This window comes from Amblyomma mixtum, chromosome 4 (assembly GCF_055824585.1).
Source record: "Amblyomma mixtum isolate Tamu chromosome 4, ASM5582458v1, whole genome shotgun sequence".
NCBI lineage: Eukaryota > Metazoa > Arthropoda > Arachnida > Ixodida > Ixodidae > Amblyomma > Amblyomma mixtum.
In genome coordinates this window covers 138,122,751-138,194,554 of record NC_143015.1, presented here as the reverse complement: position 1 = coordinate 138,194,554, position 71,804 = coordinate 138,122,751, and the positions used below count along the sequence as shown (strand labels likewise).

At 47.0% G+C, this 71,804-nt stretch overlaps 2 protein-coding genes and 1 long non-coding RNA gene across 3 annotated transcripts; all 3 read left to right on the top strand.

The window, feature by feature from the left end:
- Positions 1–10,410: 10,410 nt before the first annotated feature.
- On the top strand, positions 10,411–24,815 carry LOC149348423 (uncharacterized). The gene is made up of 9 exons (XM_089585824.1): positions 10,411–10,489; positions 12,820–12,945; positions 14,834–15,056; positions 15,631–15,781; positions 18,026–18,133; positions 19,891–20,037; positions 21,746–21,919; positions 24,141–24,266; positions 24,606–24,815. The coding sequence occupies exons 1-9, from the start codon at positions 10,417–10,419 to the stop codon at positions 24,813–24,815; spliced, it is 1,338 nt and encodes a 445-aa protein (XP_089441950.1). The 5' UTR covers positions 10,411–10,416.
- Positions 24,816–41,566: 16,751 nt separating this feature from the next.
- LOC149348422 (uncharacterized) lies at positions 41,567–44,033 on the top strand. Its single transcript, XR_016282581.1, has 2 exons — positions 41,567–41,679; positions 43,882–44,033. It is a non-coding gene; the product is annotated as an uncharacterized LOC149348422 (long non-coding RNA).
- A 1,885-nt stretch (positions 44,034–45,918) lies between these two features.
- LOC149348421 (uncharacterized) lies at positions 45,919–57,186 on the top strand. Its single transcript, XM_089541755.1, has 7 exons — positions 45,919–46,127; positions 46,700–46,850; positions 49,039–49,142; positions 52,251–52,401; positions 54,103–54,276; positions 56,510–56,635; positions 56,977–57,186. Exons 1-7 carry the CDS (start codon positions 45,964–45,966, stop codon positions 57,184–57,186), a joined length of 1,080 nt encoding a protein of 359 aa, XP_089397881.1. The 5' UTR covers positions 45,919–45,963.
- The last annotated feature ends 14,618 nt before the right edge of the window (positions 57,187–71,804 follow it).

Below are 71,804 nucleotides of genomic sequence, written 5' to 3'. Positions count from 1 at the left end.
AAGGAAGAAGAAAAAGTAAAGCTGCTCATGCGAGGAGTTAAAGAGCAGCTCTTTGCCGGCCTCGTCCGCAACCCACCGAAAACTGTCGCGGAATTTGTAGAAGAGGCATCCACGATGGAAAAAACTCTTGATGCCCAAGCCCGCCAGTATGACCGCCAGCAGCGCGTTTTCTCAGCAAGCTGCCTGGACACCGCTAACAGCAATGACCTGCGGGAGGTTATACGTCAAGTTGTGCGAGAGGAGCTCCGACGATTGCTGCCAACGGGAACGCAGCCGCAACCTTCACCGCTCACTGACGTCATCCGGGACGAGGTTCAACAGGCCTTGGGTGCGACGCCGACACCCATGCAGCCTATGCAGCCCCCAGCCATGACTTACGCCGCAGCTGTGCGCCGTCCTGCACCTCGACGACGGGACCCAAGCCCCTATCGCCCTCAGCCAGCTGCGTTGGACCGCCGCCCACTCGCCCCAACCCGCCCGTCCTGCGAGCGACGCGCGCAGCCGAGGAAATGCGACGAGTGAAGAACTTCCGACCAGCGCCGCCCACTATGCTTCCACTGTGGCGAAGCCGGTCACGTCCTCCGGCACTGCCCATACAGAAGACTGGGCATCCGAGGGTTCTCTTACGATGCTCCACGTCCCCGACCCGGCCATCGACCAGCCGAAATCGAGGAGTTTTTGCGTCGGGAAGAATACTCATCGCCGAGCCGCCTATCACGTTCCCCGTCGCCATCGTCCCCGCGCTTTGTTTCTCCTAGCCGAGGTTACGCCGTGCGTGGACGCTCCCCCAGCCCCCGAAGGTTAAACTAAATAAAGCAGCCTCTGGAGGTGAGGTTGCTTCTAAGCGCAATGATAAAGATCCTCCATCGACGAGTACTCAAGACCATGCCTCAACTACGACGACAACACCGACGACGACAACACGAACGACGACAACACCGACGACGACAACACCGACGACGACAACACCGACGACGACAACACCGACGACGACAGCTCCGACGACGACGACACCGACGACGACGACGCGGCCAGACTTGAAGCTTTTACCGTTGCCCAGTGAAGTAACGTCACAGTACGCCCACCGCAGCCTCACTACTCGACGAAGCCGAGATCGTACACCGAAGACAACGTGCAATGCGAAAACGCGAACAAGTGACCTTGAAGTTATGATCGACGATCACGCGGTTACTGCCTTGGTGGACACCGGAGCTGACTACTCCGTCATGAGTGGGCCACTCGCTGTCCGATTCAGGAAGGTGACAACAACCTGGGATGGCCCGCTGATCCGCACCGCAGGTGGCAACCTGATTACGCCGTCAGGACGCTGCACCGCGAGAGTTACTGTAAATGGGAGAACCTATGCGACAACCTTCCTGATCCTACAGCAATGCTCGAGAGACGTGATTTTGGGAATGGACTTCCTGAACGAACATCGGGCGATCATCGACCTTCGATCTAAGTCGATCAAGCTTTCCACGGAAAAAGCCATACCTGTTGCGACGAGCGCGACTCATCACGTTGCCTTAAACGTCCTCGATGAAGCATTGAGCGTGCCGCCCCGATCAAGTGTTCTCGTCGGCATAGGTACTAGAGACATCGAAAATGCCGAAGGTGTTATCGAGGGGAGCACCCAGTTACTCCTGGATCGAGGATTGGGCGTCGCGAGGGGAGTCGCCGAAATCCGAAATGGCCGAACCCAGGTGTTGCTAACCAACTTCACCGAAGAATACCGGCATCTAAACAAAGGTACGACGATCGCTTTCCTCGACGAGCTGGCAGACATCAGAGACGTATTTGCTCTACCCGACCAACCTGCAGAACTATCTGAACAAGGCCATCAACCCACGTTCGACATGAACCCGGCATTACCCCGGAGCAGACAAGACCAAATACGCAGACTTCTTCAAATGTACACCGATTGCTTCTCATCAGCATCGAATGTGCGACGAACCCGGCTTGCCAAGCACCGCATTGTCACAGACGAACACGCACGACCACTGCGACAGAGCCCCTACCGCGTATCGCCGTTAGAACGCCAAGCTATCCGCAAGCAAGTTGAGGAAATGCTTCGTGACGACGTCATCCAGCCATCGAGGAGCCCCTGGGCAGCACCGGTCGTCCTAGTGAAAAAGAAAGACGGCACCCTTCGCTTTTGCGTCGATTACCGTCGCCTGAACAACATTACGAAGAAGGATGTCTACCCCCTCCCCCGCATCGACGATACACTGGACCGGCTGTGCAACGCTAAGTACTTCTCATCGATGGACCTGAAGAGCGGCTACTGGCAAATTGAAGTCGACGAAAGAGATCGCGAGAAGACTGCGTTCATCACGCCAGACGGACTCTTCGAGTTCAAGGTGATGCCATTCGGCCTCTGCTCCGCCCCAGCGACGTTCCAGCGAGTAATGGATACGGTGCTCGCAGGCTTGAAATGGCAGATTTGCCTAGTCTACTTGGATGACGTTGTTGTCTTCTCCTCAAGCTTTGGAGACCACCTCAGAAGGCTTCGGATAGTGCTGGAAACGATCAAGTCTTCAGGCCTGACAATGAAACGAGAGAAGTGCCACTTCGCTTACGAGGAGCTGCTGTTCTTTGGTCACGTCGTAAGCAAGGATGGAGTTCGCCCAGACCCCAAGAAGACGGCTGCGATCGCAGAGTTTCCACAGCCTAATGACAAGAAGGCTATACGCAGATTCCTTGGATTATGCGCTTATTACCGGCGATTCGTCAAGAACTTTTCGCGCATCGCTGAACCTTTGACCCAACTTACCAAGGCTGACGTACCTTTTAAATGGGAAAGGCCGCAAGAGGAAGCTTTCAACGAACTGAAGCGCCGCTTACAGTCCCCTCCTGTGCTCGGGCACTTTGATGAAAACGCCGAAACCGAAGTTCATACCGATGCAAGCAGTGTGGGCTTAGGAGCGGTCCTCGTTCAGAAAAATGGCAGACAGGAGAAGGTTATCGCGTACGCTAGCCGTTCACTGTCGAAAGCCGAGGCCAACTACTCGACCGCCGAGAAAGAATGTCTCGCCATTATTTGGGCCACGTCCAAATTTCGCCCCTACCTGTACGGACGACCATTCAAGGTTGTGAGCGATCACCATGCTCTGTGCTGGCTAGCCAATTTGAAAGATCCCTCCGGCCGCCTTGCTCGTTGGAGCCTGCGCCTTCAAGAATTCGACATAACTGTAGTCTACAAATCTGGCCGCAAGCATTCCGATGCAGACTGCTTGTCGCGAGCCCCCGTCGACGCAGCACCGGAAGAGGAAGACGACGACGCTTTCTTAGGACCGGTAAGCGCGAGTAGTTTCGCGCAGCAGCAGCGCTCGGATCCTGAGTTGCAAAGCCTGGTTGATTATCTGCAAGGCAAGACCGCATCGCCTCCCCGAGGGTTCAAGCGCCAACTGTCATCCTTCACAATAATGTCCTTCTGAAGAAGAATAATAATGGCTGCGTTTGGGCGAGTTGGTTAGACATGTTAAACCTGGAAAGCGCATAAAAACAACGGACAACAGAAAGAGACAGACACACGAGCGCTTACTTCCAACTGATTTTTATTTTCATGCGGGAGCAGAATATATGTACACTTCAGATCACCTGCGCATGCGAAGAAAACTCAAACAAGATAAAATATTATCTGGCTGCACATGCAAAAGAAGAAAGATACGCAATCTCTTTCTCAGACAGCAAAATTGATGCACCACTTACACATTCATCGCCAGATCGTGCTATCTCACTTGCCTCAACAATTTCACGCGTTGTTTTACACTTGCTTTTATACAGAACTTTACATTGATGAAAGAGAGGACGACAATTCTTGCTTTTGCACTTGAGGCAATGAATGCTCAAATGCCCACCTTTTCTGTTTTCGACAACGTAATTGTGTTCACCTAATCTCTCATTCAGGCATCTACCAGTTTGGCCTATGTAATATTTACCGCAAGTCAAAGGCAACATGTACACAACCCCTTCTGTGCATTTTACAAATGGTTTTTGGTGCTTGATCATGCAACCTGACTTCAGCCTGTTTTTTGACGTGCTCTGTTTGCTTAGCGCACTCAGCTTACTTGGGGCAGAGAACAACACATTTACATTCACTCGGTTACCAATTTTTCTTAGGTTGTGTGACAACCTGTGCTTATAGGGTATGACTGCAAACTTTCTTTTATCTTTTGTCTTATCCGGCTCTTGCTTTGAGTTAGCATTCCTTTTGTTTGTTTTTACAAGTCCTTCTGCAACAGACACCAGCATGTGCAATGGGTAGCCAGCATCTTGCAACTTTCTTGACTGTAAAAAGATGCTTTCTTCAACAGAATGTGGGCATGACTTTTTCAAACAGTTTATGAAACCTAAACGAGCTATGTTACGTTTAATGAGTTTAGAATGCGCGGAGCTAAAAGGTAAAGGCAATTTTCCATCTCTGGGATGATAAGTCCAGCAAGTATGATCTGCAAAAAATGTTAATATGATGTCAAGGAAGCGTATACTATTGTTATCAGGGAGCTCATGTGTGACAACAAGTGGAGATAAACAATTCGAAAAACAATCTAAAACACTTCCAACGGCCTCATCGAGGGTGATTACAGTTGTGTCTAACAAAATTAAAAAGTCGTCAACGTAACGAAATACATTTACCACCCCTACGTCTTTCAGGCAGGCAAAGAGCCTTCTGTCACATTCCGATAAAAACAAGTCACTTAAAATGGGAGCCACACTGGACCCTATACAAATTCCTTGCTTCTGTAAAAACAGGTCATCGCCCCACCTAACAAATGTAGAATCAAGATATGTACCTAAAAGTTCTAGAAAAGCGCCAACACTCACACCCACTGAATTCTGAAAATCAATTACACCAGAGTTCTCGATACATCTTTCAACGCACTGCAGCAAACCATTTTGGGGCAAAGAATAGTAGAGGTCCTTTATATCTACCGAGAAAGCACTGAGACTTCTTCTTTCACTTTGCTTAAGAAAAGTAGTCACGCAATCGGAATTTTTTATTAAGAAGGGGTCGTCAACAACTAGCTGTTTTAGGCTCCTTTGCAGGAAGTCTGAGACTGATTTTTGCCACGTTCCCGCTTCTGAAACGATTATTCTTAAAGGACAATCCAATTTATGGGTTTTAGCAGAAAAAAACATGTCAAGACTTAGGCCTCTGGCATTTTCGATGGACTGAGCTAAACGGGTGAGATTGTGCGAAGTACACAACTTTTTTGCCTTCAGCCTAATTTTTGAAAGCTTAATGCCTTGCTGCTTGTGAAATACATTCTCAATCGCTTTGTCAACTTTTTCACCAAAAAAGCTTCAGTTGGGACCAAAGTTCGCCGTGGAACAAAAGAAATCTAAACCAGAACTTTTGGCCATGGTCCGTTCGGTTTCGAAGCATGCCCCAACAAGTGAGCAAGGGAGCTGTGTGTCGCAGGGCATCGACGTTTTAAAGAAGTTTTCGAAGACAAGGCCAATGGTGTCCCTTTCAAATGTTTTGAAAGTGCTCAAGGAAGACAACTTATGTGTTCTTCCATCTGATAAGGAAGGCGGTTTTGCTGTAATGCCAAGATGCCTTTTTGGTGAAAAAGTTGACAAAGCGATTGAGAATGTATTTCACAAGCAGCAAGGCATTAAGCTTTCAAAAATTAGGCTGAAGGCAAAAAAGTTGTGTACTTCGCACAATCTCACCCGTTTAGCTCAGTCCATCGAAAATGCCAGAGGCCTAAGTCTTGACATGTTTTTTCCTGCTAAAACCCATAAATTGGATTGTCCTTTAAGAATAATCGTTTCAGAAGCGGGAACGTGGCAAAAATCAGTCTCAGACTTCCTGCAAAGGAGCCTAAAACAGCTAGTTGTTGACGACCCCTTCTTAATAAAAAATTCCGATTGCGTGACTACTTTTCTTAAGCAAAGTGAAAGAAGAAGTCTCAGTGCTTTCTCGGTAGATATAAAGGACCTCTACTATTCTTTGCCCCAAAATGGTTTGCTGCAGTGCGTTGAAAGATGTATCGAGAACTCTGGTGTAATTGATTTTCAGAATTCAGTGGGTGTGAGTGTTGGCGCTTTTCTAGAACTTTTAGGTACATATCTTGATTCTACATTTGTTAGGTGGGGCGATGACCTGTTTTTACAGAAGCAAGGAATTTGTATAGGGTCCAGTGTGGCTCCCATTTTAAGTGACTTGTTTTTATCGGAATGTGACAGAAGGCTCTTTGCCTGCCTGAAAGACGTAGGGGTGGTAAATGTATTTCGTTACGTTGACGACTTTTTAATTTTGTTAGACACAACTGTAATCACCCTCGATGAGGCCGTTGGAAGTGTTTTAGATTGTTTTTCGAATTGTTTATCTCCACTTGTTGTCACACATGAGCTCCCTGATAACAATAGTATACGCTTCCTTGACATCATATTAACATTTTTTGCAGATCATACTTGCTGGACTTATCATCCCAGAGATGGAAAATTGCCTTTACCTTTTAGCTCCGCGCATTCTAAACTCATTAAACGTAACATAGCTCGTTTAGGTTTCATAAACTGTTTGAAAAAGTCATGCCCACATTCTGTTGAAGAAAGCATCTTTTTACAGTCAAGAAAGTTGCAAGATGCTGGCTACCCATTGCACATGCTGGTGTCTGTTGCAGAAGGACTTGTAAAAACAAACAAAAGGAATGCTAACTCAAAGCAAGAGCCGGATAAGACAAAAGATAAAAGAAAGTTTGCAGTCATACCCTATAAGCACAGGTTGTCACACAACCTAAGAAAAATTGGTAACCGAGTGAATGTAAATGTGTTGTTCTCTGCCCCAAGTAAGCTGAGTGCGCTAAGCAAACAGAGCACGTCAAAAAACAGGCTGAAGTCAGGTTGCATGATCAAGCACCAAAAACCATTTGTAAAATGCACAGAAGGGGTTGTGTACATGTTGCCTTTGACTTGCGGTAAATATTACATAGGCCAAACTGGTAGATGCCTGAATGAGAGATTAGGTGAACACAATTACGTTGTCGAAAACAGAAAAGGTGGGCATTTGAGCATTCATTGCCTCAAGTGCAAAAGCAAGAATTGTCGTCCTCTCTTTCATCAATGTAAAGTTCTGTATAAAAGCAAGTGTAAAACAACGCGTGAAATTGTTGAGGCAAGTGAGATAGCACGATCTGGCGATGAATGTGTAAGTGGTGCATCAATTTTGCTGTCTGAGAAAGAGATTGCATATCTTTCTTCTTTTGCATGTGCAGCCAGATAATATTTTATCTTGTTTGAGTTTTCTTCGCATGCGCAGGTGATCTGAAGTGTACATATATTCTGCTCCCGCATGAAAATAAAAATCAGTTGGAAGTAAGCGCTCGTGTGTCTGTCTCTTTCTGTTGTCCGTTGTTTTTATGCGCTTTCCAGGTTTAACTGAAGAAGAACTTCGCGCCCAACAGGACAGTGCATCTTCTTGTCGTGCCCAAAAATCTCAGGCAAGAAATTATGCAGGCATGTCATGATGAGCCGACTGCAGGGCATCTCGGGATTGCTCGCACGTTGCACCGCATCCAGGAGAAGTACTATTGGCCGCGGCTAGCTACCGACGTTTCCCATTACGTGAAAACGTGCCGTGAGTGTCAACGACGCAAAACGCCTCCGACTAGACCAGCCGGACTCCTGAACCCCATACCACCGCCAACTAAGCCCTTTCAGCAAATCGGGATGGACCTACTTGGCCCCTTTCCTACTTCATCATCAGGTAACAAGTGGATCATCGTGGCCACCGACTACATGACTCGCTACGCCGAAGCAAAAGCGTTGCCTAGTGGTACCGCAACAGAAGTTGCAAAATATTTTGTCGAACAAATTCTCCTCCGACGCGGCGCACCCGAAGTAGTCATCACAGACAGAGGAACAGCATTTGCAGCGGAACTGACGCAAGCCATTTTAAAGTACAGCCAGACAAGCCATCGGAGGACAACTGCCTATCATCCGCAAACCAACGGACTCACAGAGCGTCTGAACAAGACCATCGCAGACATGCTCTCCATGTACATCGACGCCGAACACAAGACGTGGGACTCTATTCTGCCCTACGTGATCTTCGCCTATAATACTGCCACCCAGGAGACAACCAGGTTTACTCCATTCCAGCTGGTATACGGCAGGAAGCCCACGACAACACTCGACGCAATGCTCCCGCACGTTTCCGACGAAGATAACCTCGACGTCGCCGCCTACCTTCATCGCGCCGAGGAAGTCCGAAGACTTGCACGGCTTCGCATTCAAGACCAGCAGCACACCGACGCCCGACGCTACAATCTGCGCCGACGAGACACGCATTACAAGCCAGGTGATCGGGTTTGGATATGGACGCCAGTTCGCCACCGCGGATTGAGCGAAAAGTTGCTGCGACGCTACTTTGGCCCGTACAGGGTTCTCCGTCGCATCGGTGACCTCGACTATGAAGTCATCCCCGACGGCACGACAGCATCTCAGCGACGCCGCCCACGCCCGGAAGTCGTACATGTCGTACGCCTGAAGCCATATTATGACCGCTAAAGGACTCGAAGTTTCATTCTCCGTGTTTATTTTCATTTTAAAGCATCGAGACAATGCTTCTTTAGAAGGGGGGTAATGCCACGTATCATTGTAGTGTTTGTTCGTTCACGCTCAAGGCTGCAGGAAAGGGTTGTTATCACTTTTGTTCGTGGCGCGAGAAGCGACCAGACTAATCTCGATTGATCGCAGCCCTGAAGGGCTGCATCTAGGTTTTTCTAGGTTACTGTAGATGATCTTGTCCTGTTATCTGGAAGTTTCCTTGCCGCCTTTAAATTGAGCGATGCCGCGAGCGGCGGACATTCGTAGATCGACGACCGACGAGCACGTTTGTTGCTTACGCCGCCACCGAGTGATTCAGTTATTTTGAGGGCGCAAGTCAGCCCAAATAAAGAACTTCGTTTACAAGACTTGTTGGTGCCTTCCTGACCGCTGGACGGCCGTCACTATAACGTGACAATATGGTCTATTATCGAATATCCTTTACGAAAACATGCCTGATCGTTCGGTTGATTGAAGACTAAAGCTCTCACTCCTCAAGCGATTACCTTACTAGATACTTTTGTAGGCAACGGTCAGTAGGTTGATCGGTCTGTATTCTTTCAGGTCCTTGATGTCTCCTTTCTTAAAGATTAAGATGACGTTAGCGTTCTTCCAAACTTCTGGTATGCTCGAGGTGATACCGCATGGCGTTTACTGGGTGGCTAGTTTTCCTAGCACAATCTTGCACCGTCCTTCAACAGATCATCGGTTTCCTGATCCTCATCAGCTGCTTTATAGATTTACATTGCTCCTAAGGCTTTCTTTACTTGTTCTTTCGCTACTGGCGGGATGTCCCATTGCTGTGCTTTACTGCCTCTCTCATTTACGTCCTGATTACGTTGGCTACTGCATAGATTTGTATAGAACTCTTCGGCTACTTTAACTATCTTGTCCATATTTCTAATGAGATTTCCCTCCTTGACTCTCACGGTTACACCCGATTTTTGCCTATGCCTAGATTATGCCTATTTTTGCCTGTGCCTCTTCACCGCTTCTAGACTACCCCCATTGTTTAGAGCATTAATAATCAACTTCCTTGTGTCGGTTACCTTCGCTTGTTGATAAACTAATTGATGGCGGTACTACGGAGCTACTCGGAACTGCTAGTTGCGTGCACACATTGCAATAGCGGCAGCTATAGACTGCATGCTATCATTCTTCTTATTTACCGCATCATATCAGGAGGAAAAACTCAAATAAGTGGGACCCCGGACAGCCGAAATCAGTCAGAAAGTTCCGCTGATGCTGTTAGATTTATTGCATACATGTCCAGCGCTGCAAACTTGGCTCAGCAACACTGTACCGCGCGGAGTCTAACGTACTATGTAGTACTGCGGTGGAGTTAAATGATGGACCGTGGTGGTTGTAACGCGATTAGGGGAGAGATTCGCAGGGCGTGTATCTGCTCCGCACGGCTCCTGCAATTATCTTGTGCCAAGCAGAGTGGATGAATATGAGTGTAGAATGTTTGATTAGATGAAGTCGGTATAAGTCGAGGAATACTAATATAGCCAATACACATATGCAGCAGATATCTTCAAACATGCGTAGCAAATGCACAACAAATGCTCAGGAACTTGTATGCATGTCAGAGATCTACAGTCGGAGGCAGAAGTCTTCGGGACTTTTGACGCGTAACCGAAGCTGAAAACTGCAATTAGCCTGTGGTTGAAGACTGCGCTTCTGAAATTGAAATTTTAATTTCTTTATTCTGTGGTAGTGAGTGGAGGTGACCACCGAAAAACGTCGCCCGTAGGCGCCGAGATCTCGTTTCGCGTGCACTGGAGGCCTGCATCAAGCGACGACAAACATTTGCCTCCACTTTCCATTTCATGCAGGGGAAAAGGCGCTGCGACGCTCATGGTGATGGTGTGCGCCTCGCTGTTTTTCCTGATCACTGGCTCGTTCATCACGGTGTCCTTGCTGAGAAGCAGTAAGCACTGGCAATGGTCATACGCCTCTTGTTCATTTGTCATTAATAGAGATCGGATTTAGGCAACTGCATATTTTTTTCAACGCTTCGTAGGCGCACCATTTTTACATATGAGCACGAATTAGCTGTTGACAATATGTTTAATACTCTTTTTTAGTGCCTATAAATGCCTATTTTGGGTGTCACGGCCTATAAATGCCTATTTCCGGCGTCGGTGCCTAAAAACACCCTATTTTACAGAAAAGGAGCCTGGAATACGCTGTGGTTTTGTTTTCAGATTCTGTTTGCTTTCGAATCCATTTCGGTTTTGAGTAGAACACACACGTGGCAACATTGCATGACCTCGTCAGTTGGTTGTGGTGAACACTGCACCTACGCCGGCTGTGTACACAATACCAACCAAGTCATCGAAAATATCGAAGCAACCCTTTTTCCTATTTTCTGCCATTTTATCGTGGCAGCTTGTTGATGACTTTGGCTGTTAAAGCAGTAGTTGACCAGATGGCACCACATTTCGGAAAGTATACGGAGTAAGTTATAGGTTCTCCCATATAATTCTCATTGGTTCCAATTGAAACCAACTGTAAAATGTTCCATAAACCTGCTGGAAACAGTTTAACTGATTAAAATTCCCACCTGGGTAACCTGCCTTATTTTCGTTCCTTGTGCCCCAGCCGCATGCCATCTTCATCAAATGGCATTTGGCGGTAATCTTGGTGGAGCAGGCCACACTAGACAGCTGGAAGTCGTGCGTGCATACGAAAACGCATTCGTGAACTCAGATCATAGAGCAAATGACTCAAACAAAAAAACGGCTTTTGATGTTCGCACCTTGCTTAAGGTCCCAAATAACTCCTGCTGTGTTTTTGTTTTATTTTACGGCAGATATTGCGCGCTAAAGTTCAGAACTGTGTGCACTTTTGATAAAGTTTATAGTGCCTATTTTTCTCCGTTAGATGCCTAAAACGCAATTTTAGCCGTCTATTTATATCGCCTAAAACGTGTTTTTTTTGTGCCTAAATATTCGGCCTCTAGGACTCATTGCAAAGGATGACAGGAACACTACCTTGACGTGCTGGTAACACCCACTTTTCAAATAAATTTGGCTTGTGGAAGGAAAGCGACGGAATGTATATACCTAGCTACATACGCGAAGCTGACGGAGAAAAAAAAGAGGGGCATTTGGGGAGGAGGAGGCGGTAGTAAGATTCCATTAAGGCTGGTTTTTACCCTTCTAATGTTTTTTTTCCTGTAGGCAATGAAAATGAAAGTTGAATTCGCAGAAGCTGACTGGTAACACTCTAGCAGATTTTTATTGTTATTGCTTCTCAAGAGCTATAAAGACAAGGGCCAGTCTGTGTTCTGGTCTTCTTAAGCAACAATTACTAGTTTATTCGCTGCTGCAACACAGCAGCTCTGGATCAGGAAATGTGCACAGAAATTCGTCACCCGCGTGTGCTCGTCAAAATGTATTGTTTCTGGGGATAGTTGAAATACTACCTAAACAGAACGGAATAGCCGGACAAAGACGCAAAAGTGTCACTCATAAAGCGAGACAAATTCCTTGTTCTCGCGGAAATTCCTTCGCTTTAAGTATTTTGTCTACCTTCTATTTTTCTCATCTTTACCATAACTGTGCTTTGACAATGCAACATCATGCTACTTCACAATTACGGTATTCTCTCAAGCGGAAAAACTGGAGCTCCGGATCGCGTGTTACCCTCATACCCTGAGAAATCTACTCCGCAACTTTAGATAGCATTGTTAAGATGGTTGTGCAGCGTACTTCCTTAATGTACGCATTCGCAACAGCTGGTATTCCAGCACTACATTCTGCTAATTGCCTTTCAGAGCGTAAGCATATCTCGTTTTCAAAATCATCTGCAACCAGGAGCCATCACGATCCTAATATCCGACCTCTTTTTGCCCATACTAAAGTTTTCAAATACAGATTTTTTCCGCACACTGTGGAGAATTGGAACTGTTTGCATGGCAACATTCGTGCATTATCAGTTTCTGATTTTGCGTCATCAATTGAGTCGTAGCATTGTATGGTGTTGTTTTCAGCGTTTATATTTGTAATCCTTGTCATGTACTCTTTTATGCGTGGGATTGTTCCACGTTTTATGTACCCATTACTGCTATAACACCTAGAATGGAGCTGCAGTATTTTCAAATAATAATATTACAGCGCACAGCGATGCAAGTTTTCCTCCGACAGCGTGCCCAGTTTCCCTTTCGGAGCGCATGTACTTTAATAACTTTGGGGGGTGGGGGGGGGGGCACAACCTTGTGTTTTACTAGAGCCACTTTTGCAAATGCGTGTGCAGCTCCCGACCACCCTGCCACCGATGTCGGCGACGAGACCGAACGTGGTCCTCCCGCGCCTGCTCCCCCCATGGTTGTGGAGCTGCCGGTCTTGGTCGACGACCCGACGAACCCCACACATCCAACGGGTACTGTGAGGTGCACTGTCTGCTAATCGTGCAGAGCACTGCAGAAACTTAACTTGCGCACTAAATAAATACTTCTAACAGCTTTGTGCCCCGCAGTCGGGATCAGATGAATGAATGAATGAATTAATAAATGAATGAATGAATGAATGAATGAATGAATGAATGAATGAATGAATGAATGAATGAATGAATGAATGAATGAATGAATGAATGAATGAATGAATGAATGAATATTTAATCCCGAATGAGTGACTAAGCAGTTGATAAGAGCTTTATCTTAACAAGTCATGAGGGAATAAATATTTAGTAAAAACTCTACCTAAATTGTGGCTCATTGATTTAAAATATTGTGCAGTGAAAGGAGCATAGCAACGCCTAACCTGTTCACGTCACTCCGTGGAGTACTTTTCACACTTGTTTCCTTTTCGTGCTCCTTCTGGAGAAGCGAACACCGCATTTGGCACTGGTGAACACTCACAAGTTTCGGTCACACTGCACGTAAATACCTCCGAAAGCAGAAAATTGCACAGTCGTCGTAGTAGCTCACTTGGTAGAGCACCGGACGCGAAATTAGGAAGTGGGGGGTTCGCATCCTACCGCCGGCGGGTGGTTTATTTAGTCCGCGAACACTAAGTGTTACCGCAATCGCCGCATTTCGCCGTTGGCTGCCTGCCTGAGATGCTTAAAAATCCCGTCTTCGAAAATGTAAAGTCATATATGGCTAATAATGATCGACAGCTGGAAGGATGTGATAGGCTGCAGTGACCAGTCGCCACATTGTGATAACTAAAAGTTAACTATAAAAATTTTGTTAACCAGCTGACTTGATAAAATGATTACCTCTTTTTCTCACACTCGAAACGCTGTAGTTCCACGACTCAGAATCCTTCTTTATACCTAAAAAAACTATTTTTAATAATTGTTTGGTGACCTTCGCTGAAACAGAAACGTTCGCGCTTGTGGATTAACATTTGCCAAGCCGCTGGATTAGTGCGTCCTTGCATATGTAGACGTAAGATCTGATAAGAGGGCGTTGCTCACATGCTGCGATAAACAAAGTTGTCTGTGCAGTGTTTGCACTGATGCGGGGCGCGAATGCGTAAAGTACGACTCGTGAGTTTCAAAAATATGCTCGTGTGTGTCCCCTGCCGACAACATTCAAGCCACTGAGGATAGAAGAGAGGCATACAACGATATCTACGTCGCGACGTCATTTCTACTCCTGGATATGTCGTTCATATACTATGGCAGGTCTTTAAATGATGACATTGTAGATACCGATTTCTTGGCCAGTAAGAGAACGATAGAAGTGCTGTTCTGTATGCGGTCGCTAGAAATTACATTTGTAGGAGTGCATTCTGCGCCGAGGTTCACGTGCTGAATAGCACGGGCGCTGTGTCCTTTGCTGGCGGTCATCCTGTTGCTGTCTAAGAATCGTCGGTGCCTCCCTATGACATGTTCCGTAACCTCGCCTATCTTCGTTGCCCTCTATCACTTCCCTCAATACTAGCGCAGCTTATGGTTGCGGTGAACGCGCCCTGCATTAGTTAAGAAGTCTAACAATATTCTGATAGTTTCAGTGCAGCAGAGGTGTATACAAGCGTATACGCATAGCGGACCGTGGATGTGCACGCCACACATGCGCTGTGACCGAGATGGAAAGTGCTGCTTCTACTGCGCATGCGCAGGTGATGCCATGCTGCTGCTATGTACGTACGTCTACGCGATAGTATACGCTATCCTAAACCTCCAAGATTTGTCATAGGTTGACGCTGAGTGTTCCCCTTTATACCGTACTAGACTGTAAGTCCTTGATGCGCGGAAGATATACCGGACATATGCGTGTACATGGTTTAGTTCAAAAATATTATGATGCACATGTCTGCAGCACCGGTATCCGAGACCTTGCTCTGCACCTACGGCTCCAGGACGAGCACGGACGCGGTGATGGCTGAAGACGGCCTCTGCGATTACGCCTTCTTCGACTCGCTGTACGCAGACGACAAGAACACACTCGTCGACCACACGCAGTTCGGGGATGACCTGAAGACCTTCTTGCGGGCTGCCGACAGATATACCAGGACTGCACTCGGACTGGCGTTCGCTTTCCAGTGAGTATGCTTCCGTGGATTTACAGCGGCATAAAAAAAACACACGGGTAATCACATTCAACTATCGTAATTAACATCAAATGCAACCGAAAAACACTTTGATCGAGGAAGAACTGAATCGCTACAGTGCTTGGGATAATCCGGTCAGTGCAGGGACAAGTATCCGGGACCTGAGGCGCCGATGGCGTCGATGTAGCAAACGTCTCACATAACAGAAAATTTCATGTTGCCATCACACCTGAATGGCGTCATGATCAATTACTAAGCGTGTATTTAGATTGACTTGTTACTGGGGCTTAAAAGCTATTATTGTTGCGAAATAACTACACCAATAAGATTTATTCTGGGATCAAAAAAGTGAATGCCGCGAAACACGCCCATGTAATTGAATGCCCTGCATTGCATCATCAAAAGGTAAATGCTGATATTCCAATATTCATCTGAACTATAGTAAGGATATAAAGAGTGCATTCTTAGGTTTCCTTGACATGGCCGCTTGTGGCATGTGATCCATGGCAGTGAAAGTGAGGCGGCTTCCTCGTGGTCACCCTTAAGCCCCACTCGATGTGCGCAGGCGAATGGCACGGGCGTCTGCCGATCTACGACAGACGCATTCCAATCCGCTGGGAGATTTCTGGCACATGAGAATCTTCCATGCTGGAGTGCTCGACACGGCCGAAAACACGTACTGGCAACAGATGCAAGAGGCCATCTCCCTGGTCGAAGTGAGTCTTATTCTCCCATCATTTCAAAAAAATTGGCAGTGGTTTAGCTCTGGTTGACCTTGGAGGATTGCGAAAGCAACGAGGAGAGAGAGAGAGGCGATGGAGAGCGCGTGGCAGCGGTGGCGGCCCCGACACGCTAGCTATGCGCCGCTGCTGCACATGCGCAACCGGCGAGCACCCGCGCAGCGACGGCGGCGGCGCGCCAGCTGTACACTGTGTGACGTCACTGCTCCTCGCGCATGCGCAGTATGGCCTTTCGTCAGCTGCGCGGAATGGCTCGGCGACTCGCGTAGTGTTGCTTTCGCAACAAAAAAAGTACGCAGCAGCACGCTCACGAGGCCGTTTGCAAGTGCTGCTAAAATTCAGCCCTGCGGACGGCGTATGGAGTAAAGGGGCGGATTACGCCGCCGCATCTGCTCTTCTCCTCATATAACCTCTCGTAAGTATGCTACCTTTTTCTCCTTTGTATTCATTTTGCTTTCTAAACTCAGGTGAATAACTTTAATAACCAATTGTTCTACTCATCACAGAATTTAAGGGGACACGCGGTAACTAAAACCATTTTCCTTCTTTACCCATGAAATCTAACCAATTCGGCACAGATATGTAACTGTACCTACATTTTTTAGACTACCTGCTATAGTTAGTGTATAATTACAATTAACACCCTCGTAATTCCAGACGGGTCCAGGTAATTAAAACCGCGTTTTTATGTCAGCGTGTTATCAAAGCCCTGTTCAATGCAATCAATGTATCGGTTCTTTCTTTATATGCGCAGTACTCATGGAAATAAGAGTTAAAGTGCAGTATGCATATTTCTTTGCAAACGTTTCGTACAAAGGTCCGAGGCTAAAAAATCTGAGCATGACGGCAACTGCCGCCTCTCCGTTTCAAAGGGTATGATCTTATCTATCCATCCATCCATCCGTCCACCCAAAAATCCATCAATTCGTCCGTCCCACCGTGCCTCCGTCCGTCCGTCCGCCCGCCCGCCAGCCCGTCCGCCCGCCCGTCCGTCCGTCCGTCCGTCCGTCCGTCCGTCCGTCCGTCCGTCCGTCCGTCCGTCCGTCCGTCCGTCCGTCCATCCATCCATCCAGTTTTAACCCTTGTGCAGGTTATGTACGCAGTTGTGAACAACGCCAGCGTGCTGTTTTTTTTTTCTCACAGACTGCAGCACCAAGCAGTGATTTCTTTGTTTCAGTGAACTTCGTATCCTTCATATAGAAAATAAGATGTGTTTTTGTGCCTCATAGCGAACGCGGCAGATAATATCTTGCGAAAAAAAGAGCAGTGTTGCACGTCATGCGCCATATTTGTAAATACTTATTTAGCCACCTCTGATAACTATAATTTTTATCGCGCTCTCAAGCGTAATGTGCACCTTATTATTATTATTTCAAAATTACTTACCTAAAATATTCTTTTAATGATCCTTAGTGTTTCTTCATAAGTCGTGGTATTGCAGTGTTGCTATTCCCATCAATTATGACACTTTGCACGGAGTATTTCCCGCTCTAGCAAAGCATTAACCGCTACAAGTTTTTGCTGCAAAACTGAAGAAATCTCTTAAGGCTTTAATACATTATTTAGGCGGAAAAATGTTTCTTTTGGTGAAAACAAAAAATGGCGTCTGAATGGGTTAACCAGGTGAACCTGAAAAATATCAGTAGGAAGTAGTGGACTAAGAGTCTATAATATACCGGTTTTTCTGAGAGGCCCTGCAAAGACGAGCGCAGCGAAGAGCATAAAAAAGGTACAAACTTTATCAGAAAAGCGCACCTCCAAGTGATGAAGGTCTAAATCACTTGTAGGCCTACATTCGTTAACTTGAATTATATGCAAGAGTTTTATTTTTGTATAAGTGGCGAACGCTTTATGTAGCGAATTTTGTGCCCGTTTCAATGTTTGTGTTATTGCTAGTTTTTTATTCCACATTACCCACTCGTGTTATAGCCCGTGATCAGGGCTGACAGTATAAATAAATGAAATGATTGCTTTTAAGCCGAGCAGTGGGGTGTCCCTAGCATTCCAACAAGTTCAAACCTCCGATGGCAGGAGGCCTACAGTTCCTCTGGATTACGAAATGTTCGGAACTCTGATGATGCAGAACGAACCACAGGGCGTGGCCGAAAAACAAGTCCTTTGTGACAAAGGCTGTGCCAAACAGCATAACGCAATGCGATACAATATGTCAATGCAGTGTTCGTGCGGATTGGCTTGTAAGCGTTTTTCAACCACTTACAGACGTTTCACGACGTTGCCTCGGAGTGGGGTCAACCTACACTGACAGTGCTTGCCTTGCCGACTCCGCATAAGGACTGGGTCACTTTCCTCGTCGACCAGGGCAGGTCAGTTCCTCAGGCTATCTCTATAGACTATAAAGGGCAACGTTGACCATGATACTGGCTCTGTGCGATGACGAAGCACCTGCCCAAGGCCTACGCCGCGGATGCTCATGGGATTTTTCAGCACGAAGAGCGACGCGATGCCGACGACGGCGACGACATCGCCGGCTTCTCCGCATCACGACCTCCTTAACACTCTCGCGTTACAAGAAGAAAGTAAAAGAAATGTGTGACTAGCAAACACGCCGGAAGCAAGCAGAACGAGTCGAGAAAGTTCGGTATCAAGAAACGAAAAAACTTCAGTTTTCGCAACGTATGCAATAATTCAATGACGACTCAAACATGGCCTCTTCGCAGGTCGCTTTTGCGTGGTTTGCTGAACGGCGCCTCACACAGGAACTGCCCTTCCTCTGTTTGTTTTGTGAAGAATGCGGCATAGGACCACAAGCTTTTCAAATGCGCACTGGAGACGGGAGCATAAACATAGACCCTCAGTCCATTGCAGAATTTAACGCGCGAAGGCGTCCGGATGAACCCGAGAAATGCGCGGTAGCAGGGTGCCACGTGCGAAACAGGATTTCCCCACGTGCAGACGTGAACATGGACATGAGAGGAACTAGTCAGTCTCCGACTGCCAGCCGATCGAAAATGCGGGCTCGCTCACTGAAGGCTCTCTTTACTGGCGCCCACAGAACCAACTTGCGAAGGCTTTGACCCCTATTAGGTGGTTGCGGACTCTGCAAGACAAAATAGAGTTCCCTATAGGGGAAAGAGGACTGTGGAGTGGACTAAGCGGTCTGATAGTGATGATGATGACCACGTGTGACCACAAAACACCTGAATCATTCAAGAATAGCTCATCCGTGCCCTATCGTAGCGTTATGGAAGCCTTGCGCGGTAACAGTTCCTTGTCGTTTCTTTGCCCTAATCATTTAGAGCGTTCGGAAAGGGGCCCCACCGGATGTCGTAGCAATGCACGCTACATAACGCGGTCACGTTTGAGAGACACTGTGTGGCTGAGAAGCTCCACAGATAAAAAAAAAACTAATAGCAAGGCTACGAGTAATTAATACGAGCGTTGAGAGTTAGCTAACACCAGGTAAGGGAGGAATAACAAAAAAAAATGCTTCGTTTGGGGCATGGTGTAGGGGTAGGTTTGGGGGCACGGTAGTTTTTTACGCAGAACTCCAGGTGGTCGAAATTTCCGGAGCCCTTCACTACGGCGTCCCTCATAGCCTGAGTCGCTTTGTGACGCTAAACCCTCATAAACTGTTACGCAGAAGGACAACGACCTTGCGATTGCTCTTGTGAACGTTGATGAATTGTCCATGACTGATTCCATGGATGTTGCGATCGCAAATCCTCGAATTCAATAATTTCAAAGTGCTTAAGCAGATGTTTTAGCTGCTCGTTCCAAATAAACAGTAAGCTGTTATGAAGGTGAAAAAATATGCGGGCATTTCTGTGTGCGAGCGAGAACACAATACCGGCTCCCTGGCGCTCACCGAAACTGAAATTGGGGCCTAAAAAATTGGATAATACTCTAACGCTGTGGTCCGGATTTATCGTTTAATTTCTATACCAACCCTTGTCGGCACCTTTCAAGACGTAAAACCTCGACACGGAGAATTTTTATCTACGATGACCTTTAAGGACCCTGTATCGCTAATTGAAGACGGCATGGTAAAATGCCTGGAGGTTGTCTGTAACTACCTGAAAAAAATTTCCTTGAAATCATGGGCTTTCTTTCCAATGTGCAGGAAGTTGGGATACTATCCAGACATGTTCGTGGTAAGTGGCCACTACAGATTCGGCGACAACACCGTTGATCCCTGCGCCGTGATGCCTCCTACCCGTTACTCGCCCATCAAACTGCCGAACCATTTGCTCCAGGACTACCGATTCGACCTGGTTAGTCAGAACGCACACTATACTCACCCCTGCATATTGAAAGTTCGAAGCGACTTTTGCATAAGCCATAAAAAAGCGAAAGGTCTCTTTGAATAGGAACACCTCGGTCGCATCTGGCTAAAGCTCATAATGCGGCTCGCTCATCACCTCTTCCGCCATCTCATTCCTAAGGACGCCGATCTCTTGCCCAAGTTGAGGACATTTCTGAGCCTGCCAGCGCCTTTCTCGACAAACAAAAAGCTGCTCGCTTAGGCTGTTGAATTGAAAAAACAGATGGGCCTTCCTTTCCACTGTAAACTGCCAAACGAAAGCCTTTCACCAAAACTGGAACCCTCATCAAAATGTCTGCAGGCTTGAAATGCATTTTCATACAGGAAAGGTGCAGTGCATTCTAGAAGTGCCAATATATGGTTCTAGCCGCACCAGGGTATAGGCTAAATCATTTGGAGGCTGAATGCCCCCTCGCCTTTGCTAGCTGCTGTTCTTAGAGCTAGACAGCCTGCGCATAGTCTACCGGGCGGCTTTGTCGACTTGAGAAACCTCTATGAATACCGGCTTTTCATAGCTGGGGATGGCCGTTGCCATTCTTTGATGCTCTTGGTACTTCATCTGCAAATCATCTGCAAATGTTTTTTTAATTCTTGCGGGTGTTTCTGCAGCATTCTCGACGTCATTGATACTAACAAGACAAAACAATGGTCCAATCATAGAACCTTGTAGCACAACTAGGTAACATATTAAACGAACAGATTCGCAACCCTCAATATGTACAACCTGGTTACGTCTACTCAGATGACCTTCTACCCGTTTCCGAACCTTTTATTTATTATCGGCTTCACGCAGTTTAAAAATCAGGTTACTGTGCTGTTCCATATCATGGGCTTTCGCGAAATCTATGCGAATGACATGGATCTTCTGATGGTCATCTAATGCTTTCCCTAAATAGTGAACGCCCTCTACGGTCGCGTCGTCGAAAGCATTCGGCGGAAATTATGCTGATTCGCATAAAATGACCCATTGGCCTCAAGATAAACGCTGATGTGCTACGCTTTTATGACAGGCTGCATGAGTTTGCAAGTTACTGAACTAAGGCGCATGGGTTGGTATTTGGTCATCAGCGTTCGCTTAAGTATAAGAATAACAAACGGCACAGCACCAATCATGCGGCATATGACATGAGACTAGGATTTGTTCGAAAATTACAGCGAGGCAAAATGGAGCTCATCTTCCTCGCAAACTGGTCACCGGCCCAGCTGTCCCAACTACCACTTTCATCTTTAAAATTTAGTGTCTCAAAACCTGCATGTATTAAAGTGCAGACAGCAATGTAATTTAGCGTGTACTGACTTCAAATCCTAAATTTGTCTTTGGCCCAACCAAACGGATGTTATCCCTCATGACCGACGACGCCACCGGAAGCAGTGCCTAATGGGTAAAGTTGCAAGATACGTGTTTTGATATAAGAAAACAAAATTTCAGCGTGCTTGTTAGTGATGAGAAATTTGAGAATTGAAGAACACATGATAGGTTTAACTTTTCTAAATGCAGAGTTCACAAATTTGGAATAATTTAAAAACAAGTCTGTCACGTATAACTAATTAGTGCACAGTATTGAACATGCACAGTTATGTAAAGGTGACCCAAAATTTTTGTCGTGCAGTTTTTTCAATGTCGAAAGCAATGCAATTATTTCACAAAATCCCCGCAGGAGTCTGCCCCTTCCAGTATTCGTGAGGTCAAATCCAGAAACGGCTCAAGCCGTGGGTTGGTGTCGGTCACCATGAAGGGCCGCTGGACGTCGCCGAGTGAGGGACAGACGTATGAGTTCTACTCACAATGCGACTACGACTGGGATGCGGTATCTTTCGGCAGTTACACGGAGGTGAGTGAAGAAGTGAGCTACGAGGGTTTTTATGACCCCCGGAGCAAATATCGGTCCAGCATCAGTAGGTTATAAATTGAGGCCGATAATAGCTGTGTCGATAGTCGGCTGCGGGCTGGTTTTGATATGTGTCTTCACGTGCACGCTAATAGGCTTCCTGGCTGTCATTGGGATCTGACGGCATTGTACAAATAGAATCAGTATGAAACTAAGCAACTAAGCCCGTGGCAATACTGGCCGATCAAACGCCTGCGGCTGTTCTAAAAGCTGCAGTCACACCCTGTCACAAGCACGATGATTTATGCCCAAAATACTTGCCACATTAAGAATTGTAAGAAGAGTTACTCCACTTTTAAAACTGGTCTGCGCACAGAACGAGTGCTTTGGAGCGAGGAGCTGCCGACCGCTTTATAAAGCAGAAGGCACGAAAGAACGAATGGATTTGTCTGCAGTATTAACAATGGCCACTTGGACATAATGGACCCGCATTGCCATGCCATGGGCTTGCGTGTTCCCTTTCACAAATCTTCTAGCTGTACATGTCCGCAATATCCAGTGTCACACCTAAACGCAACTAATTATTTCAAGCGCTAGTGAGTCCAACTTAGTATATTTGCGATCTCTTCGCCTAGCCTACACCGATTCTTTTAGTCAGTCTAGTTGTTTAATTAAAAATAATCATACAAATTTTCGAGTCTTGGCTTTGGAAAAATAATGTTAACATGAGCCCGCTGAACAAGACACTGCTAAGGGTAGTAGGGCATTGCTGCTGTGAAAAAATAATAAACGGATGCTGCTGTGAAAGCAGGTTACGCAGTCACAACAGCAATCATTCGGATTCATTCGCGTGGAATGGTGTGTCTATCTAAAACCTTCGCTACTTTTAGCTGAAGAAAACAGCGCAGCAACAGAGCCAAGAGAGAAGACGGGACAGCGCCTGTCCCGTCTTCTCTCTTAATTGTCCCTGTTGCTGCGCTGTTTTCCCCATACACCCAGACATCCAGTATATATTTCCTCTCACATTACTAGACTCACGCAACTATCTGGGGGATGCTGGCCGACTTCACGGCGTACGGTGCTCGCACAGAAGCATACCAGGGCAAGATTGGGGACTGTTTCGCAGGGCCCACGCTGCGGCGCAGGCCAATTAGCTTCTGGAATAGGCGGACCACCCAAGGCTCCGTAATTGCCATTATTTAAATAAAGTTTGGATCAATCAATAAACCTCCATGCCTCCTCCTCAACACATGCCGTCACCTGACCTAGCGCCACTGCAGGACCCACTATAATGCACCCAGTTCTGTCATGACTAATCAGTATACCGCATGGCGGATAGCGATCCCCTTACGTAGGGCCACCACCATACAATCCCTGGTTCTGCGGAGGCTCGGCCTAGTTCTGTAAGTCCTACGGCTGGACCGCTGCGTTCCTTAATAACGTAGTGGTGAGCTGAGGCTAGCCGGTGAAGCTTATTTCATGGAAGCCTGATAATTCTTGTCTGTTTTTGCGTTTTGGCGCCCCTACCCGCACACTTCTCATTCCCTTCCAAGCCCCCATTCCGCACCCACTGTCTCACAGCGAAGGATACCTCAATGGTGACAGTGGCATGCGCCGCGCAGGCTACTTTCCCAAATTTCCCGCACACCCATTCTCCGGAGTTTTGTGGACCCTTAGTGGGGAGGTGTATTTTATGTGCGGAACGCTTTGTCAGGACAAACTCAGGATCATACTTCGCAATAGTGGCCGTGTCTGGCTACATTGCCAGTGTAAGATGTTTCTTTCACAGAGGGGAGTTTGGCCGCCGCGGTGGCTCAGTGGCTATGGTGCTCGGCTGCTGACCCAAAAGACGCGGGTTCGATCCCGGCCGCGGCGGCTATAATTTCTTTGGAGGAGAAATTCTAGAGGCCCATGTACTGTGCGATGTCACTGCACGTCAAAGAACACCAGGTGGTCGAAATTTCCGGAGCCCTCCACTACGGCGTCTCTCATAGCCTAAGTCGCTTTGGGACGTTGAACCCTATAAACCAAACCAAACCAAACAGAGGGGAGTTTTTGGCTTGAGTGTGGCGCTATAGAATGTGCTGAGTTAGCGTGACGGCAACAATGCCTTCTTTCTTGTGTTTGGCGCACCTCGGTTGATTGCGCGCCACAACTAACAACTAACTGACTTACTACCTTTCTAACCAAGCAACCAAATGAGTAGTCATCATCGTTCTCGAAGGTATGCAGAGACGGGGAGTACGCGCCTCAACTACACTACAAACCTGACCACAGCGCCGTGCTGACGCACCATGCTACGCAGCGCCGTGCGTTCGCCTACGACAACGAAGAGGGACTGGCCGCTAAGGTATCGGAGGGCTCCCGTTTTGCGAAAGCATTTGAAGGACCGAATTCAGTCAAGTAATTAATCACTCACTGCGTCCAGCAAGTTTTCGGAGCTAGCCAGGGCGGAAACGGCTGAAAGACAGTTTCCTGCGGCGTGTATATAGAACCGTTCATGCAGTAGCACAAAATTAACATGAATTTAAATCGGCTTCGGGCATTTTTTAGCCGTCTGGGGTGCTCTATGATGACTGCGAAAATTATTAAGAGGTTTTTTTTTATCAGTTTGTTCACTGCACCCATGCAGTTTCAAACAACATGAATATACTTCAATAAAACCTTCCTTTTTATTCTTTATGCCCAGCTGTGCCAGGTGAAAGGCGGGGCGTTGGACTTCAACTTCGGCATCGCCGTCTACGATGTCGACTTCGACGACTACTCCAACGAGTGTTCGACACTGAACAAATTCGGCTCGCACAGTCGGTTGAAGGCGCTGAGGAAGATCGTCGACTACTACAAGAGTCTGGCTCATGATCACTTCGACGAGGCGTCGTGTACGAGCGCCGCTGGTTGAGACCGCTGCGGTGCGCTGTTCCCGCTAACGCTTGAAAAACGCGCACCTGCCTTTAGCGTAATAAAGATCGAACGACGGCAGACAGTACTGATATGGGCGCGTTCATGTCAGCTTCACCTACATTGGCGAGTCTTCGTTGTGCCCTTCCGTCCTACAGGCACTCGAAAGAAGTGCGGTTAGAGATTGGGGTTTAACGTCCAAAGCGACTCAGGCTATGAGGGACGCCGTAGTGAAGGGCTCCGGAAATTTCGACCACCTGAGGTTCTTTAACGTGCGCTGACATCGCACAGTGCACGGGCCTCTAGAATTTCGCTTCCATCGGAATTCGACTGCCGCGGCTGCGATCGAACCTGCGTCTTTAGGGTCAGCAGCCGAGCGCCATAACCACTGAGCCACAACGGCGGCCCTAAGTGCGGCTAGAAATGGACTCTAAAACGGGTAATGAATAACAAAAAAAGCGCAGGTTGTACGATTACAAAACCAATCCCGTTCAACTCTGGAGTATCCACTTAAATAAAACATTTTTTTACATTTCTGGAAGGAACACGCATAGCGCTCAACGAGAATATTCCATACTTCCCGATACAGAGATCAAGGAAGTATTGAATTTCACTCAAACAAAACTTAAGCCTATGTACTGTGGGATCCCCATTTGCTTGCTTTTCTGATACGCTTAAGGGCATCCGAAACAATGCTACTGCAAGATGTGTGTCTGGTGGTTGGTGCTGGCATCGTATAATTTTTTAACTAGTGTCACGGTTCTCAAGGCCCGTCTTGCTTGGGATCCCTTATCTAAGCGTAGAAAATACTCCACATTGGATATGTTGTGGAGAATTTCTTTTCAAATGCTCAACAGTAGCAAACACCAGTGTTTGCTGGAACCTCGTGTTTTATCCAGACGACTTTTATCAGCGAAAAATCCGTGAAATTAAACGTCGGACATATCCATTCAAACCCTTTCTTTTTTCACCGACCGTCAGTGAGTAGCACAAGTTACGTGCTGATATTGTTGAATGCTTCACTGTGGATAGGTTCCGCGCACTCTTGTTTGATGAGTGACGTGGCGGGCACTTGTGTTCATGTATGTCTGTTTTTTTTTTGTTGTTGTTGTTGGGGTTATTTGTCGTCATATTTTCTTTTCTTTTGCCTAACCTGCATTCGATATGTTTTGGATACCCCCTGCTATAATGCAGTGGATTCCAAGAGAAGGCAAGCGTAGCAGTGGGTGGTGGTGGTAGAGAAGAGACTTTATTCAATAAAAGAGGTGAGGCTCTTTAAAGAGTCTCGCAATGAATGGAGTCCTTATTCGGCAGAAAGTTAGGTGGCCGGATGACATTAACAAGTTTGCAGGAATACGGTAGCCATAACTGGCAAAGGACAGGGTTAATTGGAGAGATATGGGAGGGGCGTTTGCCCTGCAGTGGGCGCAGTCTGGGTGATGATGATGATGATGCTATAATGTCATAGGGCTCTGCAGGATTCTGCAATAAATGGTTTGGTTTGGTTTATGGGGTTTAACGTCCCAAAGCGACTAAGGCTATGAGAGACGCCGTAGTGGAGGGCTCCGGAAATTTCGACCACCTGGGGTTCTTTAACGTGCACTGACATCGCACAGCACACGGGCCTCTAGAATTTCTCCTCCAAAGAAATTCCAGCCGCCGCGGCCGGGATCGAACCCACGCCTTTCGGGTCAGTAGCCGAGCACCATAGCCACTGAGCCACCGCGGCGGCTGCAATAAATGAAAGCGTAATAATGACATTTTTATTGGGTCCTCATTAGTTCCCATTGGCATTGTGCTCTATACTAAAGGGGCCCTGAAACACCTTCTGAGCAGAGTACATAAACTGGCCCAATCATTATATTGTGTTGCCATGAACACCTTAGCCAAATAATAGAAAATCGGACGGAAAAGTTGGCGAGCCCTTTAAGGTAAAGTGACCAGACGTCCCGATTCAGGCGGGACATGTCCCTCTTTTGTGGGCCTGGTCCTGCTGTCCCGCCAGCATGCTTGTGGGATGGCGTTTTGTCCCGCCTTCGCTACACTGGCTACACCCGCTCTGCCTAGCTCCACCAACCAGCCTAAATAATGGCAAAAACAAGCCATTGTCAGGCGGCTCGCGGAAAAGCGCTCGCAATTGCGAGTCGCGTCTAGGGTCTAGGGTCGCGTCTGAATATTTTTGTTCTTTTTTTCTCTTAGAATCCACAATTCATACTGTGGCAGCTGTTACACTTGTATGACACCTTGATAAAACTAGCCAAAAATTATCAGGTCGGCCTGTGGTGGAACCGCGACGGGGACTATGTGAAGTGGTCTATGGACAATCACTTCACCAGCAGCCTATGCGAGTACCTCGCCGAAACTGGTCTCCACTCCTTCTTATAACTTTCTGTAACCTACATTCCACTCCCCCTTTTCTCAACTTATGCCTCACGGCAGACTACTCGAATAAAAAAAAAAGTGTGTAGCAAACCAAGAAGAACTATAGCTAGATATAGCCAAAAAAACATTTAGAGTGTTGGCTAGCTAGTGAGCCGAAGTTAAATCCGGGTACAAAATTGTTTGCCTATGCTATAGTTATGCGTTTGTCCGCGTTGTTCCCTCCGCGTGCTTGCGTTTGTTTTAATGCTTCTTTGTCGCACCAATGAAAATGCCTGAATGGAAGTGCAAGTTCAACGGAGAACTGGGTAAGGAGTTCCTATTCCTGAAGAAAGTGAAATCGGAGTACGATGTCCGCTGCGAGAAATGTGGAAGAGACTTTTCCATCGCCCACATTGGACGTCTTCAAATTTTAAAACACATAGGCACCGTGAAGCACAAGCGGCATATGTCAGCTGCTGCGTCTTCCATTGTACCGAAGAAGCTTTTCAGGCAAGAACATGACCCCCCCCCCCCCCTTAATGTCCCGCTTTGGGGTCAGAAGAATATGGTCACTTTACTTTAAGGCGACTTTTTCAAACTCGCGTCTTCCTCCGTTTGACGTTACCGCGTGTGCCGATTAAAAGACGGCTCTTTAGTTAGACTCTTTCAGAGGTCAGTCAGCTACTATGGCCGCGACCAATCAACCGTGTCGCTCCAGTGGGTCAGGAAGCTCCGCCCCTCGGGGAATTCCCTCGCGCGTCGGTAGGCGACGGTGGGGCCGCCTATAGGTGGGACCGCTATTAGAGAAGCGCCGATCTTTCAGTGCGCAAAAATTGACAAGAGGAGACGGAAAAGTGGAAAACGCTGAAATTCAAATTTTCACTACAGACAGCTCAGTATCTGACCAACTCCTCCGGCATACCGCAAAACTTATAGAGTCTTTCTTTTTTTTTTTATTCGAGCTGTTTGCCATCAGGCATAATGAAAAAGGAAAGAAAGTTATAAAAAGGAGTGCAAACAAGCCTCGCTTAAAAAGCGGCAAAAGTTCGTGATATAGCGATTATCTAGAGTCCACTTGGTATAGTCGTCTGCAACGTCCCATCGCAGGCCAACCTTTCTTAGGAAACGTCGTCTCACGGAAGCTATAGCCGGGCAAGTCCACAGCAAGTGTTTTTCATCACACTGGTCGGGCGCAGCACCACAATGGGGACACTTGTCTGTCACTTCGTAATGTTTGTCACGCCACCGATGACGCTCAGAAGGAGTCAGAGCCGCTCCTGCCCGAATCCGGCGCACAGATACCTCCTCCTCCCGAGTGAGACTCCGGGGGAGAGGGTACGAACACGGAGGAATTAGAGCGCGTGTTCGCTGACGCAAAGACTGTTTCTCGGAAACATGGAACAGGAACGGATCTGAGGGAAGAGGGGAAGGTGGCGGATATCGGATGGGTCAAGGTGTGTCATTGCATCCACATGGATATTATGCGGATCCTGGGCATGCCTGCGAATCCAATGTATACGCTGTTACGACCCATCTTGAGACCTGAGATGAAACGGAGGGAGATTCAACGTAGCGGCAATTTTGACGGGTCGTTTGACTTCAACTTGACCCCACGATGACCTCACGAAAAGGGTGGCTTTCTGGGAAGTGGCCGACGAGGCTCTTCCCACACTCGGCTCGGCGAAAACGACCTCCCTTCGAGAAGCAACCGACGATAGGAGAAGAAAGGGTGTCCCTCGTCTTGAAGAAAAAACCCGGAACGAATCAGAGGAAGCCTGCGCAGCTGCGGCTGTGACGTCAACACGACACAATGCTATAGGAATGCGGAATGCGGACTCGCCAGTTCCCACGTGCGGGCTCTAAGCAGGTGTCTTAGTTGGCAGTGACGTGTGGTGCCGATCTTTTGTGCCACGATGAGTTACCGCCTAGTGAGGAGGCTCAACAGGTCTTCGATGGCGGTGCTGGTGCCGATCTTTTGTGTCGCGATGGAATGTCGCCTGGTGCAGGGGCGGAGTCTTGGGCTATATAACCTGCGACCAAAGTGGGCACGAACGCTCTGGACCTTCGGTAATAGGTTCATCCAGTGGCTCTGAGCCTTGAGTATCAGGCTCATCCAGACGCTCGACGCTTTGAACTCTTAAATTTTGATTCCTTGTTCTTCCTTTGTAAATCTTTGTAAATTTTTGTAAATAAGTGTCACAGTTTCTTGCCATTAAATCTGCTTGTTTTTGTAATCTCTAACCATCTGAAGTTCAGACAGTTCCTTCATCCCGGACGAGCCCCCTTGGTGACGCAACAACTGGCCACGCTACCTCGAGCCGTAACACTGGTGGCAGCGGTGGGGTCTGCTACCTTGCGTCGCAACAACTGGTGGCAGCGGTGGGATCTGCTACCTTGCGTCACGACAACGCACAGGACAGGGGTATTTTGTGCAAAGTTGGTGAATGGCTTGTGTAACTTGCAATGTGCGCCGGACAGCCTTAAGCTGCTTAAGGGCGGCAAAAGAGTCGCTCTAAATGTGTACAATATCGAAAGTAGGTACGAGTGGAAGGGAAGCAATGGCATTGTCTATAGCCTGAAGCTCCAAGGCCAGGGGGGAGCAAGTATCCGTGCTATATGTAGCGCGGGAGTTGAGATGAGGATGTGAGGGACTGTAAACTGCAGTAACTCCCTGCACTGCTGTGTGTGATGCATCGGTGTATATTATGCACCCTGAAGGAAGATGGGCGGCTGATATCGGCGTCGAAGCAGAGGGGCGATTGTCTGTGAGCTGACAGTATGACCATGGACGAAGAGTCTGTAAACGATGAATCTGAAGCGACATCTTGCGTGCTCTGTTTGCCTCACGCTGGTCGATAAGTTCACTCAATGTATTAAGTTGAGCGTACTCTTGCAGAATGGGTATGGGTGTGATACGCGGAAGATAAGTTATGGCGCGCATAGCCTCCCGATTGATTGATTCAAGAGACTCCCACTGTCGGCGGGTGAGGCGATGAAATTGCGCCTGGTACACTATCCGCGGCTGAAGGATGGAGCGCACGAGCTGACGGGCAGTATCAAAACGCGCTCCGCCAGAGCGCATAGCTATGCGTCGAATCAGACCGAGAGTAGCGTGAGCCGATTTACGGGTCGCGTTTAGCCACGGAGTCCCAGTCCCAGATGTATGAAGTAGAAGACCTAGAACACGCACACTTTCAACTTGAGGAATTGGAGAATTATCTACCGTGAAGGTAAAAGGTGCTGCTTTCCGTAAGCCACTTCTGTTGCCAATGCGAATGAAACAAGATTTATTACACGAGAGGGTCAGACCCAAAGGGGGTAGTCGTGATGTTAAGGCATCCAGCGCTTGCTGGAGCGCCGACTGTTGCACAGACGCATCTGGATTACAGGACCACAAGGTTATGTCGTCGGCGTACGCAAGGACGCGCACAGAAGGAATTTTCTCTAGGGCTCGGACAAGAGGTATAAAAGTTACATTAAATAATGCGGGGGCGAGGACGGAGCCCTGGGGTACACCGCGGTTGGAGGTAAAGTGACCAAAAGGCTTCCCATGGATACGTGCACTGAAGGTTCTGTTTGTTAAAAATGAGTGAATTGAAAGGAGAAAGCGATGCGGGAGACCGAGATCTTGAAGGGTGCCAAGAATAGAAGAGTGTAGGACGTTGTCATATTCCTTTGTGATGTCAGTAGCGATCACCGTACGAACAAGATGACTATGGGGAGAATGGTTTAGTACGTCCGCAGCCAAAACAGCCAGACCGTCTTTTGTTCCAATGTGAGGGCGGAACCCAATTTGAGATTCTGGATAACAATCATTAGATTCCAGCCACCACGACAAGCGAGCTGCTAGAATGTGTTCATAAAGCTTGCAGATAGTAAGCGTAAGTGAAATAGGGCGGAGGGCCGAAAGAGGAACCGGGGGCTGTCCTGATTTGGGGATTGGGACAACGATGGAATGTTTCCACTCTGCAGGAATAACTCCAGAATGCCACACCTCATTGAATGTATCAAGGAGGGAATGTAGAGCAGGTCCTTCCAAGTTGCGAAACAACGACTTAGGTACACCGTCATGCCCGGGAGCAGTGCTTGTTTTGAGGCGATCTATGGAGGCCAGCAATTCTGCCATGGTAAAATCTGAAGTAACCTCATCAGGGGGCTCAGAAATCGATAATGTGGGAGAAGGGGTAGGGAGGCAGTCATGATGTGGGAAAAACTGACGGGCTGCTTGTTGTGCAAATGAAGTTTCATCCACATTCAGAGCCAAGCGAATGCTTTCGGTATAATCAGCTACTTGAGAAGTGCGTTCCATGGCGTGAAATACCCGCCAAAGATGTCTATTACCCTGTGTAGAGGAGAGGCGGGCACACCATGCAGCCCAGCGTTGTCTGCTAAGTCGCTTTGAGTAGCGCCGCGCACGTGCAGTAGCCCGATGAAGAGCTGGAAGAGCTGAAGGGTCGTCGGGATTACGAGAAGCATAATGATCCGCCCTGCGACGAAGAGCCCAGAGATTAAGGAGATGCATGTCCGGGTTCGGATCATCCTCATTTACAGTAGTGGCGAATGTATGAGTCGACAAAACAGCTGAGAGGGTAGGCAGAACAGTAGATGGGTTCAGCGTAGACAACCTATTATCTGCGCGTACGGAATCCCATGATGTAAAGCGCACGCTGCGGCGTATTTTCCGGAGACGCGAAGTTGTGATGGAGATTAAAATAGGGCTGTGATCACTACCCCAAGTGTCCGGTTCAACATTCCAACGAGGGTAGCCGGGCCCTAACCACCAAGACAAATCAGGCGAATACGGACAACCCCGAGGGCGCGTTGAAGTTTGCGGTTGATTTAGTAGTTGAAATGAATGATCTAGAAAGGTGCCATGAATGTGAGCACCCCGGGAGGAATCCAAAGGGTAGCCCCACGATGTGTGAGCGCCGTTGAAATCTCCGCCAACTAAAATAGGGGTGCCCGAGTAGTTATTACGGAGAAAACGAATCCAACCTAATTTGGGAGACACTGTTCCCGGACGACCATAGAAAGATACAAGTATCAGTGGTGTATGTGCAGGTTTTACGAGAAGGCCAACGACCTCCTGGCGGGTGTTGCACCACCGTGAAAGATCGATCGGTGTATGGGGAACAGAACGATGAACATAAATTGCAAATTTACCGGGATGGAGGGAGGAAGCGATGCAGCGGCGATCAGGGATGGAAGGAGAATGGTACGCGCAGAAACCAGAGAGACGAGGAAGGGAATTGTGCTCTTGAAGAAGGAAGGCCCAGGCCTTGAGTTTGCCGTCACGCAGGCGGATGTTCTCTTCAGATGACTTATTGGCAAAGCCACGGCAGTTCCATTGCACCACCAGAGATGATGCACTAGCCATGGCGAGGCCGAAGAGCTTCAACGATCAGGGTGGTCAACTGCTGCATGAGTGCCATTATTTTCTCCACTGCCGGGGAGTGCACATTAGATGGGACCTCGGCGCCGTTATGTGGCTCAGTGCTGTTTGGAGATGATTCGTGAGGAGGTAGGTCGTTCGCTATGTTTCTTCGAGATGGCTGTGAGCGCCGCTGTTCTCGACGCTTAATGAGATCCTCTAAGTGGCGACGAGCCTCTGCGATGGCATTGTCGAGAGCGGTGTCTTCATCTGTGGTGTCCGTGGCTTTACGTGTTGATGTGGGCTTCCTTCCTCGACGGTGAACAGCTTGTGCGTAGGAAAGTGGCTGAGCAGGCACGTTGATAGTCGGGGAGTCAGGTGTAGGAAGTGCAGGGAAGTCGTCTTCAGCACACGCTAGAGCAGCGAAGCGATTGCTTGTTCTGATGCCAGTGATGATGATGATGATGACGTCCTCGGGCTGAATGGCACATACCCACGGCGGGGGATTGGCCAGGGTGCACAGCGGTGCTCTCGGACGGCTTGTTCGACTTCCTTGCCTTCTTCTTTGGACAATTAGGAGAACGAATATCGGGGCCTGGTAATTTGCACAGGGCACAAAGGCCTGCTGTCTGGTCCATATCGGCCACTGCTGCAGGATTGGGGCAGGTAGTCTGCATATGCCCTTCTTTATGACAGTGGTAGCAAAAGATACGGCGTGGACGGAAGGGCTGTGGCTTGACAATGGCGCCGTAATAGGTCATGTAGTCTGGTAGATTGGACGGGCCTTGAAGGGTGAGGAGGTACGTGCCCCGGCGCCCCGTAGACCGGGCATGGAGTACTGTGTGTGTAGAACAACGGATATTTGTTCTCACTTCCTGGGGAGGGCTAGTGCTGTCGATGTGGTAGACGATGCATCGGAGGGTGTCAGGCCCGGATGCATAATAGACTTGTACGGGGACATGTTTGCTTGAGTCCAGGGGGACCTGCGTCACTCTGCACATTTTCTCAGCGGCCGCTAAGGTTGGTAGGTTCACTGTGACAGTGTTGGAAGGACGATGCACAACAAATCCACAATAGTTAGACGAGCCGAGAACGTGATCAATAGTGGCCTGAACATAACGGGGAGGGATGGCAGTAATGCCTAACCTCAATGTAGGCTTTATGGTGACGCGGAACAGTTTTGGGGTCGGTAGAAGCGCACCTGAGGCGCTACTCACCGGTGGTGTCAGTTGAGGTGGCAGGGGCTCAGTCGGTTCAATCTGTACAGGTGGCCTTGGTAAGGAAGACGCAACTGGTTCTACTGGCGCAGTTCCTTGCGGTAGCTGACGAGGTGTCACGGGCTCAACCGGTACAGTTGACCTTGGAAGGGGAGACGAAACTGCAGCCACGGGAACAGTTCCTTGTGGCAATGCGAGAGACACGGGGGCGGTGGTGCAGTCCATGTCGCAAGTCGCAGAATCGGAAGACGCTCCAGCGGGCAAGCCTGTAGCCGCCGAGTCATGCACTGACGTGGAGGCAGCAGGCGGCCGCGTGGCCGCCACCAATGACGCCGAATCCATGCCACAGGCGCGCAGCGCGGCCTCGCTCAGCAGCGCCGAGCTAAGCCTAGCTTGCGCCTGGGGTTGTCGGTTATGTTTTCGTACTTGAGATGTCGCCCACCTTGCCGGAAATCTGTCCAGAGGGGTGTCCTTGACCTCCGGTGGTACAGAAGGCAATTCGTAGCCTCCAGAAGATGTCCGTGAACAAGAGAAACGAGAATGAAACACGGAGCTCAGAACAAACACGTCTCAGCTCGGGCTTCATATCTATAAGTTTGGAAGAACTTATAGTCTTATAGAATAGTCTATAAGTTTGGAAGAACTTATAGAGTCCCTTTCGGAACAGTATTAATGGTCTCACGTGTACTTCTTTTGAGCAGTTTCAAATAGAACAAGTTGTGTAAACAAGTCAGCGCCTTTTAGACCTTTCAACGCGCTAATGCATGCCAAACAGGCAAGCGAAGTCACACTCAATCCGGAGAGGCATCAGCACTAACGTAAAGTGCAGAGGCGTCCTCCTTAAGATGTGTTTTTGGCGCTGGGTTCGCACCCCTTGTCGCAAAGGGTGGTTGCTAAGGGTTCGAAATGTAATTCAGCCACTCCCGCCACATTTTATCCCGGAAAGACGTGAGACAGGCTCAAAATTAATGTACACAAACTCCGCGCGTTCAAATTCTGAAAGGTCAATTTTGCTGGCGCCTAAAAGATAAGTTCACCACCATCCGCAGAGGTTGTTTTACGGATATTGACTGCATGGCATTCAACATCTATGAAATTTTTCTTGACCACGTGGTAAGAACATTAAAGCGAATGATAGCATGCAGTCTATAACTGCCGCTATTGCGCTACGCGCTTTGTTCGCTAACACAGAAAGCGGCGTAGTATATCTATATACTACCTAAATCTAAAGTCGTTGGGTATTGGACTCTGCATAGAGTATGGGAGGTTGTTTTTTACTGGGACCTACAGAAGACCTTCCTTTAGATTTACTTGAAAACTGAAATTCACAGCATATCACGGCGCCGCAACCTTTCTCGAAAGGACACTCATTGTGCTGGCTGGTTTGCATGGAATAGTCTATAGTTTCCTCTTCTTTTTACCTAAGGGCTTACTCAGGCACCAAAGTAGATTCGCATAGTAAACTTTGGCAGGTGTATTTCTTCGAGAAGTCCGCATCCCAAAATCATCCGAGGAACTATTTCAAGAAACCTAGAATAAATACTGGTTCCTACGGCATGGCTTCACCCAATGTATACTTACGCCCCCGCCTTGGTCTCTGGAAAAAAGAAAAAAAAGACAATGTGTGCCTGCGCCTCGAAAGGTGAAAGAGTTTCAACTGAAAACTGCATGCAGGCTTTAAGATTCAAAGCGTAGTGCAGGCAACGGTAAAGTTGATATCACGAACTGCTTGTAATGACACACTAAGACTAGGTCAAATTCATTTATGATCTTACGGACCCCAGAGACTACAAGCAAGATGTTCGCAAGAAAGATTTTCGGAACAGAAGTACGATGCAGTAAAAGTACAGCTTCTATGAAGTGGATTTCCAAAAGTGTACCATCCCATTAGGCTTACACATCTCCTTCGGGCTTTGAAACGTTCAGTTCATCCAATCCCTGAGCAGCCACAACGGTGCGAAAGCAGAACCACTACACAAGGGCATGTCTACTAAGTATTACTCTAATATTTTCACTGCCCCACTGCGTCTCGCATGCTACTACCGTACTCCGCAATGGCCTCAGAATCGAATACGATGGCCACAAAAAGTATGTGTTTTGTGGCAAGTTGACGCATGTATCTCTAGGGACATCTCAGTTCATCGTTACGTTTCCTCTTCTTTTTACAAAAAAAGTATGTGTTTTGTGGTAAATTGACACATGTGTCTCTAGGGACATCTTTCTAGATGTCCCTAGAGATACATGTCACTGGTTTAAAGACATTGGTGATCAGTATCTTCGAGATACTGATCTTCCAATCGGTATCTCGCTGATCGGTATTTCATGCTGTGCCGGGTGGAAATGAGGCCGAGAATACAGTTACACTCTGTTCTCACCTCTACACAAGACTGGAATTTCGTCGCAGACTCTGATTCTAAGGAGTTTGAGAGCAATAACAGTTCCAAAAAGAGCAAGAATGCTTCATGAAAGTTGTTTACATCACGCGTATGGGCATCTCTTCGACTTTCTGTTCCCAACCGACAATAGGAGGGCCAGGACTCAACCTGAAGCACTCATAACTTTGTTCCGATAGTTTCATAGTTTTCAATTCCATTGTGATTCGAGACCCTATTTGGTGATGAAGGGTAAGTTTCAGCGTCTGTTTAGAGTAGATATGCTTTGACTTTAACCCCGTTTTTTTTTGTGTTCTTAGAGCGATGGTGATTTGCGCATCATATAGTATTGCATTCAGAGCGGAACTTCAGTCTCCACACAATGTAATGCAAAGTGTCGCAAGGAGACTGCAAATAACACAGAATTTAATATATAATCAGCAAGTTAAGTTCGCCTGTCTTAGTGCATCAGCGGAAGAGCAATCAGTTATCAAAAGGGCGGCGCATCAAGATAGGCAAAACACGAAACACCGATGAGTTAGGTGATGAGGAAAGCAATGGTAGGTCACATACCGATCTAAACACTTGAGGAAATGGTCCGCGTAGCGATGCAGGTGTCCTTCCGAAGTAGCGCTGATGATGATGATGATGTCCTCAGGCTGAATGGCGTCTTGAGATAGACTTTTTCTTCGCCCAATAGCCAAATCTCGAGACTCATGCGGGTATTCTTATTTTTTTATTCCAGCTGTTTGCCATTAGGCATAATGAAAAAGGGAAAGAAAGTTGTAAAAAGGAGTGCAAACAAGCCTCACTTAAAAAGCGGCAAAAGTTCGCGATGAAGCGATTATCTTGAGTCCACTTGCGATAGTCGTCTGCACCGTCCCATCGCAGGCCAACCTTTCTTAGGAAGCATCGTTTCACGGAAGCGTCGATGCACAGCATCCTTAGATCGCGACGTCGACGATGAAGAAGAATAAACGCGACTGTGTCGAACCTCGCGCATCTGGTCAGATCCACTGTCAGGACCGAGCGAAGAAGACATCAATCGCAAAGCGCCATTACTGCTCGGAGTAGACTTCTTGAGCCCTTTGGTGATTATTCTGTCAAGTTAGATCGGTGAGTTCTGTGAAGCTAAATCGGCGAGTGACGTCCTCACTTGACTCTTCGCTGCCTCCCCGCCGCGCTGGCTAATTAGGTGTGGTGCTCTGCTGCTAACCCAAAAGACGCGTGTTGGATCCCGGCCGCCGCGGTCGCATTTCGATTCAGGCGAAATCTATAGAGACCCGTCAACTGCGCGATGTCAGTGCATGTTAAAGAACCCTGGGTGGTCGAAATTTCCGGAGCCCTTCACTACGGCGTCTCTCATAGCCGGAGTCCCTTTGGGACAATAAACCTCCATAAATCCAAACTAAACCAATCTTCGATGCTTCGCCAACTTGCGCACGTTAGGGCGGAGAGCTTTTGAAAATTGTTCAATTCTACCCGAAATTGAGCATTTTCTAATTTTAGCTTGACTATAACGCTTTACATTTCGTTCTCAGGTTATTAAACTCCCTTCTAATTAACACGCTAGCCGGTGAACATCACCAGCAGCCTGGGGGAAAAAAAGGACGAGTCAAGTCAAAGACAACACCAGAGTGACAAATTTCTTTCAGTTGCGCGCGTTCCAGGCAACACAGTGTACACAATTTTAATTTTTTTTTTCAGATTTCTGCTCAGCGTCATGTACAACAATCCCCACATCAACCTGGCGCGACATCTCCTGCCACGCGGTTATTTCCCGGCCGCGAACGAATTGGGGCACGCGGCAGGGCCCGAACAGGACCTTCCTGCCAGACTACTGATCGCAGCCCAGGGTAGGCATCCCGACTGATGATATGCCGCGTGAAATCGTTTATGCCTCCACCTGATCCGTTCGAAGTGGAGTTTAAAACAGTTCAAATTCAAAATTAAATTCTTTATTTACACTTAAAAGTACACAAAGATGTGTCCTACACTGTCTGGACCCGTAGCCCTAGGCTATTCATGGGCCCAACAAATGAAATACAATCATACAGACACTCCAGTACAATGCAACTAGAACTTGTAACAGCAGGGGAGATACATGTATATGAATACAAGTGCAGAAATGGAAAAAAAAAACATTTGCTTCTTCACTTACCAGTGACTTAGAGGTGGCGTATTTCTCTGCAGACCATGGTTCCAAAACGGGTTGGCGCAGCCACACAGGGCTGCATGTTGAAATACTTTGACCAACCTTCCTCAGACAGCAGTTATTTGGGCGATTTATTCATGCGGAACACATTTTTGCGCTCACTGCATCGGCCGGTAGTCGCATCTTGGGCGAAGAAGTTGGGCGAAAGTATTACCGTAATATCGAGTTTACGTACCCTCCCTGGTTCCCATGCCGTGGTGCCCGTCTGGCTACCTTGTGATTCTTTGCTGATAAAGGATCCGGTTGAGCTGGCCACGAAGTTGCCTAAGGTCCGAAATACATGTTTTTTGCGGAAGTTCTAAAACCACTACATTACAGCGGTAGTACTCAATGCAAAAGTCGCTCATCATTCCATGCCTGATTTGACCTTGGTTTGACCTTGAGAAGCGCACCATAGCAAGAGACATAGACCTTGGCCGATTTGGGCCAAACTCGATTTCCGATCATAACTGAGCGTGCCCGACACTACTGTGACATCAAAATGTGGCCTGGGTAATTTTCAAAAATTTGGCCCAGCCCACCCCCGAAATACGACCTTAGCTGGTTTGGGCCAAAATCGATGTCCAGTCGTAACTGAGCCTACCCGACATGATGGCGACATACAAATTTGGCCTGGACCATTGCAAAAATGTTATCGCTCGACCTTTGGGAATAACCATGATTAAACCTTGCCTAACTTCTTAACTGCATTCTAGTGCTTCTGATCTTTGTTATTTGTGAACACATTTTCTAATATTTTCTGGGATCCGCTAAAAACTTAAATGAATTGTGCAGAGTTCCGAGATACCGCATGTCATCCCATGTAGTGTAGCATATCTAACTTCACCCCTGACTTTTCCAAGCCTTCAACTTGAAAGTGTGCCCACAGTACCACATGTAAGCCTTCTTTTCCTCTCTCTTACAGAGGCAAAGGCGGGATCGTAAGTAACCCTGTGTGCAGCCATACTGTATTAAGAAGTGTCAATCCACTTTCCCTTCAATTTGTTTCGCAAGTGATTTGGTGGACTGAAACCTTTCTCGCTGAGGCTAACCAACAAAGGTGTTCTTTTTCCTTTATGCGGCGTTAATTTCATAATTGAGACATGAATTTTCTTTCACATTAACTTCAAATAATAAAACACTGCACTCCATATCATGTATGAGTGCCAAGAGTTCCCTCTGAAGAATCTTCACACCGCCGCACAATGCTGTGAATTTCTAGTTTAAAGTAAGTCCAAAGATGTTGCATAAGTCTTTACGAAAGAAAATTATGCGGATGTTTAAGTGTCCATAAGAGTACATTGGGGCAGTGGTATGCTCTGGATTTATTCCAAACACTAGCGGCTGGAGCTCCCGCACGTACAGTCGGGGACAAAAGTCTCTGGACCACGTGTTCCTCTAACGAAGCCGATAGCTCTGCTATTAGTCGGTGGCTGGAGTCCACACTTGTGGAGGTAAAAATCTACATTTTGTTCCCTCATCTCCTCAAGTGTGGTCTCCAGACGCTGTCTAATACTAGAGCTATAAGCTTCGTTTCAGAAACGCGTGGTCCGGAGACTTTTGTCCCCGATGTACTATACGTCCATACATAAGCCAGAGCAGCTGCCAGTTAACAGGGGGGGGGGGGGGGGGGGGGGGGGGGCGTACCTTCGAATAGGAGCTTGCTCCAGCAGGAGTGCGCGTGCATCTGGTTTCGGATTCACTTGCGCATGTGTTGAAGTTGATGAGATCCAAAGCAAAAGGCGAGACTAGCACTTAAACACGAGGGATGTTCGGCTGCATCCATGGCTCAGCTGTCTCATGCCGTGGCCAGGAAAGCTAATCTGTTCGCGCCCCCGCGAGTTCGAATCGCGCTCGCGGCCATGAGTATTTTCTTTACTGATCACGTTAACTACCTACCTGACACTCGACGCCCCATGCTACGCTTGCCTTCTACGGTAGCGATGTCGACAGTGTCGCAGCCTCCCAGATTTTCAGTGCTGACAGATTTTCGAATTGGAAGAAGCCCTGTGATTCGTCCATCGCGGTCGCGGGACATATGTGACGGCATCACTGTCCGGGCCAGTCAGAGAAATTCGCGTCGTACAGTCGGGGACAAAAGTCTCCGGACCACGTGTTCCTCAAACGGAACCGATAGCTCTGCTATTAGTCGGCGGCTGATGACCACACTTCTGGTGGGTAAAAGTCAAAATTTTGTTCCTTCATCTCCACAAGTGTGGTCTCCAGCCGCTGTCTAATAGTAGAGCTATAAGCTTCGTTTGAGGAACACGTGGTCCGGAGACTTTTGTCCCCGACTGTACATCAGCAGTTTTTCTTCCGTGACGACAACCGTACTGCTATCCCATCAAAACCAGTAGGGTAGCAGTGCGGGCTAGTTGGTGATCCATTACATTATATGTAATCCATCAAACCCAGCTCCCGTAATCCTCTGAAACAGCAGACAACAAGCGTCAATAGTTGGCGCCCATTATCATCACTAGCCTGACTGCGTTCCCTGCAGGGCCAAGGCCCTTCGCATATCTCTACATTTAACCCCGTCCTGATCCACCTGCGGCCACCACATCCTCGCAAACTTCTCAACCTCATCCACCCACCTAACTTTCTGCCGCCCCCTGCTACGCTTGCCCTCTCTTGGAATCCACTCCTTTATCCTTAACGCCGCCACCGGTTTATTATGTCTTCGCATTACATGCCCTGCCCAAACCAATTCCTTCCTCTTGATTTCGACAAGGATATGATTAACCCGCGTTTGTTCCGTGCCTAACTGTGCTCTCTTCTCTCTTAACGTTACACCAGTCAGCTTCCTTTTGCTTTATAGATCGTTGCGTTGTCCATAACTTAAGCTGAACACTTTTCGTTATCCTCTACGTTTCTGCCCCGTAGGTGAGTTAGATAAAGTTGGTATAAGTCGCGGTATACTAATACAGCAAATACACATATGCAGCAGATATCTTCGAACATGCGCAGTAAATGCACAACACATGCTCAGGAACGTGTATGCATGTTAGAGATCTGCAGTTGGAGGCAGAAGTCTTCGGGACTTTTGACGCGTAACCGCAGCTGAAAACGTTGCTATTAGCCTGTGGCTGAAGACTACACTTGTGAAATTGAAATTTTAATTGCTTTATTCTGTGGTAGTGAATGGAGGTGATCACCGAAAAACATCGTCCGTAGGCGCCGAGATCTCTTTTCGCGTGCACTGGAGGCCTGCATCAAGCGACGCAAACATTTGCCTCCACTTTCCATTTCATGCAGGGGAAAAGGCGCTCCGACGCTCATGGTGATGTTGTGCGCCTTGCTGTTTTTCCTGATCAGTGGCTCGGTCATCACGGTGTCTTTGCTGATAAGCCGTAAGCACTGGCAACGGTCAAACGCCTCGCGTTCATTTGTCATTACAAAGGACGACAGGAACACTACCTTCACGTGCTGGTAACACTCATTTTTCAAATAAATTTGGCTTGTGGAAGGAAAGCGACGGAATGTATATACCTAGCTACATACGCGAAGCTGAAGGAAAAAAAGGAGGGGCATTTGGGTAGGAGGAGGCAGTAGTATGCATCCATTTAGGCTGGTTTTTACCCTTGTGATGTTTTTTCCTGTTGGCAATGAAAATGAAAGTTGAATTCGCAGAAGATGACTGGTAAGACTCTTGCAGCTTTTTATTTTTATTTCTTCTCAAGAGCTATAAAGACAAAGGCCAGCCTGTGTTCTGGTCTTCTTAAGCAACAATTAGTGGTTTATTCGTTGCTGCAAGACAGCAGCTCCGGATCAGAAAATCTGCACAGAAATTCGTCACCCGCGCGTGCTCGTCAAAATGTATTGTTTCTGGGGATAGTTGAAACACTACCTAAACAGAACGGAATAGCCGGACAAAGACGCAAAAATTTCACTCATAAAGCGGAACAAATTCCTTGTTCTCGCGGAAATTCCTTCGCTTTAAAGGGTCAGTCTACTCACCGAGATGAGTGTATAAATAATGGCATATTCTGGTAGTTGGCACCCTATAACATCAATAACGAGGGGTCTGCGCCCGGTTTAGGCAGGAATTTATATTTTATTTCGGCGTTAAAAGTCGCGTAAAAATGCATGGTGGCGACCCCAAACGTTCATTTTGTTCAAGAAAGTGGTAGTCTTTTTTTGTAGAAGCATAAGTGAATATACTACGTACCATTTGTATGCCCCAATGTCAGAGAAACGCACGTTTTGTTCTAGTAAACTGTAGAAGGCGTACCGCTCGCTTTTACTGTAAATCACATGAATATTTACAGTTACACGTACGCAAAACGCAGGCACATTCCCACTTTTAGTTCAGCGTATGCTAGCAGAGACGCAAAAATAAACTCAGCCTATAGTGGCGCCATCTGGTCGTCAGGACGGGAACCATTGCTGTAAACAAACCGACTCTCCACTTAAGCCTAGGAGCGGCAGAATCGTCACTCTAATTATTAAAATAAAGCAAATTTATCTCTTATATGTTTTCTTATAGGCGAGATGAGACGAAGCGAAAGACAGGCGCCACATTTATGGCTAGTGAACGCACTGAAAAAGGCAGCAACAACGAGAATTCAGTCCGAAGCGAGAGGTCCGGCTTCGACGGTCGCCGCCATGTTTGTCGCCGCGCGGCGGAAATCCAGATGGTTGCCAGATGAGACTACCATCTCATACAGATGTGTTCCCACATTAATAAATTCTATTTTAAAATGTTCTACCGCACTCCTTGGCACCACAGCTGGCTGAACGGTAATTTGAGTAAAGAGCTATCGGTTGACGCAAAGAAAATATGGTCGATAATATTCAGTAGACTGACCCTTTAAGTATTTTGTGTACCTTCTATTTTTCTCATCTTTACCATAACTGTGCTTTGACAATGCAACATCTTGCTACTCACAATTACGGTATTCTCCCAAGCGGAAAAAATGGAGCTCTGGTTCACGCGTTACCCTCATACCCTGAGAAATATACTCCGCAACTTTAGATAGTATTGTTAAAATGGTTGTGCAGCGTACTTCCTTAATGTAAGCATTCGCAACAGCTGGTATTACAGCAGTCCATTCTGCTAATTGCCTTTCAAAGGGTAAGCATATCTCGTTTACAAAACCATCACAAACCAGGAGCCATCACGATCTTAATATCCGACCTCTTTTTGCTCGTACTAACGTTTTCAAATACAGATTTTTTCCGCGCACTGTGGAGAGTTGTAACTCTTTGCATGGCAACATTCGTGCATTATCAGTTTCTGATTTTCGCGTTATCAATTGAGTCGTAGCATTGTATGGTGTTGTTTTCAGCGTTTATATTTGTAATCGTTGTCATGTACCCTTTGATGCGTGGAATTGTTTCACGTTTTATGTACCCATTCCTGCTATAGCGCCTAGAATGGGGCTGCAGTATTTCCAAATAATAATAATAATAATAATACAGAGCACAGCGATGCAAGTTTTCCTCCGACAGCGCGCCCAGTTTCCCTTTCGGAGCGCATGTACTTTTATAGCTTTGGGGGGGGGGCACAACCTCGTGTTTTACTAGAGCCACTTTTGCAAATGCGTGTGCAGCTCCCGACCACCCTGCCACCGATGTCGGCGACGAGACCGAACGTGGTCCTCCCGCGCCTGCTCCCCCCATGGTTGTGGAACTGCCGGTCTTGGTCGACGACTCGACGAACCCCACGCATCCAAAGGGTACTGTAAGGGGCACTGTCTGCTAATCGTGCAGAGCACTGCAGAAACTTAACTTTCACACAAAATAAATAGTTCTAGCAGCTTTGTTCCCCGCAGTCGGGTTCAGATGAATGAATGAATGAATGAATGAATGAATGAATGAATGAATGAATGAATGAATGAATGAATGAATGAATGAATGAATGAATGAATGAATGAATGAATGAATGAATGAATCAATCAATCAATCAATCAATCAATCAATGTCATTCGGATCGAATGAGTGACAAAGCAGTTGATAAGAGCTTTATCTTAACATCATGAGGGAATCAATATTTGGTAAAACTCTACCTAAATTGTGGCTCATCGATTTCAAATCTTGTGCAGTGAAAGGAGCATAGCAACGCTTAACCAGTTCACGTCACTCCGTGGAGTACTTTTCACGCTTGTTTCTTGTTCGTGCTTCTTCTGGAGAAGCGAACACCGCATTTGGCAGTGGTGAACGCTCACAAGTTTCGGTTACACCGCCCATAAATACCTCCGAAAGCAGAAAATTGGACAGCCGTCGAAGTAGCTCACTTGGTAGAGCACCGGACGCGAAATTAGGAAGTGCGGGTTCGGATCCCACCGCCGGCGGTTGGTTTATTTAGTCCGCGAACTAAATTTGACTGTAATCCCCGCATTTCGTTTTTGGCTGCCTGCCTGAGATGGTTAAAATCCCGTCTTCGAAAATGTAAAGTCTTATATGGCTAAAAATGATCGACAGCTGGAAAGATATGGTAGGCTGCAGTGACCAGTCGCCACACTGTGATAACTGAAAGTTAACTATAAAATTTTGTTAACCAGCTGACTTGATAAAATGATTACCTCTTTTCCCACACCCGAAAACGCTGTAGTTCCACATGACTCAGAATCCTTCTTTGTACCTAAAAAGCTATTTATAATAATTGTTTGGTGACCTTCGCTGAAACAGAAACGTTCGCGCTTGTGGATTAGCATTTGCCAAGCCGCTGGATTAATGCGTCCTTGCATATGTAGACGTAAGATCTGATAAGAGGGCGTTGCTCACAAGCTTCTATATACAAAGTTGCCTGTGCAGAGTTCGCGCTGATGCGGGGTGCGAAAGTGTAAAATACGACTCGTGAGTTGCAAAATTTGCTGGTATGTGACCCTTGCCGACAACCCTCAAGCCACTGAGGCTTGAAGGTTGAGAGAGGCATACAACGATATCTACGGCGCGACGTCATTTCTCCTGGATATGTCGTTCATATAGTATGGCCGGTCATTAAATGATGACATTGTAGTTACCAATTTCTTGGCCAGTAAGAGAACTCTAAAAGTGCTGTCCTGTCAGTGGTCGCTAGAAATTACATTTGTAGGAGTGCATTCTGCGCCGCGGTCCACGTGTTGAAGAGCGTCGGTGCTGTCTGCTTAGCTGGCGGTCATCCTGTTGCTGTCTAAGAATCGTCCGTGCCTCCCTATGACATGTTCCGTAACCTCGCCTATCTTCGTTGCTCTCTACCACTTCCCTCAATACTAGCGCAGCTTATGGTTGCGGTGAACGCGCCCTGCATTAGTTAAGAAGTCTAACAATATTGTGATAGCTTCAGTGCAGCAGAGATGTATACAAACGTATAAGCCTAGCGGACCATAGAGGTGCACTCCACGCATGCGCAGAGACCGAGATGGAAAGCGCTGCTTCTACTGCGCATGCGCAGGTGGTGCCATGCTGCTGCTATGTGCTTACGTCTACGCGATAGTATACGCTATCCTAAACCTCCAATATTTGTCATAGGTTGACGCTGAGTGTCCCCCTTTATACCGTACTAGACTGTAAGTCCTTGATGCGCGGAAGATATACCAGACATAGGCGTGTACATGGTTTAGTTCAAAAATATTATGCTCCACACGTCTGCAGCGCCGGTATCCGAGACCTTGCTCTGCACCTACGGCGCCAGGACGAGCACGGACGCGGTGATGGCTGAAGACGGCCTCTGCGATTACGCCTTCTTCGACTCGCTGTACGGAGACGACAAGAACACACTCGTCGACCACACGCAGTTCGGGGATGACCTGAAGACCTTCTTGCGGGCTGCCGACCGATATACCAGGACTGCACTCGGACTGGCGTTCGCTTTCCAGTGAGTATGCTTCCGTGGGTTTACAGCGCCATAAAAAAAACACACGAGTGATCACATTCAACTATCGTAATTAATATCAAATGCAACCGAAAAACATTTTGATCGAGGAAGAACTGAATCGCTACAGTGCTTGCGATAATCCGCTCAGTGCAGGGACGAGTATCCGGGACCTGAGGCGCCGATGGCGTCGATGTAGCATAGCGTCTCACATAACAGAAAATTTCACGTTGTCATCACACCTGAATGGCGTCATGATCAATTACTAAGCGTTTATTTAGATTGACTTGCTACTGAGGCTTAAAAGTTATGGTTGCGAAATAACAACACCAATAAGGTTTATTCTGGGATCAAAAAAGTGAATGCCGCGAAACACGCCCATGTAATTGAATGCCCTGCATTGCATCATCAAAAGGTCAATGCTGATATTGCAATATTCATCTGAACTCTAGTAAGGATATAAAGAGTGCATTCTTAGGTTTACTTGACATGGCCACTTGTGTCATATGATCCATGGCAGTGAAAGTGAGGCGGCTTCCTCGCGGTCACCCTTAAGCCCCACTCGATGTGCGCAGGCGAATGGCACGGGCGTCTGCCGATCTACGACAGACGCATTCCAATCCGCTGGGAGATTTCTGGCACATGAGAATCTTCCATGCTGGAGTGCTCGACACGGCCGAAAACACGTACTGGCAACAGATGCAAGAGGCCATCTCCCTGGTCAAAGTGAGTCTTATTCTCCCATCATTGCAAAAACAAAAATGGCAGTGGTTTAGCTCTGGTTGACCTTGGAGGATTGCGAAAGCAACGAGGAGAGAGAGAGGCGATGGAGAGCGCGTGGCAGCGGTGGCGGCCCCGACACGCTAGCTATGCGCCGCTGCTGCACATGCGCAACCGGCGAGCACGGCAGCGGAACCTCTGAGTCACCCGCGCAGCGACGGCGGCGGCGCGCCAGCTGTACGCCGTGTGACGTCACTGCTCCTCGCGCATGCGCAGTATGGCCTTTCGTCAGCTGCGCGGAATGCTTTCGCAACAAAAAAGTACGCAGCAGCACACTCGCGAGGCCGTTTGCAAGTGCTGCTGAAATCCAGCCCTACGGACTGCGTTTGGAGTAAATGGGGCGGATTACGCTGCCTCATCTGCTCTTCTCCTCATATAACCTCCCGTAAGTATTCTACCTTTTTCTCCTTTGTATTCATTTTGCTTTCGAAACTCAGGTGAATAACTTGAATAACGAATCGTTGTACTCATCACAGAATTTAAGGGGATACGCTGCAACTAAAACCATTTCCCTTCTCTACCCATGAAATCTAACCAATTCGGCACAGATATGTAACTGAAGCTATATTTTTAGACTACCTGCTATAGTTAGTGCATAATTACAATTAACACTCGCAATTCCAGACGCGTCCAGGTAATGAAAACCGCGTTTTTATGTCAGCATGTTATCGAAGCCCTGTTCAATGCAATAAATGTATTGGTTCTTTCTTTATATTCGCAGTACTCATGGAAATAACAGTTAAACTGCAGTATGCATATATCTTTGCAAACGTTTCGTACAAAGGTCCGAGGCTGAAAAATCTGAGCATGACGGCATCTGCCGCTTCTCCGTTTCAAAGGGGATGATCTTATCCATCCATCCATCTATCCATCCATCCGCCCACCCACAAATCCATCAATCCGTCCGTCCGTCCGTCCGTCCGTCCATCCATCCATCCATCCATTCATCCATGAAGTTTTAACCCTTGTGCAGGCTATGTACGCAGTTGTGAACAACGCCAACGTGCTGTTTTTTTTTTCTTACAGACTGCAGCACCAAGCAGTGATTTCTTTGTTTCAGTCAACTTCGCATCCTTCATATAGAAAATAAGATGTTTTTTTGTGCCTGATAGCGAAGGCAGCAGATAATATCTTGCGAAAAAAAGAGCAGTGTTGCACGTCATCCGCCATATTTGTGAAGACTTATTTTGCCACCTTTGATAACTATAATTTTTCTCGCGCTTTCAAGCGTAATGTGCACCTTATTATTATTATTTCAAAATTGCTTACCTAAAATATTCTTTTAATGATCCTTAGTGTTTCTGCTTTATAAGTCGCGGTATTTGAATGTTGCTATTCCCATCAATTATGACACTTTGCACGGAATATTTCCCGCCCTAGCAAAGAATTAACCGTTACTAGTTTTTGCTGCAAAACTGAAGAAATCACTTGAGGCCTTAATACATTATTTAGGCGGAAAAATGTTTCTTTTTCGTGAAAACAAAAAATGGCGTCTGAAAGGGTTAACCAGGTGAACTTGAAAAATATGAGTGGGAAGTAGTGGACTAAGAACGAAATAGCTTGGGCTATAATAGCTTGGATTATAGCTTGGACTTTTCTGAGAGGCCCTGCAAAACGAGCGCAGCGAAGAGCATAAAAAAGGTACAAACTTTATCAGAAAAGCGCACCTCCAAGTGATGAAGGTCTAAATCGCTTGGAGGTCTACATTCGTTAACATGAATTATATGCAAGAGTTTTATTTTTTGTATAAGTGGCGAACGCTTTATGTATCGAATTTTGTACCCGTTTCAATGTTTTCGTTATTGCTTGTTTTTTTATTCCATATTACCCACTCGTGTTATAGCCCGTGATCAGGGCTGACAGTATAAATAAATGAAATGATTGCTTTTAAGCCGAGCAGTGGGGTGTCCCTAGCATTCCAACAAGTTCAAACCTCCGATGGCAGGAGGACTACAGTTCCTCTGAATTACGAAATGTTCGGAACTCTGATGATGCAGAACGAACCACAGGGCGTGGCCGAAAAACAAGTCCTTTGTGACAAAGGCTGTGCCAAACAGCATAACGCAGTGCGATACAATATATCAATGCTGTGTTCGTGCGGGTTGGCTTGTAAGCGCTTTTCAACCACTTACAGACGTTTCACGACGTTGCCTCGGAGTGGGGTCAACCTACACTGACAGTGCTTGCCTTGCCGACTCCGCATAAGGACTGGGTCACTTTCCTCGTCGACCAGGGCAGGTCAGTTCCTCAGGCTATCTCTATAGACTACAAAGGGCAACGTTGACCATAATACTGGCTCTGTGCGCTGACGAAGCACCTGCGCAAGGCCTACGCCGCGGGTGCTCATGGGATTTTTCAGCATGAAGTTCGACGCGACGCCGACGACGGCGACGACATCGCCGGCTTCTCCGCCTCACGACCTCCTTAACGCTCCCGCGTTACAAGAAGAAAGTAAAAGAAATGTGGGACTAGCAAACACGCCGGAAGCAAGCAGAACGAGTAGAGAAAGTTCGGTATCAAGACACGAAAAAACTCAAAGTGTCTTCGTGCCACAGTTTCGTTCAAGCAAAGCAACCCCTTTTTTTCAGTTTTCGCAACGTATGCAATAATTCAATGACGACTCAAGCATGGCCTCTTCAATAGCAGGTCGCTTTTGCGTGGTTTGCTGAACGGCGCCTCACACAGGAACTGTTTGTGCTGTGAAGAAGGCGGCATAGGTCGACAAGCTTTTTAAATGCGCACTGGAGATGGGAGCATAAACGTAGACCATCAGTCCATTGCACAATTTAACTCGCGAAGGCGTCCAGATGAAGCCGAGAAATGCGCGGGAGTAGGGTGCCACGTGCGAAACAGGATTCCCCCTCGTGCAGACGTGAACATGGACTTGAGAGCAGTGTTGTAGGCGTTACCGAAAAAAAGTAACTAAATACGTTACTCGTTATGCTAAGAAAAAAAGAACGCGTTACCGCCCTACGTTACCTACAAAAAAAGGTAACGCGTTACCGTTACAGGTACTGAAAAAAAGTATCGCACGTTACTTTGCCGTTACTCCATGGCCATAAATTTGTAATCGGGCGTCTTCGCTGTAACTGTAACCTATAACTCGTCTTCTCTGCAAGGCTTGTTTTTCAACCAAAAGATCTCAAACCCTGACGACGCGCTCATATTCTTCAAGCGAATGGAAACTCCGGATGATCGCACTCTGCTTGCAACAGAGTCTAGGCAGGAAAAGGAGGGAGGCCGTCCTTAGCCACAGTGCTGTGGGGAGTGCGTTGTACCTTGTTCTAGCTAGGGGAGAACGGGGTGTATGGCTATGACGGGGGAAAGTTGGAGCGACAGTGTTTTTGAGAAGAAAATTCTTGGAAAGTTTAGTGTGAGGTAGCTCACTACCGCCGGCACAGGAATTAACAAAGGACCATTTCCTTTTTTCCTCTACTTCGGTGCTACAGCCAGTTGACTGCAATCCCCTTTTCTGTGCTGTACCATCGTACTCGTTCGACGGCTCTCTTGGGGCCATCTTGAAGTAAAGTGGCGACATTCCTGAGTTTACTCAGAAGAGGGAACTGCTTCCACAAAGAAGAATGCGAGAGTGTCGCCTGGGAACGAGACCTTTTGGTTGAAAAACAAGCTTACGCAGAAATTGACTTACAGATTTCTGCAAATGGTCCATTGGTGGCTCGGCATGCGTCCACTCTTTAGAGAGTTGTGTGTGTGAGTGGTTTGGGGGTGAAGACAAGTGTGTGAACGCGTGTTCGTGATTTTTTTTTAAGTTTAGTGCGTCGTCAAGGGCAGGTGTTATTTGGCATGAGCCGCAACAAGGGTCGTCGAGAACACCGGTAGATTTTGTTTATTTGCGACATGATTTTCGGCGGTTTTTTTTTTCTGAAATAGAGGCGGAGGGGGACAATTGAAATAAAAAGTAACTAGTAACGTGACACCTCACGTTACCGAAAAATGTTAACGTATGTTACCAGTTACAGTTCCGAAATGGTAACGAGTACGTTACTAAGTTATCGAAAAAAGTAACGCGTTACCGGTAACGCCGTTACTTGTAACGCGTTACCGACAGCACTGCTTGAGAGGAACTAGTCAGTCTCCGACTGCCAGCCCGATCAAAAATGCGGGCTCGCTCACTGAGGGCTCTCTTGACTGGCGCCCACAGCACTATAGTGAGCTAGAATACTATCCATCAGAATACTATCGCTAGAATACTATCGCTTCAGCCGCTGTGCTGCCGCGCGCCTCCGTTCGCGCCACAGTTCACTATACACAGAACCAACTTGCGAAGACTTTGACCCGGATTCGGCAAGACAAAATAGAGTTCCCTATAGGGGAGAGAGGACTTTGCTGCGGAGTGGAAGTAAGCGGTCTCATGGTGATGATGATGACCACGTGTGACCACAAAACATCTGAATCATTTAAGAATAGCTCATCCGTGCCCTATCGTCGTGTTCTGGAAGCCTCGCGCGGTAACAATTCCTTGTCGCCTTAATCATTTAGAGCGTTCGGAGAGGAGCCCCACCGGATGTCGTACCAATGCACGCCACGTAATGCGGTCACGTTTGAGAGGCACTGTGTCTGAGAAACTCCAGAGATAAAAAAAAGACTAATAACAAGGCTATGAGCAATTAACACGAGCGTTCGAAGTCAGGTACCCGAAGTAAGGGAGGAATAACAAAAAAAAATTCCTTCGCTTGGGTCATAGTGTAGGGGTAGGTTTGGGGGAACGGTAGTTTTTTAAGCAGAACCCCAGGTGGTCGAAATTTCCGGAGCCCTTCACTACGGCGTCCCTCATAGCATGAGTCGCATTGGGACGCTAAACCCTCATAAACCATAAACCATTGCGCTTAACGACAACGACCTTGCGATTGCTCTTGTGAACGTTGATGTATTGTCCATGACTGATTCCATGGATGTTGCGATCGCAAATCCTCGAATTTCAATTATCGATTTCAATAATTTCAAAATGTTTAAACAGATGTTTTCGCTGCTCGTTCCAAATAAACAGTAAGCTGTTATGAAGGTGAAAAAATATGCGGGCATTTCTGTGTGCGAGCGAAAACACAATACCGGCTCCCTGGCGCTCACCGAAACTGAAATTGGGGCCTAAAAATGGCTTGGATAATACTCTAACGCTGTGGTCCGGATTTATCGTTTAATTTCTATACCAACCCTTGTCGGCACCTTTCAAGACGGAAAACCTCGCCACGGAGAATTTTTATCTACGATGACCTTCAAAGACCCTATATCGCTAATTGAATACGGCATGGTAAAATGTCTGGAAGTTGTCTGTAACTACCTGAAAAAAATTTCCTTGAAATCATGGGCTTTCTTTCCAATGTGCAGGAAGATGGGATACTATCCAGACCTGTTCGTGGTAAGTGGCCACTACAGATTCGGCGACAACACCGTCGACCCCTGCGCCGTTATGCCTCCTACCCGCTACTCGTCGGTGGACCTGCCGAACCATTTGCTCCAGGACTACCGATTCGACCTGGTTAGTCAGAACGCACTATATATTCACCCCGGCATAATGAAAGTTCGAAGCGATGTTTGCATAAGCCTTAAAAAGCCAAAGGTCTCTTTGAATAGGAACACCTCGGTCGCATCTGGCTAAAGCTCATAATGCGGCTCGCTCTTCACCTCTTCCGCCATCTCATTCTTAAGGACGCCGATCTCTTGCCCAAGATGAGGACATTTCTGAGCCTGCCAGCGCCTTTCTCGGCAAACAAAAAGCTGCTCGCTTAGGCTCTTGCATTGTAAGAACAGATGGGCCTTCCTTTCCACTGAAAACTGCCAAACAAAAGCCTTTCACCAAAACTGGCACCCTCATCAAAATGTGTGTAGGCTTGAAATGCATTTTCACACACGAAAGGTGCAGTGAATTCTCGAAGTGCCAATATATGGTTCTAGCTGCACCAGTGTATAGGCTAAATCATTTGGAGGCTGAATGCCCCCTCGCCTTCGCTAGCTGGTGTTCTTTGAGCTAGACAGCGTGCGCATGATATACCGGGCGGCTTTGTCAACTTGAGAAACCTCTATGAATACCGGCTTTTCATAGCTGGGGATGGCCGTTGCCATTCTTTGATGCTTTTGGTACTTCATCTGCAAATGTTTTTTTTTTAATTTTTGCGGGTGTTTCTGCAGCATTCTCTACGTCATTGATACTAACAAGACAAAGCAATGGTCCAATCATAGAACCTTGTGGCACAACTTGGTAACATATTCAACGAACAGATTCGCAGCCATCAATACGTGCAACCTGGTTACGTCTAGTCAGATGAGCTTCTACCCGTTTCCAAACCTTTTATTTATTATCAGCTTCACGCAGTTTAAAAATCAGGTTACTGTGCTGTTCCATATCATGGGCTTCGCGAAATCTATGCGAATGACATGGATCTGCTGATGGTCATCTAATGCTTTGCCAAAATAGTGAACGGTCTCTACGGTCGCGTCGTCGAAAGCTTTCGGCGGAAATTATGCTGATTCGCATAAAATGACCCATTGGCCTCAAGATAAACTGTGATACGCTACGCTTTTATGTCAGGCTGCATCAGTTTGCAAGTTACTGAACTTAAGGTGCATGGGTCGATATTTGGTCATCAGCGTTCGCTTAAGTATAAGAATAACGACGGCACAGCACCAATCATGCGGCATATGACATGAGATTAGGATTTTTTCGAAAATTACAGCGAGGCAAAATGGAGCTCATCTTCCTCGCAAACTGGTCACCGGCCCAACTGTCCCAACTACCACTTTCAACCTTAAAATTTAGTGTCTCAAAACCTGTATCTATTCAAGTGCAGACAGCAATGTAATTTAGCGTGTACTGACTTCAAATCCTAAATTTCTGTCTTTGGCCCAACCAAACGGATGTTATCCCTCATGACCTACGACGCCGCCACAGGAAGCAGTGTCTAATAAGTAAAGTTGCAAGATACGTGTTTTGGTATAAAAAACAAAATTTCAGCGTGCTTCTTAGTGATGAGAAATTCGAGAATTGAAGCACACATAATAGGTTTAACTTTTCTAAATGCAGACTTCACAAATTTGGAATAATTTTGAAAACAAGACTGTCACGTATAACAAATTAGTGTACAGTATTGAACATGCACAGTTATGTAAAGGTGACCCAAAATTTTTGTCGTGCAGTTATCAATGTCCAAAGCAATGCAATTATTTCACAAAATCCCCGCAGGAGTCTGCCCCTTCCAGTATTCGTGAGGTCAAATCCAGAAACGGCTCAAGCCGTGGGCTTGTGTCGGTCACCATGAAGGGCCGCTGGACGTCGCCGAGTGAGGGAGAGCGGTTCGAGTTCTACTCACAATGCGACTACGACTGGGATGCGGTATCATTCGGCAGTTACACGGAGGTGAGTGAAGGAGTGAGCTACGAGAGTTTTTGTGACCCCCCGGAGCAAATATCGGTCCAGCTTCAGTAGGTTATAAATTGAGGGCGATAATAGTTGTGTCGATAGCTGGCTGCGGACTGGTTTTGATATGTGTCTTCACGTGCACGCTAATAGGCTTCCTGGCTGTCATTGGGATCTGACGGCATTGTACAAATATGATCAATATGAAACTAAGAAACTGAACCCGTGGCAATAATGGCCGATCAAACGCCTGCGGCTGTTCTAAAAGCTGCAGTCACACCCTGTCACAAGCACGATGATTTGTGCCCAAAATATTTGCCACATTAAGAATTTTAAGAAGAGTGACTCCAATTTTAAAACTTGTCTGCGCACAGAACGAGTGCTTTGGAGCGAGGAGCTGCCGACCGCTTTATAAAGCAGAAAGCACGAAAGAACGAATGGATTTGTCTGCAGTATTAACAATGGCCACTTGGACATAATGGACCCGCGTTGCCATGCCATGGGCTTGCGTGTTCACTTTCACAATTCTGCTAGGTGTACATGTCCGCAATATCCAATGTCACACCTCAACGCAACTAATTATTTCAAACGCTAGTGAGTCCAACTTAGTTCTATTTGCGATCTCTTCGTCTATAGCCTACACCGATTATTTTAGCCAGCCTAGTTGTTTAATTAAAAATAATCACCCAAACTTTCGAGTCTTGGCTTCAGGAAAGAGATGTTAACATGATCACGCTGAAGGAGATAGGCTGGTAACGGGAGCCGGGCATTGCTGCTGTGAAAAAATAATAAACGGATGCTGCTGTGAAAGGAGGCTACGCAGTCACAACAGCAATCATTCGGGTTCATTCGCGTGGAATGGTGTCTATCTAAAACCTTCGCTACTTTTAGCCGAAGAAAACAGCGCAGCAACAGGGACAAGAGAGAAGACGGGACAGGCGCGCTGTCCCGTCTTCTCTCTTAATTGTCCCTGTTGCTGCGCTGTTTTCCCCAGAAACCCAGACATGCAGTATATATTTCCTCTCACATCACTAGACTCACACAACTATCTGAGGGATGTTGGCCGACTTCGCGGCGTACGGCGTTCGCACAGAAGCATACCAGGGCAAGATTGGGGACTGTCTCGCAGGGCCCACGCTGCGGCGCAAGCCAATTAGCTTCCGGAATAGGCGGACCACCCAAGGCTGCGTAATTGCCATTATTTGAATAAAGTTTTGAATCAATCAATAAACCTCCATGCCTCCTCCTCAACAAATGCCGTCACCTGACCTAGCGCCACTGCAGGACCCACTATAATGCACCCAGTTCTGTCATGGCTAATCAGTATACCGCACGGCGGATAGCGATCCCCTTACGTACGGCCACCACCGTAGAATCCCAGAATCCCTGGTTCTGCGGAGGCTCGGCCTAGTTCTGTAAATGCTACTGCTGGACCGCCGCGTTCCTTAATAACGTAGTAATGAGCTGAGGCTAGCCGGTGAAGCTTGTTTCATGGAAGCCGATAATTCTTGTCTGTTTTTGCGTTTTGGCGCCCCTACCTGCACTCTTCTCATTCCCTTCCAAGCCCCCATTCCGCACCCACTGTCTCACAGCGAAGGTGACCTCACTGGTTAGTGGCACGCGCCGCGCAGGCTACTTTCCCAAATTTCCCGCGCACCCATTCCCCGGAGTTTTGTCGACCGTTAGTGGGAAGGTGCTTTTTATGAACGGAACGCTTTGTCAGGGCAAACTCAGGATCATACTTCGCAATAGTGGCCGTGTCTGGCTACATTGCCAGTTTAAGATGTTTCTTTCACAGAGGGGAGTTTTGCCGCCGCGGTGGCTCAGTGGCTATGGTGCTCGGCTGCTGACCCAAAAGACGCGGGTTCGATCCCGGCCGCGGCGGCTAGAATTTCTTTGGAGGAGAAATTCTAGAGGCCCATGTACTGTGCGATGTCAATGCACGTTAAAGAACCCCAGGTGGTCGAAATTTCCGGAGCCCTCCACTACGGCGTCTCTCATAGCCTAAGTCACTTTGGGACGTTGAACCCCATAAACCAAACCAAACCAAACAGAGGGGAGTTTTTGGCTTGAGTGTGGCGCTATAGAATTTGCTGAGTTAGTGTGACGGTAACAATGCCTTCTTAATTGTGTTTGGCGCACCTCGGTTGATTGCGCGCCACAACTAGCAGCTAACTGACTTACTACCTCTCTAACCGAGCAACCAAATGAGTAGTCATCATCGTTCTCGCAGGTGTGCAGAGACGGGGAGTACGCGCCTCAACTACAGTACAAACCTGACCACAGCGCCGTGCTGGCGCATCATGCTACGCAACGCCGTGCGTTCGCCTACGACAACGAGGAGGGACTGGCCGCAAAGGTATCTGAGGCTCGAGTTTTGCGAAAGCACTTGAAGGACCGAATTCAGTCAAGTAATTAATCACTCACTGCGTCCAGCAAGTTTTCGGCGCAAGCCTGCACGGAAACGGCTGAAAGATAGTTTACTGCGGGCTGTATACAGAACCGTTCATGCAGTAGCACAAAATTAACATGGATTTAAATCGTCTTCGGGCATTTCTTTAGCCATCTGGGGTGCTCGGTGATGACTGCGAAAATTAATAAGAGGTTTTTTTTTATCAGTTTATTCACTGCACCCATGCAGTTTCAAACAACATGAATATACTTCAATAAAACCTTCCTTTTTATTCTTTATGCCTGCAGCTGTGCAAGGTGAAAGGCGAAGTGTTGGACGTGGCCTTTGGCATCGCCGTCTACGATGTAGACTTCGACGACTACTCCAACGAGTGTTCGACACTGAACAAGTTCGGCTCGCACAGTCGGTTGAAGGCGCTGAGGAAGATCGTCGACTACTACAAGAGCCTGGCTCATGATCACTTCGACGAGGCGTCGTGTACGAGCGCCGCTGGTTGAGGCCGCTGCGGTGCGCTGTTCCCGCTAACGCTTGAAAAACGCGCACCTGCCTTTAGCGTAATAAAGATCAAACGACGGCAGACAGTACTGATACGGGCGCGTTCGTGTCAGCTTCAACTACATTGGCAAGTATTCGTTGTGCCCTTGAGTCCTACAGGCACTCGAAAGAAGTGCGGTTAGAGATTGGGGTTTAACGTCCAAAGCGACTCAGGCTATGAGGGGTGCCGTAGTGAAGGGCTCCGGAAATTTCGACCACCTGGGGTTCTTTAACGTCCGCTGACATCGCACAGTGCACGGGCCTCTAGAATTTTGCTTCCATCGGAATTCGACTGCCGCGGCCGGGATCGAACCTGCGTCTTTAGGGTCAGCAGCCGAGCGCCATAACCACTGAGCCACCGCGGCGCGCCCTAAGTGCGGCTACAAATAGACTCTAAAAAGGGTAATGGATAACAAAAAGGCGGAGGTTTTACCATTACAAAACCAATCCCGTGCAACTCTGAAGTATCCACTTAAATAAAACATTTTTGTTTTACATTTCTGGGAGGAACAAGTATAGCGCTCATCGAGAATATTCCATACTTCCCGATAGAGATCAAGAATGTATTAAATTTCACTCAAACAAAACCTATGCCTATGTACTGTGGGATCCCCATTTGCTTGCTTTTCTGATACGCTTGAAGGCGTCCAAAGCAGTGCTGCTGCAAGATTGGCGTCTGGTGGTTGGTTCTGGCATCGTACAATTTTTTAACTAAAGTCACGGTTCTCAAGGACCATCTCGCTTAGGATCCCTTATCTAAGCGTAGAAAATACTCCACGTTGGAAATGTTGTGTAGAATTTCTTTTCAAATGCTCAACTGTAGCAAACACCACTATTTGCTGGAACCTCGTGTTTTATCCAGACTTTTATCAGTGAAAAACCCGTGAAATTAAACGTCGGACGTATGCATTCAAACCCAATTTTTTTTCACCGACCATCAGTGAGTAGAACAAGTTACGTGCTGATATCGTTGAATGCTTCACTGTGGATAGGTTCCGCACACTCTTGTTTGATGTGTTACGTGGCGGGAACTTCTGCTCATGTATGTCTGTTTTTTTGTTGTTGTTGGCGTTATTTGTCGTCATATTTTCTTTTCTTTTGCCTAACCTGCATTCGATATGTTTTGGATACCCCCTGCTATAATGCAGTGGATACCAAGAGAAGGCAAGCGTAGCAGTGAGTGGTGGTGGTAGAGAAAAGCTTTTGTTCAATAAAAGAGGCGAGGCTCTTTAAAGAGTCTCGCAATGAATGGAGTCCTTATTCGGCAGATAGTTAGGTGGGCGGATGACATTAACAAGTTTGCGGGAATACGTACGGTAGCCGTAACTGGCAAAGGACAGGGTTAATTAGAGACACATGGGAGAGGCCTTTGCCCTGCAGTGAGCGGAGCGTAGTCAGGCTGATGATGATGATGATGCTATAATACCATAGGGCTCTGCAGGATTCTGCAATAAATGAACGCGTAATAATGACATTTTTATTGGGCCCTCATTCGTTCCCACTGGTATTGTGCCCTATACTAAAGGGGCCCTGAAACACCTTCTGACCAGAGTACATAAACTCGCCCAATCATTATATTGTGTGTCATGAACACCTAAGCCAAAGAAGAGAAAATCGCACGCAAAAGTTGGCGAGCCCTTTAAGGCAACTTTTTCAAACTCGCGTCTTCCTCCGTTTGACGTTACCGCGTATGCCGATTAAGAGACGGCTCTTCGTTAGATGCCTTCAGACGTCAATCAGCTACTACGGCCGCGACCAATCAACCGCGTCGCTCCGGTGGGTCAGGAAGCTCCGCCCCTCGGGGAATTCCCTCGCGGGTCGGTAGGCGACGGCGGGGCCATCTATAGGTGGGACCGAGACGCGCCGATCTTTCAGCGCGCAAAAATTGACAAGAGGAGACAGAAAAGTGGAAAACGCTGAAATTCAAATTTTCACCACAGACAGCTCAGTATCTAACCAACTCATCCGGCATACCGCAAAACTTATTGAGAGCCCCTTTCGGAACAGTGTTAATGGTCTCACGTGTACTTCTTTTGAGCAATTTCGAATAGAACAAGTTGTGTAAACAAGTCAGCGTCTTTTAGACCTTTGAACGCGCTAATGCATGCCAAACAGGCAAGCGAAGTCGCACTTGATCCGGAGAAGCATCAGCACTTACGTAAAGTGCAGAGGCGTCCTCCTTAAGATGTGTTTTTGGCGCTGGGTTCGCACCCCTTGTCGCAAAGGGTGGTCGCTAAGGGTTCGAAATGTAATTCAGCCACTCCCGCCACATTTTATCCCGGAAAGACGTGAGACAGGCTCAAAATTAATGTACACAAACTCCGGGCGTTCAAATTCTGAAAGGTCAATTTTGCTGGCGCCTAAAAAATAAGTTCCCCACTATCCGCAGAGGTTGTTTTACGGATATTGACTGCATGGCATTCAACATCTATGAAATTTTTCTTGACCACATTGTAGGAACATTAAAGTGAATGATAGCATGCAGTCTATGATTGACGCTATTGCGCTACGCGCTTTGTTCGCTAACACGGAAAGCGGAGTAGTATATCTATACACTACCTAAATCAAAAGTCGCTGGGTATTGGACTCTGCATAGAGTATAGGAGGTTGTTTTTTACTGTTTCCTACAGAAGACCTTACTTTAGACTTACTTGAAAACTGAAATTCTCAGCATATCACGGCGCCGTAACCTTTCTCGAAAGGACACTCATTGTGCTGGCTGGTTTGCATAGAATAGTCTGTCATTTCCTTTTGTTTTTACCTATGGAGAAAATTGCTTGCTCAGTCACCAAAAGAGATTCGCATAGTAAACTTTGGTAGGTGAATTTCTTCGAGAAGTGCGCATCCCAAAATCATCCGAGGAACTATTTAAAAAGACCTAGAACACCGGTTCCTACGGCATTGCTTCACCCAATGTATACTTACGCCCCCGCCTTGGTCTCTGGAAAAAAAGAAAAAAAAAGACAAAAAGACAATGTGTGCCTGCGCCTCGAAAGATGATGACAGAGTTTCAACTGAAAACTGCATGCAGGCTTTAAGATTCAAAGCGTAGTGAAGGCAACGGTAAAGTTGATATCAGGACGTGCTTGTAATGACACACTAAGTTTAGGTCAGATTCATTTATGATCTTACGGACCCCAGAGACTACAAGCAACATGTTCGCAAGAAAGAATTTCGAAACAGAAGTACGATGCAGTAAAAGTATACCTTCTATGAAGCGGATATACAAAAGTATACCATCCCCTTAGGATTAGGCATCTCCTTTGGGCCTTACTTGAAACGTTCAGTTCATCCAATGCGTGAGCAGCCACAACTGTGCGAAAGCAGAACCACTACACAAGGGCATGTCTACTAAGTATTACTCTAACGTTTTCACTGCCCCACTGCGTCCCGGATGCTACTACCGTACTCCGCAATGGCCTCAGAATGGAATACGATGGCCACAAAAAGTATGTGTTTTGTGGTAAGTTGACACATGTATCTCTAGGGACATCTCGAAAGATGTCCCTAGAGATACATGTCACTGGTTTAAAGACATTGGTGATCAGTATCTTCGAGATACTGATCTTCCGATCGGTATCTCGTTGATCGGTATTCCATGCTGTGCAGGGTGGAATTGAGGCCGAGAATACAGTTACACTCTGTTCTCACCTCTACACAAGACTGGAGTTTCGTCGCAGACTCCGATTCTAAGGAGTTTGAGAGCAATAACAGTTCCAAAAAGAGCAAGAATGCTTAATGAAAGTTGTTTACATCACGCGTATGGGCATCTCTTCGACTTGCTGTTCCCAACCGACGATAGGAGGGCCAGGACTCAACCTGAAGCACTGACAACTTTATTCCGATAGTTTCATAGGTTTCAATTCCATTGTGATTCGAGACCCTATTTGGTGATGGAGGGTAAGTTTCAGCGTCTCTTTAGAGTAGATATGCTCTGACTTTAACCCCCTTTTTTGTGTTCTTAGAGCGATGGTGATTTGCGCATCATATAGTATTGCATTCAGAGCGGAACTTCAGTATCTACACAATGTAATGCAAAGTGTCGCAAGGAGCCTGCAAATAACACAGAATTTAAGATATAATCAACAAGTTAAGTTCGCCTGTCTTAGTGCATCAGCGGAAGAGCAATCAGTTATCAAAAGGGCGGCGCATCAAGATAGGCAATACACGAAACACCGATGAGTTAGGTGATGAGGAAAGCAATGGTAGGTCACATACCGATCTAAACACTTGAGGAAATGGTCCGCGTAGCGATGCAGGTGTCCTTCCGAAGCAGCGCTGATGATGATGATGATGTCCTCAGGCTGAATGGCGTCTTGAGATAGACTTCTTCTTCGCCCAATAGCCAAATCTCGAGACTCATGCGGGTATTCTTTTTTTTTATTCGAGCTGTTTGCCATTAGGCATAATGAAAAAGGGAAAGAAAGTTATAAAAAGGAGTGCAAACAAGCCTCACTTAAAAAGCGGCAAAAGTTCGCGATGAAGCGATTATCTTGAGTCCACTTGCGATAGTCGTCTGCAACGTCCCATCGCAGGCCAACCTTTCTTAGGAAGCGTCGTCTCACGGAAGCGTCGATGCACAGCATCCTTAGATCGCGACGTGGCCCTTGGAACGCGACGTGGCTCGAACGCTGCTGCTTCTGGACTGTGCTGCTGGACTCTGCTTCTCCTGGTGGTTCCGGATTGCTCTTCACTGATGAGGCCGTTCTACGTTGGGGGGGTTTTGGCCAAGGCTTAGGCTAAGGTTAGGTTAATGTGAACCTGAGGGGGCGTTTCGCTGTGAGAGGTCTTTGACCTCCCCAGGTGGAGGGTCGGCAGCTTGGTTTGCCAGCTTGCCAGCCCAAAGCCTGCCGCTTGAGTGCTTCCAGAAAAATTGCATTGAGGCAATTCCTGTGGCTCTCGTCCCAATCGGTGAGGGGGCGATCAAAATGAAAACACCCAAAGTTATTCAACAGGAACTACGATCATTGACAGCCAACTATCTTCAGATCTCTGAGGTGCGCCCATTTGGCCGTAGAGGCATTGTCTGCAAATCGTCCGATATCGCTTGTGTGGCTGACTTGCTGCAGTGCAAAATTTTCAGTTCACTACCGGTAAAAGCATTCATTCCCGAGCAGCTTGCATGCGTCAAGGGTATTGTACGCGGTGTGGACCCAGCATCTTCCCCGCAAGAAATTCTAGAAGAATTTCAGGATGCAGGTGTTGGAGTCCTTTCGGTATATCGGTGCAGTAGAGAAATAAACGGCTCGCGTGTTGCTACTGAATCGGTAATAACAACTTTTGCTGGCACTTCCTGCCCTACTGAACTAAAAATCTGGCCTATTGTATACCGTGTAGACACTCTGCAACCGCTCCCACTTCAATGCACCAACTGTTGGCGGTTCGGGCATAGCGGCAAAGCATGCAAGTCAGAGACCCACTGCCGTTTGTGTGGCGAAGGTCATGCTGCGGATAACTGCACCTCAGAACAGCCTCATTGTTGCCTCTGCAGCAATAACCACCCAGCAGATGATGCCGACTGCGCAAAACGCAGTGAGGAGCGCAGCTTGTTAGACATTATCACAGAGAAGCGGTGCTCAAGAGCCGATGCTTACGCTCTTCTTAACAGGAAGAAGGATTCATACGCTAGTCGTGTGCGCACTTCTGTTGGGGATATTGAGTCCAACTTGACTGCCTCCATTGTCTCCACTGTAGAAAAAGCCCTTAACAATGTTGTTGAGCGTATGCTAAACACATTTTCTGAGGCGCTGGCTCAGTTTATTGCAGTTCAATCTGTGTCACCATCTCCATCCGTTCTGGCAGCGAAGCCTGCGTCTGTTTCAGCTTCTGCCGCTACTGCTAGCAGCTCAGCATCACCTCCTGATGCTTCCCAGGTCCCACCTAACATCCCTCTACCTAGCAATGCATGTTGCACCGATATCTGCACAACAAATGTTGAAATGTCGTGTTCTACGCAGAAGCGTCGTGCTTCCTCGTCTCCATCTAAATCTAGTTCTCATCAGATGAAAGCTAGAAAAGGACCACCAAAACTTCTTCCCAATGTTGATATCCTCAAAGAGGCGGTGTCTGCCTCTTCAATTGGTCAGTAATCATGGCAGGCATCAAAGTGTTACAATGGCATTGCCGCTCTGTATTCTCTTCTCTTCCAGATCTAGAACTACTTATTCGGAAACACAACCCTGATATCGTGCTTTTAAAAGAAACGTGGTTATCACCTTATAAATCATTTTCAATGAAAAACTTTCGAGTTTTCAGATTAGATCGAAATGCTGGTAGGGGAGGCGGATTGGTAATCATGCTTTCTAAACACATATGTCATCAGGCATCTATCTTTAACAAAATTCTTCTCCCTGACTGTGAGCTTTTAGCGCTCAAAATTTCATTTCCGCAGTGTGCTGATATTACAATTGCTAATACCTACTTTCCTTTAGGTGTACAGAGGACAGACTGCTTAGACAGCTTGGTGGCTGGCGCAAGTAGTGTAGTTATTGCGGGAGATTTTAATTCCCACCACAGTGAATGGGGAAGTCGCACGGATTCCTGCGGCCAGCTTCTCTGGTCGTGGCTGTCTGCAAATTCTGTACGCTGCTCTAATTCAAGAGATATAACATTTATGCGAGGTGGTGCTCGCTCAGCCATTGACTTAACATTATCGGCAGGTAGGCTTGAGGTGACTGACTGGTTGACAGAAGATTTGGGTACTTCTAGTGACCACTTTCCTATAACTTTCACTATCCGGTTATCTCCGCACAAAAATAGTTGTGTAAACCATAAATTTGTCAACCACAATATTTATAAAAGTTTGATGTCTGTCTCACTTGCCTCTATAGTCAGTACTAGCCGGGATGACAGAGCTCAGCAGGCGGTTTCATTTTTGCAAAGTGCAGTAGACCATGCAATATTCACTGTGCCCGCAGCAGTCTCTAATAAACAGCCGTCTCCCTGGTGGACACAAGAATGTGGGAAGGCCTATCGTTGCAGAAAAGCGGCCTGGAAGAGGCTATCCTGCAACCAGAGTCCAGCAAATTGGTTAAATTACACATTTTTCTCTGCATCTTTCAAAAGAACAATTGCAAAAGCCAAGGAGGACTATAACCAAAATTTGAACACTTATCTTTCAAATCCTCGTAATCGGAAGGCCCTGTATAGATTTATGGAATGTAACAAGAGTTCTCCAGTCCCTCACCTTAATTCTTCAACAGTGTTATCCCCACAACAGGCTCAGGAAACCCTGGATAGTATTGCTCAGGGACTAGCGGTACGTTTCCAGACTCAAAGAAATGTCCCTCTGCGCGCAATCACACCCTCTTCAGATTATACCGAGGTTGATGCGTCAGAGCTCCTCTCAGTCCTAGCAATGATGCACCCTGCAGCTCCCGGGCAAGATGGTGTCACTGTTGGTATGATTAAAATTTTAGCCAAGGATTTCACAAGCAACCTCTTAGATATTGTCAATACTTCATTGAACAATGCATGGATTCCAAGCATTTGGAAGATAGCGAAAATTATTTTATTTAGGAAAGATGCTGGTAAAGGGTACGTTTTAGATAATATTCGGCCAATTGCACTAACTTCAAATTTAGTCAAATTAATTGAAAGGGTAGTGCACAGCCGTCTCACAAAACATGTTCAGGATGTTAATGGCCTTAGCCCAGCACAGATTGGCTTTCGTCGCGGATGCTCTATATGGACCGCGCATGTGGATCTTGAGAGTAGAATCCGGCTCTCGATACGCAGAAGAGAAGTTTCAGCTTTGGTGACTCTTGATGTAGCAAAGGCCTATGATAGTGTAGAACATACTATTTTACTTGACAGACTTGCGCAGTTACATCCTCCAACCTACATTTATGCATGGATATCTGAATGGACAGATACTTTTACTGCGCAGAGAGTACCCTACGTTCTAATACTTACCATCAATCAAGAGGAGTGCCGCAAGGCTTAGGTACTATCACCGCTGCTTTTTAATATTTTGGTCAGTGACATCCCCATCCGTCCTGATATAACAGTTTTTGTGTATGCAGACGACATAGCTTTCTTGGCCTCGGCCACGGATATCCATTCGCTTTACCAGATTATGCAGGGATATTTGGATGCTCTTGGAGTTTGGTTGCACCGTATTAATTTATCCCTGAATGTTAACAAATGTGGCACACTGGTATTTCCTCCAGACACGCCTTTGTACATTTCATTAGCCCATCACTCTAATCTGATTCCACAAGTGGAATCTGTTACATATCTAGGTGTTACTTACCATCCAACCTTAGATTGGAGCCTTCATATCAAGAACAACGTGCGTAAAGGAGAACGCGCTCTAGGCCGGCGGACACGAATCGCTAATAAAAGGTTTGGGATGCGCCGCGACACATTATTGTTACTTTACAAAGCTTATGTAAGACCTATACTTGAATTTGGTTGCGTTTTGTTCTCTGGTAGCGCAAACTACAAGGTCCAACCCCTAATCTTACTGGAAAGGCGCGCTCTACGTCTCTGCCTTGGTCTCCCAAAATTAGTTTCAAACGCCCTGCTTTATCTCGGAGCCAGTATGCCCGATTTAATTTCCCGCTTTCAAATACTCACGGTGCGAACTTTCCTCAGGTCGTTGGACCCGATGACTAATGTCAGTACTCCTATTTTTGTGTCTCAGCAGGCCTTATTTTTTTACCATCATTGGCCACGGTATAAAATGCCACAAATTACCTTAACGCAGAAACTTTTAACCCCGATTGGTGTTGATCTCAGTTCCTTGCAGTGGGTTGACGACACGCCGGCAGCAGTGGAATTCCATTTTGACCACATCTTCCCATCTCATGCGAAACACATGCCCACAAACATTTGAAACGGCATTCTTTCTGGTCATATAGCGGAATTCCCCCATCATGTGGTGCTTTCTACTGATGCCTCCGTCAGCGGCCAAAAAGCTGCAGTTGGCATCTTTTCGCAGGATTTGGCATGGAGCTATTCTGTCCGCATCCCAGATTATATCCCCATATTCTTTGCGGAATTTTTGGCTCTTGGAATGGCCCTGCACAAAATTCCGTGTCATGTATCTCACGTTATCATCCTGGCTGATTGTTTGTCAGTTTTAGTCTCCCTTGAAACTTCCCAAAAATATTTTTTGTGCCGCTTCCTGCGATTTTTTGTCCCGTCCACTTTAAAGGAGGTCCGTTTTGTCTGGGTTCCTGGTCATGCAGGCATTCATTCCAACGAGGTGGCTGATTATTTAGCAAGGTCAGCTCTTGACGGGCCAGTAACGCATCCGTCCCGAATTTCAGTCTGCTGGCGATCTCCAGGTTTCAGCGGTTCCAACACATACCAGCCAGGTTACGCGATCCCCTACTAAATACTGCTGATTATCAGCACTTAGCGTATAAATGGAACGTCCGTTCGTGTAAAACCAGGCAGTGTGAGGTATCAATGACGCGACTGTGGTGCAGGATTCCCAGTTTAAATTTATACCTATGCAGATGTGGGTGGTCTCCAACAAACCTATGTGACTCATGCGGGGTCGTTGAATCTGTGGACCATTTCTTGCTCTACTGTCCAAAGTTCGCACTTCAGAGAAAGATTTACCTGGAGGTCCCTCTCTCCTGGTTAGGGCTCCCGTTATCTATGCCAGTGTTGTTATCGTTCGGAGCGAGCGCCAAAGGATTTGCTTTGAGTTCAATTTGTGGGAATCTACATGATTACATAATTGCAACTGGTAGGTTGATTTGCTAACTCCTTTAAAAGTCTCGGAGTTTTTTTTGTTTTTTTTTTAATTATTAGTATTCTCGCAAAATGTTCTTTGTTATTTCACTTCAAATATTCTTCTGTCGTTTTTCATGAATACATTTTTCAAAATTCACGTTTAATCCTATGAAAATTTTCTTATGTATACCACTACACCTTGGCCAATCCCCCCACGTGGGTATGTGCCATTATAAAGAGGTGAAGAAGAAGAAGAAGAAGAACGCGACTGTGTCGAACCTCGCGCATCTGGTCAGATCCACTGTCAGAACCGAGCGAAGAAGACATCAATCGCAAAGCGCCATTACTGCTCGGAGCAGACTTCTTGAGCCCTTTGGTGATTATTCTATCAAGTTAAATCGGTGAGTTCTGTGAAGCTAAATCGGCGAGTGACGTCCTCACTTGACTCTTCGGTGCCTCCCCGCTGCGCTGGCTAATTGGGTGTGGTGCTCTGCTGCTGACACAAAAGACGCGGTTTCGATCCCGGCCGCCGCGGTCGCATTTCGATTCAGGCGAAATCTATAGAGACCCGTCAACTGCGCGATGTCAGTGCATGTTAAAGAACCCTGGGTGGTCGAAATTTCCGGAGCCCTTCACTACGGCGTCTCTCATAGCCGGAGTCCCTTTGGGACATTAAACCACCATAAATCCAAACTAAACCAATCTTCGATGCTTCGCCAACTTGCGCACGTTAGGGCGGAGAGCTTTTGAGAATTGTTCAATTCTACCCGAAATTGTGCATTTTCTAATTTTAGCTTGACTGTAACGCTTTACATTTCGTTCTCAGGTTAGTAGACTCCCTTCTAATTAACACGCTAGCCGGTGAACATCAGAGGAAAAAAAGGACGATTCAAGTCAAAGACAACAGCAGAGTGACAAATTTCTTTCAGTTGCGCGCGTTCCAGGCAGCACAGTGTACACATTTTTAATTTTTTTTTTCAGATATCTTCTCAGCGTCATGTACAACAATCCCCACATCAACCTGGCGCGACATCTCCTGCCACGCGGTTATTCCCCGGCCGCGAACGAATTGGGGCACGCGGCAGGGCCCGAACAGGACCTTCCTGCCAGACTACTGATCGCAGCCGAGGGTAGGCATGCCGACTGATGATATGCCACGGGAAATCATTTGTGCCTCCACCTGATCCGTTCAAAGTGAAGTTTAAAACAGTTCAAATTCAAATTTAAATTCTTTATTTACACTTAAAAGTACACAAAGATGTGTCCTACACTCTCTGGACCCGTAGCCGTAGGCTAGTCATGGGTCCAACAAATGAAATACAGTCATACAGACACTCCAGTACAATGCAACTAGAACTTGTAACAGCAGGGGAGATACATGTATTTGAATAAAAGTACAGAAATGGGTTCGATCCCGGCCGCGGCGGTTGAATTTTTTTGGAGGAGAAATTCTAGAGGCCCGTGTACTGTGCGATGTCAGTGCACGTTAAAGAACCCCAGGTGGTCGAAATTTCCGGAGCCCTCCACTACGGCGTCTCTCATAGCCTTAGTCGTTTTGGGACGTTACACCATAAAACCCATAAAACCCATACCCCATAAAACCAAACCAAACCAAAAAAAAACATTTGCTTCTTCACTGACCAGTGACTTAGAGGTGGCGTATTTCTCTGCAGACCATGGTTCCAAAACGGGTTGGCACCACCACACAAGGCTGCATGTTGAAATACTTTGATCAACCTTCCTCATACAGCAGTTATTTGGGCGATTTATTCATGCGGAACAGATTTTTGCGCTCACTGCATCGGCCGGTAGTCGCATCTTGGGCGAAGAAGTTGGGCGAAAGTATTACCGTAATATCGAGTTTACGTACCCTCCCTGGTTCCCATGCTGTGGTGCCCGTCTGGCTACCTTGTGATTCTTTGCTGATAAAGACGCCGGTTGAGCTGGCCACGAAGTAGCCTAAGGTCCGAAATGCATGTTTTTTGCGGAAGTTCGAAAGCCACTACATTAGAGCGGTAGTACTCAATGCAAAAGTCGCTCGTCATTCCATGCCTGATTTGACCTTGGTTTGACCTTGAGAAGCGCACCATAGCAAGAGACATAGACCTTGGCCGATTTGGGCCAAACTCGATGTCCGATCATAACTGAGCGTGCCCGGCACTACGGGGACATCAAATTGTGGCCTGGGTCATATTCAAAAATTTGGCCAAGCCCACCCCCGAAATACGACCTTAGCTGGTTTGGGCCAAAATCGATGTCCAGTCGTATTTGAGCCTACCCGACATGATGGCGACATAAAAATTTGGCCTGGACCATTGCAAAAATGTTATCGCTCGACCTTTGGGAATAACCATGATTAAACCTTGCCTAACTTCTTAACTGCATTCTAGTGCTTCTGGTCTTTGATTTGTGGACACATTTTCTAATATTTTCTGGGATTCGCTAATAACTTAAACGAATTGTGCAGAGTTCCGAGATACCGCATGTCATCTCATGTAGTCTAGCATATCTAACTTGACCCCTGAATTTTCCAAGCTTTCGACTTGAAAGTGTGCCCACAGTACCACATGTAAGCCTTTTTTTCCTCTCTCTTACAGAGGCAAAGGCGGGATCGTAAGTAACCCTGTGTGCAGCCATACTGTATCAAGAAGTGTCAATCCAATTTCCCTTCAATTTGTTTCGCAAGTGATTTGGTGGACTAAAACATTTCTCGCTGAAGCTAACCAACAAAGGTGTTTTTCCTTTATGTGGTGTTAATTTCATAATTGAGAAATGAATTTTCTTTCTACATTAACTTCAAATAATAAAACACTGCACTCCATATCATGTATGACTGCCAAGAGTGCCCTCTGAGGAATCTTTGCACCGCCGCACAATGCTGTGAATTTCAGGTTTAAAGTAAGTCCAAAGACGTTGCGTAAGTCTTTACGAAAGAAAATTATTCGGATGCTTAAGTGTCCACAAGAGTACAATGGGGCAGTGCTGTGCTCTGGATTTATTCCAAACACTAGCGGCTGGAGCTCCTGCACGTACAGTCGGGGACAAAAGTCTCTGGACCACGTGTTCCTCTAACGAAGCCGATAGCTCTGCTATTCGGCGGAGGCTGGAGTCCACACTTGTGGAGGTAAAAATCTACATTTTGTTCCCTCATCTCCTCAAGTGTGGTCTCCAGACGCTGTCTAATACCAGAGCTATAAGCTTTGTTTCAGAAACACGTGGTCTGGAGACTTTTGTCCCCTATGTACGTCCCCTATGTACGTCCAGCCAGAGCAGCTGCCAGTTAACAGGGGAGGGGGGGGGGGGGGGGTCGTGCCTTCGAATAGGAGCTTGCTCCAGCAGGAGTGCGCGTCCTTCTGGTTTCGGATTCACTTGCGCATGTGTTGAAGTTGATGAGATCCAAAGCAAAAGGCGAGACTAGCACTTAAACACGAGGGATGTTCGGCTGCATCCATGGCTCAGCTGTCTCATGCCGTGGCCAGCAAAGCTAACCTGTTCGCGCCCCCGCGAGTTCGAATCGCGCTCGCGGAAATGAGTATTTTCTTTACTGATCACGTTAACTGCCTACCTGACACTCGACGCCCCATGCTACGCTTGCCTTCGGTGGCGATGTCGACAGTGTTGCAGCCTCCTAGATTTTCAGTGGTGACAGATTTTCGAATTGGAAGAAGCCCTGTGATTGGTCCTTCGCGGTCGCGTGACATATGTGACGGCATCACTGTCTGGGCCAGTCAGAGAAGTTCGTGTCGTAGTACATCAGCAGTTTTTCTTCTGTGACAAAAACCCTACTGCTATCCTATCAAAACCAGTAGGGTAGGAGTGCGGGCTGGTTGGTGATCCATCAAAACCAGCTCCCGTAATCCTCTGAAACGGCAGACAACAAGCGACAATAGTTGGCGCCTATTACCATCACGAGCCAGACTGCGTTCACTGCAGGGCCAAGGCCCTTCGCATATCTCTACATTTAACCCCGTCCTGATCCAGCTGCGGCCACCGTATCCTCGCAAACTTCTCAATCTCATCCACTCACCTAACTTTCTGCCGCCCCTGCTACGCTTGCCTTCTCTTGGAATCCACTCCCTTATCCTTAACGCTACCATCGGTTTATTATGTCTTCGCATTACATGCGCCGCCCAAGCCAATGCCTTCCTCTTGATTTCGACAATGATATGATTAACCCGCGTTTGTTCCGTGCCTCACTGTGCTCTCTTCTCTCTTAACGTTACACCAGTAATCTTCCTTTTCCTTTATAGCTCGCTGCGTTGTCCCTAACTTAAGCTGAACCCTTTTCGTTATCCTCTACGTTTCTGCCTCGTAGGTGAGTAGCGGTAAGGTACAGCTGTTATGTACTTTACTGCCATTCATGATCTGAGAAAAGCTTCGAAATGTATTCCACGCCATTCTTATTACCAGCCCTAAGTAGACATATTTCCTTACCACCTCCAGCACCTCGCTAGGAATTGTAAACGTCTGTTCCTGGCCGGGACTGTTGAATATTGCCTTGGTTCTCTGCATATAAATTTTTACACCCATCATTCTGCTCTGCCTGTCTGAACTCACTGATCATGCTTTGCAGTTTATGTCTTAAGTTACTTAGCAAGGCAATGTTATCAGCGAATCGCAAATTTCTTGGTTATTCCTCATTAGCTCTTATCCCCAATTGTTCCCAACCTATATCTCTGAATATTTCCTGTAAACAGGCAGTAAATAACATTGGCGAGATAATGTCTACCTGCCTGACACCCTTCCTTTTGGAATTTTATTGGTGACTTTATGGAGGACTATAGTAGCTTTGCAGCCTTATTAGACACGTTCAGTATTTTTACATAAGGCTCTCCTACACCCTCATTTCGCAATACCTGCCTCACTGCTCAGGTTTCGACTTAGTCCAATC

What these genes read in the sequence shown, in the direction of transcription:
- LOC149348421 (XM_089541755.1), top strand. Translation starts at nt 45,964, where the DNA reads ATGGCTGAAGACGGCCTCTGCGATTACGCCTTCTTCGACTCGCTGTAC. An exon ending in TTCCTCGTCGACCAGGGCAG is followed by an intron (nt 49,143 to 52,250) that starts GTCAGTTCCTCA and finishes TCCAATGTGCAG; the next exon opens with GAAGATGGGATACTATCCAG. An exon ending in CATTCGGCAGTTACACGGAG is followed by an intron (nt 54,277 to 56,509) that starts GTGAGTGAAGGA and finishes TCGTTCTCGCAG; the next exon opens with GTGTGCAGAGACGGGGAGTA.
- LOC149348423 (XM_089585824.1), top strand. Translation starts at nt 10,417, where the DNA reads ATGGTGATGGTGTGCGCCTCGCTGTTTTTCCTGATCACTGGCTCGTTC. An exon ending in AGGCCATCTCCCTGGTCGAA is followed by an intron (nt 15,782 to 18,025) that starts GTGAGTCTTATT and finishes AACCACTTACAG; the next exon opens with ACGTTTCACGACGTTGCCTC. An exon ending in AGGACTACCGATTCGACCTG is followed by an intron (nt 20,038 to 21,745) that starts GTTAGTCAGAAC and finishes AAATCCCCGCAG; the next exon opens with GAGTCTGCCCCTTCCAGTAT.